We start from the raw sequence: 64,599 nt of genomic DNA, 5'->3' as shown, positions 1-64,599 counted from the left end.
ACCTTCCTTTTGCTTTCTGGTTCTGGGTTTTCGGGTTTGGGTTTTTTTCTGTTGTTGGTTGATGTTTTTTTAATCACTCACTACACAAGATAGCAGTGCAAGTCAGGCTGGTTTTCAAAAGCCACCTTTTCATTTTTGGTCTTTAATTTCTCACAGACAATTAGGATTGGAACTAAAAATATTTCTCCAATCAGCTCAATATTTCTATCAGGAAGGTAATAAAAATTCCCTCTGAGAACAAAATGAAAGTCTCTGGTAAAGCATTGATAGACCTGCACTCAGTTTTCAATGATGGAGGTCCAGAGGATGCAGCCTCTGTTTGTGCTCATTGCTGGCCATATTTGAACTCCACATCAGCTTGACAAATATCAGGCATAAAGGACAGAAGTGGTGTCTACAACATTCATTTGTTCCTTGTTATTTTAAATGACAGTGTGGAGGGAACAGTTTTTGCTCAGACTTCTTACAACAGTTGCCCTTTGCAGTGAGAAAGGAGGGCATCAGCTATGAGCCAAACAGCGGAGCTTCTTCAGGTTTTGTCTTCTCTTGCAAATGTGAAAAAGAGTAAAAGAGTTGAATTGAAGCCCCTTTTAATGCAGATTTTGTTTCCACTGCAAGGACAATGTCAGAGGGCTGACCAGCCTCAGAGCCATAGCTTCCAGAGAAAAGTGTTACTGAGTGTGCCTGCCCAGTGTTCCTCTCCTGCATGCAGGCAGCTCTGGGAACATCACCTGGGGGAAGATAAAAGTAAAATTTTTACCTTTTAGCAAACCAAACAGGAGATTTCTATCCCTTCTGCTTCTGCCTGTAACATGACATCTGTTGCCTGACAATTTTGAGACATTTTTATCTGAGAAGAGTGTTCCTGCAGATCAAGAAATGAGTCAGTAGCTCTGCACACCCAGCTTGTTTCTCATGGATTGATTTGGAAACATGAACCCAACTAACTGCTTCCCCAAAGCATCCATCAGGAGCCCTCTCCTTGAAGTGATACAGGCCAGGACACCAACTCCAGCCACCAGCATCAGTCCTGTTTGCTGGGGCCTGCAGGAAACATTGAGGGCACAATGCCTCCCTACACCATCTACAGTCATTTGAAACTGTGCAGACATTAAAAGCTTTAATTGACAAACAAGAGCCAGGCCTCCAGAGGCTATTTCCACAACACAAAATGGGCTATGTGAGCCTTGGGTGAGTGGTTTAGGGGGCATAGGCAGCACTCAGACTCTGTGAAACCTCTGCCTCTGCTTGCAATTTCAGATTAAAAGGCAAACACATAAATGAGGATGCAGGGATAAGTGGGAAGAGACTTCTAGAGGGAAAATTGCCCTTTATCTCCATTGTAAAGAGTTTGTATTTTTCCACAGATGAAAACTCACCAAAAGTGGAGAGGACTATCTCACAGAGAGGCTACATGAGGTGCTCAAAGGAATTTCATAAGTTCGAAGGCACTTTGCCTTCTTTTCTTTCCCCCCACATTTGCCACAAAATAGTTGTGATGTTTTGCATATTTCTTTTTCTCCTCCCTTTTCTTCATGCCCCTCTGAGCTGGGTAAAATCAATGTCTGAGCAGGGTTTCCCATCTCCAGCACTGTTGCCAGTTTCACTTTTGTATTTATTTACTTTCAACCTTCAATCCCCTCAACTTTGGAGAAGTTGCATTTTGCAAAAGGAAAAGCTACCACCCCTATAGCTCTGCTCTCGTAACTGCTGAAGCTCTCACATTTCCAGCAACAGAAGGGTGAAAGGGGTGTTAAATGGGGGCAAAGAGAAGCATGGACCCTGAACTAAATGTTGAACAGAAAGAGGGAGGAAGTTGTAGGCAGGAGAGAGAGGATCTGAGGAGTGAGAGGAGGAGAAAAAAAGTTACAGGAGAAAAAATTAAAATGCATTTTGATTTAACAAAAAGGAGGGTGCTAAACTCAGATCTCTGATATGAACCACGCTGACAGGGACACTGGCTTGGTAGTTTCACAATGCTCATCTGCAGGAGTAGGTCCCTGGGACAGGCTGGCAGATAGTCCTCAACTCCAAAGGAAACAGCAAGTCTCAAGTTTTTCTTGGCTTAACCAAAAGTTGTAAAGCATATTCTTCCTGTCCTCCACTCGTATTCAGAGCTCCCCTGCGTACTTTGTTGATGAAATCTCTCACCCCAATTCAGGAGATAGCATTTGCTAAACATGCTCTGCCTTGCTACCAGAAGAGCTTCTGACCTTGTCCTGTCTTCTCCTTAGCGTTTGGCAAATACTTATCTGTACTCACTGTGACCTCCAGCCAGCTGGGTAAAAAGCTTTGGAGCCAAACATGTGCACAAATAATTCCAGGGGCAGCTGTTACTACTGGATTATCTCTTCCTGTGGTTTCTACAGATAGAAATAGTTAATACATGTTGCAGTTTACAGTCCCTTCCCCTTTAGCAGACCAAGGACCATCCTCCTTCAACTCAGGGCCATTAAACCCATCTCAACAATGAGGGCCTTCAATCTGGTACTCCCCTGTGTTGCCAGATGTATCCTATCACATGAAACATAGCCCACAACAGTCAAAATCACAAATCACAGCCCTGCCATCTTTAGCCAAGAGGGTCGCCATTTAATCACTCTTCTCAAGTTATGTGTAACAGAGGCCATCCTGTGTGTATCCAAACACAGCACCCCCCTCTCTCCAACCCCTCCAGCCTCCCACAGCCCAGACATGAGGTGTTTTTTCACCCTGACGCATTGAGGTCCACGCCTGCTCAGAGTTCATTCAACCCGAAGAGCAGCAATGACTCGCTTCCAAAAAATGAGACTATTATGGCTAGAGACCATTATGAAAGCCTGCATGAAGCTGAGACCAGATGTGTCTGTGGATGACTCCAAATACTGCTTAGAGCAAAGCTCTAGATTGTTTTGGTTTTGTTTTTTAAACAAAACAGGGTTGACAGAATCTCCTCTGTAACAAGAAAGATTTTCTGATGTTTTTCTGCACTGCTGCTACAGATGTTTGGCAGGGCTGGGAGCTCACACCCAACTGACAGTGACCACAGCAGCTCTTAGAAGTGCATGAAGACATGGAAGGAGCCCTTATGTGATAGGATGGAAGTGATGGGGATGCCAGCCCATCTAAGTTCAGCTCCAAGAATCAGCTTCCTCATTGGGACCACGTTATCCTTTCAGCAGGATGTTCTGTGCGAGCCCCTGGAAGTGAGAGCGATAACATGGCTCTGATCGCTTTTTGCTTTTAAAGCAAACCTTTCATCAGAGGAACCTCAAAGTAACTTGCCAGCAAGAATGGGCACAACCTCACACTGTGCCTGTGAGATAAGCGAAGGATGGAATAGATTAACTGCTTAAAAGCACACAGCAGCTCTGTGGGATGAAGGAAAAATAAGAAAAAATCCTTATATATATACATACACGTTTGAAACCATACAAGGTTTTATGGAGAGGCAGCCTGGAAGGCTGCCAGGATACTGAAATTGCCACCCCTGCACAACCACGAATACCATGGAAACCAGTGGGGCACTGGCAGGCAGGAAAGGAAATAAGCTGAAAAACGGCTTTCCATGAAACACAGCCAGGCTGGGACACTGCTCCCCTCCTGAGTGAGGGAGGCCTACGTGCCTAACCACCAGTGTTGCTGCCGGTGGGAGCTGGGCTCCAGGAGAAAGTCATTCCCAGTAATTTCCCAGCCTGGGGTAACACTTTCCTGGCGGCGGCCAATGGCTGACAGCAAAAGGAGGGATGGCTGAAAACTGCTACATCATGTCAGCTGTGGTATGGAAGTAATGGAAACCCGGAGTGCCAAGTAAAGCTTCAACACATGCTGGGAAGTATAGGAAGATCAAAGTCAGTTGACATCTGAATGAGGACAGGGAAGGAACATGTTTGTGCAAGCTCCTGCCTGCCCTGTCTGGTGAGGCACGATTAAAAGGCATGAAACACTCATCAGTTTTCCCTCAAAACACTAAGAAAGCTCAAAAAAGGATTCCTTTAACCTGAACAAAAGTAAGTAAAGGAGAGAGGCCTGGAAAACAAAGCCAAAAATAACAAATGAAACTGAATATAACAGGAATAACAGAAATAAACAAACCCAGACAAGCAGTGGAGGAGGAATGAACACACTGTTAATCTTTCAAGTACATGGTGCCCACATCAAACTACACAGTAAGCCCAGAGAAATACCCAGCCTCTCAGCTGAGCATGGGCACCTGCTTGTTACCAAACAGCACTCATCCCTTAAAAAGTTGTACTCCTGGTAAACCAAGGGAGGAGGAATTCAAACGTAGAACAGCTGTACTCATTCAAAATACTGCTAAGAGGAACAGCGGCATCTTATGAGTAAGCTGGATATGGCGCAACCAGCACCAGGCTTGAGCAAAAATAGCCCAGTGGAGATGAGAGGCGAGAAGAGACACCAGTACACAGCTCTTCTTCAGGCTCTCAGCAACTGAAGGATGCAGATGTGATTTCCTACGGAGCCCAGACTGAATAAAGGCAGGGGGACATTTCTACAGGAAGGCAAAGAGGACTGAAAAACCAGAGAAGCAGCAGAGCAGCATTTCTGCTACTCTGAAATGCACAGAGCTACGGGCCTTCCAGTAGCCACAGAGGAGGGTTGGAAGGGGATGGGAGCATTGCCACGGCTGGCCCTGATAAGGCTCTATCTAGGAACAGGCGAGGGCTGTGCTCATGGCCTGACTGAGAAACGGGTCTGGAGGAGTGCGAGAACAACAGGATAACATCAGGCACTTCTCACACGGCTGAAGGACCGCCACTGGTCATCAGGAGACAAGTGCAGATGGGAGACTTTAAAGTGGTGCCAGAAAAAACAAGCTACAGCCAGGGTCGAGGAACATGGGATCCAACTCCTAGTTGTCAGCAGTTGTGGTGTATACATTGCTGGAAACAGATGCAGTGCCAGGAAAATCCAACTCCCAGCATGAAAAGAATAACTTAGGAATGATAATGAGAGAAGCCAAAGCAACTGTGACTGTGAATTAGTGATTACATAAAAGTTTTTATCTTAAAGTTATGTTAGGCCAAATTCTGAAGTAATTTTTTCAGCCAAGAACGCTCCCTTGAGACCCTGTGATTTGGCCACAAATTGCTACATCTTTAAAAAAATAGAAGAAAAAAAAAGCGCACAACAAAACAAAGGTTTCCTCTTTATGCTGGCTGGAAATACATAGCAGGCAATAGCTTTGGCTGGCATCAAACACTTCTCCAGTAGGTAGCTGAAGTCCTCTGCTTTATGCCACCATCCAGCATCACTGTGAGGGACAGGCCAGTCTTCAGGTTTTGCTCCCTTATGTGGCTGCCACCCAGGGAAGTGGGAACTGTGGCTGTTTGGTATGAAGACAAGTACATGCTATTCAAGCTCTCTGAAACAAGTGAGGTACAATCCACATCACAATTCCTCCCACTTGGACCTATCAAGCTACTCCTCAAAAACTGAATATACAGTAGCCTAGGTACTGCCATAAGGAAACACAGCAATCATTGCTGCCCACCATGTGCTGATCAGCAATAAAAGTTTCTTTTCAAAGTAGCTGATCTGGGTAAAAAACTACCAATATCTCAGTGGCAGGCTCACAATAACAGCAAAAGTATTCTCTCTATCCCATTCCATGGGCAGTACTGGGCTCAGCAGCAGCTCTGGGCTTCACACCTGGAAGTCTCTGTGTAGTTGCAAGTGGGGCATCTGCAAATCCCAGAGCCCAGTAAGTCCCAAAGAGATGCAGCCACAATGAGACACCTCTCTCCTCCCAGAACCTCTCCCCATTCCAGTTGGAGACTCATCACATGCACAAAACTTCCCTGCTCATTCTTTCAACTTGGCTTACCAGGAATAATATGCTGCCAACCTGCAATTGCTAAGGAGGTATCAAAAATAACATGAGAAAGTGAATATTTGGAGCAGGAGACACACCCTTCCCATGACAGATGACCTGCTGTAAAAGCCCTTATAAAAACAAGGGAAATGTGCTCAAATACCTGTTGTAAAATCTGAAGTTTGAATGCTGTGCAGCCAAAAATCCTGGAAATAGTTCTTTCAAATCATGCAAACACTTTGGAGATTCTGAGAGAAGAAATAGCTGGAAATAGTTTTAGATAAAAGAACCTTTCATGCCAGCTGGCAAAAGGCAAACAGATGGATCAGATAGTTGGATAGATGGGGCTTAAAGCCACTTTTGTCTCAGCAGTGGGCTGGGCTTGTGTATGCAATGTCTGAAGGCAGCATATCTCATTATCTGACCCTTAAATGTTGGCTTTATGAAATCATATCAGATGAAGCTGCAGCCTTCAAAAGCGTCTCTCAGCCTGGCAGGACTCTCGCCTTCCTCCCAGCAGCACCTTCAGCAGGCCTGGGGCTGGCTTGGTGCTCATGCCAACCTCTCAGGCTCTCCCCTGCTCAGAGCACCAGTCCAGGCTCTGTCAAAGCTCAGGAAGGTTCGTTATGGTGGAGGGAGTTTCACAAATACTTGGTCAAAACTCTTATGTTCCCACAGTGCAACAGCAGCAGGATAACTCCAAAGGGCGAGAAATGAAGGATGCTGTGAAGGCTGAAGGGAAATCACCCAAACTGTGTTTGATATGTTTAACAAAAACTCACTGAAAGCAGGACGTGATCCACACAAAACAAACCAGGGCAAGTATTCTGTATTTTCTGTAGCCTGTGCAGCTTGAGTAAGGGTGATGTTTAGTTTTAGCTGTGCTTTTGATGCATGAATCTAAAGAGACCAAACGGAGCCACCTCAGAAGGGGAATTACACCTTGTTTGATGGGGATGGCCCTGAGCCACGGGTTTGCACGAGCCGTTTCCTTAGAGCCAGCCACCTGCTCCTCACCCCTTATGTGCTTTTCTCATAGGGTGACTCTGATGGGGGGTAGGGCTGTCCCCAGTAATGGCAGCTCATTGCCTGTGATGTTTGTCACAAATTGCAAGGACCACAGCCCACACAGGCTCCCTGCAGCATCTCATCCCCTGGGACTTCAGATGGTCACCGCCAATGTGACATCCCAGTTCTGCTGGATCACCAGCCAAAGCAAGCCAGGGTCTCTCTGAAGCATCTCAACTGGTGTGAAGAGATTACAGAAATCTGGAAAGACTGAAATAAGTACATGGACCAGGAACAGTTTGACTTTCTTTTAGAAATGTGGTTTTTGCTGTATTTGAACTATGCATCTCTGAAGATTTCATGTCAAAATGGAATTGTGAAATGAATATTAAATGTTTATCAAGAAATTCACAGTTGAAAGTGGTCTGCAATGACAGACCAAAAAAGAAATCCCCTCTGTGCCATTTCTATTCTCATTTTTTCATGACACATTAGTTCATCCAGAAGGACTTTAATACTCATCTTTATAGATATTTTTGCTTTTCACATCAGATATTAAACTTTGCCATCTTGTTCAAGAAGACTCTGAGTTACCAAAGACAGGGCAGGGTTGCACCATCAAAGTTGCAACATTGAAGCCCTGGCATGACTAATCCCCATGTAAATGGAAAAAGACCAAAGATGGGCAGTGTTTGCAGTGGGTAGGTGCAGATCCAGACAGTCTCCTCCAGCCCACAGGTGCATGGGAAGCATGTCCCATCCACACAGGAACAGCCTTGAGTCTCTGCCACCCTCTTCCTTGGCTGCCTTTCGAGGAACAGTGGCACATGTGGCCCTGTGGGTGGCCCTGTGGGCACAGTGGGGCTTGCCTCATGGCTGTCCCCCTCACATCAGGACAGTGGCTTTGGATAAAGGGGTTGCCCCCAGTAAGAATGTTGGATTCTTCGTTTGCTTTCATGAGCAAGTTCATGGGAAAAATCCACTATTGCATAAAGCATAAAACCACTTTTTAACTGTGTCCTTTGAAAGACATGCAAAACTAACTTCCATGGATAAATGCCACCTGAGAGAGCAGACAGACTTTGTGGTCCATCTTAGAGAAGTAGCTTCCAGAAGAAGACATCACCAAGCTGGCTTCTCTTTCCTGTAGTCATCATCTTGTGATGATTCACAGAGCCCAGCTGAAGGGCAGTGATGATGTATCTGTGTGATGCAATGGCAGAGCTGTGTCAGATCCAACACCAGAGCACTACTTCTCAGAGTAAGGACACTCATTTTTTGCTTGGCAGAACCAGTTTAGCCAAAACCTAGTACAAAGTTGGCCCAAACCCTTCCCCAGCAGAGAGCAGGGCTGGCTGATACAGGCTGCCATGAGGGTCACTGTGGGCCCCTGTCTCTCTCAGTCTGAATTCATTAATTAAGGGGAAGATGAGGACAGGACTTGATGTTTCAAGGGACTTGCCCTCACAGGGCAGCATTTCTTGTGGTTTCTGACATTGAGCTGACAGCACAGGGACCAGAAAAAAGAAATATGAATTAAAAATGGGAAAGAAGAAAGATCTGCATCTTTTGCAGGCATGAAACTTGACTATGGGTAGGCAAAACAGTTCATTGCAGCAATTTCTGAAGGTCAGGGCATCATGAGGGGACGACAATCAACAGCTGACAGCCAAAGGAAACCCAGATGTTTAAGTTGCATGTGGAGCAAATTTGATTAGGAAATCAGAGAAAGAGCACAGATTCTGTTATTCTACATCCAGATTTATTTTTTTTAGGTGAAAATGCACTTGAAGCTCTTTTTTGCAGCTTTGACCTCAGCAAACAGCAGTTGTTCAACTGTCAGTGTCAGAGTTGTGAGCTCCAGTGTTTTATTCAAGTCTTATGCTAGCTGATATTTCTGACAGCTTGGAGACTCACATGAATAAATCAGCATTTCAGGTATTATATAAACTTAACCAGCCTAAGTTTCTATGCATTCTGCTAAAACAAAGGAAAATAAACTGGTCCTACAAACATGTAGCCAAATCCCAGAGACTGCTACCTGAAAAAACAGTCTTTTTTTGTTTTGGTTTGGGTTTTCTGTTGTTGTTGTTTTGTTTTTGGGTTGTTTTTTTTGTTTGATGATATGGTGTGGGACATAACAAATCTTGTTTCTTAATGCCTGGAGTTACTTTTAGATTATACCCTAGATTGTACCTTCAGATTGCACAGGTACATTTGGACTGTGCTGTTACACTGTCACAGGCTCTGGTGCCCACAGTACCTGCACTTGTGACTCACTGCAGCACCACGGGGCGTTGGAGGATCATCCACCACCACTGGCATCCAATCAAACCTTGTGCAAAACCTTCCCCAGGACCCACAGGAAATGTGCCTGCTCTCATTGCCTGTTGATGGAAATTGTCAGGAGTCTCCAGGAAATGCCAGTCAGAAAGGGCTGGAGGCAGCAACAAAGTAAAAATAAATCCCAGCCTAGCATATCAGAAGATATTTAGTATAAAGGAATATTTACATGTCCTGCTTTGTGCTTTAGGCACAGCATTTGATAGAAGTAGTCTTCTCAGCCTTTTTCATTGGCAAAATGATGCACATCAGTTGGACCTTGGAAACAAAAGGTGAACAGATGCCTGGCTCCTGAACAAGGCTCTGACCCTCACTCCAGAACAAATGTGGTGAGCATTCGCCTGCACTACTGGGGCCGTTTACCAGCACCTTTCAAGGCAAACAGAAAGATCACCATTGGCCACAATTAGAGCTGGATCCAGATGAAATGCTGCACCCAGCAACTCAATTTTCTACTGATTTTTCAAGAGATAATAAGCTTTTACAGACCTTTGGAGAACGAAGACTTTCACTAAGACTTTCATTTGCAGCTCCACTGACTTCACCATCCTACCCCAGCAATATAAACAAAGCAAATTACCTGAGACTTGCAGACTACCCAAGCCAGGACAGCACAGTCTTCCTATTTCTACATAAGAGGAAATATTTCCTGGTTTGGAAGGTGTGGTCAGGCAAAAGGAACAGCTCCTTTTCTTTAATTAATTTTGTCGCTATTTGTATTTGCACTTTCTTTCATAGTTTCAGGTGCACTAGTTACCAGGAATATTTGCTTCAAGGCATAAGCAGTTACAGTTCTCAATCTGCCTTCTCTCCCAAAATAAGTGTAAGGCTCTTTCCCATAGATGCTCCAGAGCAGATCTATTTTAATCACCAAAATATTAAACCTGCAAACTCAGGGGAGGGAAAAAAAAATAAATCAAAAATAAAAGGCTTTTCAAATCAAGCAAATAAGCCAAGGAGGAAAAAATAGGCTCAGTCATTTCTCCTACCCATTTAATTAATGGCATTCCAGTTCAGAAACGGCACACGCAGAGCAAACCTCTCCGAGTGCCTGTTTGCAGCCGAGCTCCTGCAGCTGCCCCTCTCTGCCCTCCCTGCTGGGCCGTGGCTCTGCCGTGCCTGCCAGGGGCCAGGGCTGGCCGTGCCCGAGGCAGGGCTGCGTGTGGGGCCCTGCTCCCCACCCGGGCCTTGCTCCAGCCAAGTGTTTGAGCAGGCACATACCCTAGTGAAAGGAGCAGGACTGGTTGTGCTTCGAGATAAGATTGTCTGCCAGGGCTTTGTTGAAGGCAGCCTTGCAGATGCAGGAAGGAAAACAAGCTGTAAAGATGGCAAAAGGAGAAGGAAAAAAATGCCCCAAGGGAAGCAGCACTGGCAGGAGACAAAGAGCTCCTCCTCAGTGAAGGGCACAGTGGGAGACTGAGACAAACTTGCACAGCACAAGTTATGTCCGGCATTAAGAACCCCCCTTGCACACTCACTTGTGTGTTCTGCACCTCCCAGGGCAGCCAGCGCTGGGGCAGGGTGCCAGAGACCTTGGCATGAGGAGGGACAGTCCACCCACACCCCACATTGACTGCAAACTGTCCTGAACAAGCAGCTGGGACAGGGGCTGTGAGGCCACCTGCAGCAGGGGCTGCTTTGCTCACAGTGACACCTACCTAGGAAATAATTTGGGGGGCTACTGACCTAGCAGATATTTCAGTGGCAGCAGGAGAAGCATCTGTTGGCACAATTTGGAGGAGGATGATCAAATGCTGCTCCCACAAGAGAGATGACAGGTGAAGGACAGCAAGAACAGCAGAGCCAGCCCAGCAGCCCCTGCTGCTCACAAACTGAGCACAGCACTCAGGCACTCATGTCATGTTTGCTTGTTTGGTTGGCTTGGTTGTTTTTCCAGATTCAGTCTCCTATTGCATCCATGGGTAAGGCCCTGCATCCAGTCTGTCCTGTGGATGTAAAAAGAGAAAAAGGACCTTCACAGTGTCCGTGGAGACCTACCTCTTCCTTATAGATGAAGGTTTTACTGCTTGAACATCTTGCTTCAAGCAAGGCAAGGATTCAAGGGGAAATCCTAGTTCCAGTTTAGCTCAAGCTAGTCTTGTGCAGTCCAGCCTTTTGCATCCACCTGTCCCACATTTATTTGGCATAGTTTCCTGGTTTGCACATCTCCACTTATGGCCCTTCCTCCATTGCTCCAATCCACAACAACAGGAGGATGGAGTCTCCAGCTGGACTGTGAGGATGGTGTGAGGGCAGGGAGGCCAGGGGCAGTTGAGTTTTGAATGTTGAGGTGGGAAACAGCACTGCACAGCATGTGGTTTCTGCTCTCCTCAGTCTGGAGGCTAAAACTAGCACCTGCAGCCCCACAGGAGTCCTGCTGAGAGCACAGGGAGGAGCTGTGGGGTTGGGACTGGCTCAGTCCTGTTGGAATTCAACTGACTGGTGATAAACTCCCTGAGCCAGACAAGACCCAAGACAAGATAATGCACACAGCTTCCTGCTGCACTTTTTGGCCTGATGCATCTCCAAGTTAAACCAGCACCTTGTCCTCACAAGTGGCTGAGCCATGGTTCCTGGCATGCACTGGACCTCGAGCACAGGAGCAACAGGACTGGGCCAGAGGGACAACAGCTGTGCCAGGGCACCGTGGGCAGTTGCACAGCCCCAGGGACCAGGGAATAGCAGGGTACTTACAGTTAGAGCCACAGCTGCTGCTTTGTGCCCTGAGGCCCAAAGACTTTTCTTTTTCCAGAACAAGGAAAAGAGACTTGTGCTAAGTACCTTAGTTTGTTTAATCCACCATACAGAAACAAAAGCCTGAGAGGTTCAAAGCTCCAGTGTTTATTCTATCAGGCTTATTTTCTGGGCTAAATAAACCATCAAAATCTAAGTCTCAGCTGAAAACATCTAAACATGCTAGCTGAAGCTAGTGAATAGTTAGTATTTGGCAAAGACAAAGCATGAATCCATAATTGTTGTGAGTCACCTAGAGAAACCAAGCAGTAGCCAACAATAAAACCCCTTTGAATAACTCAGTGGAAATGAAGATGCCTAAAAACGTGCACACCATCAACACCACATCCTCAGCCCTGGTGAGGCCAGAGGGGGGCAGTTCTGTAGAGGATGTTTCAGATCCCCATTGGTCACTGACCAAGGACCCCATGCCAGTCTCACCAGAAGCCCATCCCTGCATACAAGGGCAGTCTGACATCCACATTCCCTCTGTGACTCATAGAATTGGACAAGTCAGGCTTTTGCAGACAACAAAAAAGATAAAAATCATATTGCTTGGGGGAGTGCCAAGCTATTATTTCACCCAATTAGAGTCTTGAACTGCTGAAAGTTAAAAGGATTTCCTCTGGAAAGAGAACATTCCCCAGCCAGAAAGTCTCCAGAAAGGTACAGGCGCAATAACTCCTGGCATTTGGTGTTAGGAAACAAGTGTCTAGACAAAGCTGCCTTCTGCTGATTTGTTTTTGATGGCATTTTTAAAAGATGCTACAGTACAGATCCTAGGACTTTAATTTCTATTTTTTACACTCCGGATACCTGTGTACAGCTTCACATGTCCAGAACATGCTGGAAATTATTTCCACATCTTCGGTTGTTTTATTTAACTGCTACAGTCTAGAAGTACAATGCCCCCTGGGGTTCTAATGGATGGATATCACTATTTGCATGGATGCACTGTCAGGCAGGAACAAAAGCTGCCTGCACCGACCCTGCAGCTGAAACTGCCTCCTGGGGATACCATGAGTGGGTTTAGCCTCATGTCAGTCCTGCTTGAGAATCCTCAGTTGATCTGAGGAACACAGGGGGCTCGTGCACAGGGCTCTCACAGGAAAGTGCCCAACACACTGGTGCAAAGGCTCAAACACCCCCTCGTGCACTGCATGTGGCACAGCTGGGTCTGGGCACAGCTGGGTCTGGGCACAGCCCTTTGTTAGCATTCCTCACCCAGCTCAGCACCTCCTTTCCCATACCTCCTTGCTGTGAACCAAGCAAAGCTGTGGAGAATTGTACTAAGGGGAAGGTTTTTACCTCGTCCTGCTGTTCTCAGGCGGGCACAGGCAGGCTGGCCATGGGGAGGATGCAGCTTCCCCTGCCACAGCACTGGCCATGATTGCTTCAGCATGTTACAATACATTGATTGAGCAACTGGCAATTACATTGCATTTATCTCTATCTGCAGTGTTATGGTCTTACATTCACAGTTGTCTAAACAAGAGCCTGCCTCCCATCCACAGTAACTTCCATTTTGTGTGCTGATTATACAGCAGACAGAAGCACTAAAGACTGAGCTCACGTTTTGGTGCTGCCCCCCACCCAACCTGTTTTTCAAAAGTAATTTTTAAATGTGCTTCTACATTGCTACAAAAGCAACCCTATTGCCACCCTGCAAAAGGAAATATTTTGTGTTTTGGCACAGCGAGCTTTAGTTCCTTTTCAAGAAGAGGGAATTTAGTGTGGCTGCCCTGAGACTGGCTATAGCTTTATCAAGAGAGATTTCATCATGGATTTAGACAACCTCGCTCGCAGCCATTGTGCTGTCAAACTGGTTTCCTTCCTCTTCTTCCCAACACTTCTACATCACATCCTATTTAGAGCTCTTATAGTGCTTCATAAATAATGCGATAATGAGAGCCCTGTACACTTGTGGGATTTGGGAGGCATTATCTCAGTTTTTAAGAGGTGGAATATGAAGATCAGAGATTAAAGGTGGCAAGTCCAATAGGCTGTGATCCAAACAAGAGTTCTTCTAATTCATTCCCCTTAATTTGGGGCCCTTTCCTGGCTCACAGTCAGCCCAGCTTTCCCACTTCATCCTAGCACTTCAGTCCTGTCCCATCCTTCCTGTTCAGGGTACCTCCCAAATTTTGCACAAAAACATCACTGTCTGCCACTCACTGTACTTTGTTTGAGTTCTGTAGAGACAAAATTGCTGCTTCTATTGGACAGTAACTGGGATGAGAAATTAAATATCAGAAAATCTGTTGTAGATTAATACTGCTGAAAATATGGGAGTCACTGAACATAGGGATGCTCACTGCTGTAAGAGGAATAACCTTTTGCTTAAAAAATACAACAGAGTGCAAAGGACATGAAAAGAAAACACTCAGAGCTACGGCTCACCCTTGGAGGACAAGCACTCACTGCAGAAACTCCTGGATTTCCAGCAGGGGCTAATTAAGCATGAGGAAGTGCAAGCATGGATGGAGCAGTTGGCAGCACTTCATATTAGCTGGAAGAAGCAGCATCCATCTCAGGGCATCACCAGCTCTGTCGGGGCAAGGCTGACTGGTGCTGAGGGCTGCACACCACACCCTGTGGCTGGAGAGGCACAGAGGCTAAACCTGACAGCTCAGACAAGATTTCTATTCAAAATTTTAAACTGCTCCAAAAGACAACATGTTGCTGTGCTTCTCTCTGAGAAACAGGAAGCTACTGCTGCGCTGTCTATAGTTTATAATAAAATTATTATTTTTTCCAGCAAAAGTAAAGCCTTGCTGAAGGACCACACAGGCACCAGGATGCAGCACAGACGACAGGAAGTCGACTTGTGGGATTTTCCCTGTAAAGAAATAGCTTGAGAGGGATGGGTGAGCTGAAGGTTTTACCTGAAAAACACCAGTGGTTCTGTCCCTCCACAGCAGGCAGGCTTCGTGACTCCTGAGCAGTTATCTCTGTGTCTCCACACCAGTCTCAGCAGGCACCTCTCACTGCAGGGACACAAAATCCCAGGATAGCACTGGAGAACTTCTCCACTTCAGAGCAGAAAGGCTGGTGCCTGGGATGGTACACAATGCCTGCCCACCTCATTCTGTGACAGGAAAAAACAGGATGCTTCTTCTTGGCTTCTGATGCCCAGCAAGAGCTGCTGCAAATAGGCACGGACACAGGGCAGGCATGCAGAGGATGTGTGTCTGTGGGTGGCAGGAACAATTTCAGGATGGCTGGAGCAAGCTGCATGCCTGCTGGCAGGAGATGCCTGAAAGGAAGCGCACATCCATGGCCTGTAGGCACTGGGATGAGGGGCTGCTGCAGGGCAGGGCTGCAGCAGTGCCCTGAAATGTTCCCATGAAAACAATTCCTCATGCACAGGGAATGCTACCAGGCAAATTCCCAAGTAACAAACAAACAAAACCCCCAAACGTCTGTTTTCCAAAAGACTACAGTCTTAGCCTGAAGAAAACACTCGTTTTCCTGACAAGGGCTTTCATGGAGCTAAGCAGCAACTCAAGTAACAAAAGGTAGGATTATGTCTCTGATGAGAGGGTAATGCAGCAGAAGCAGACATTGAGCAGCCCCTGCACTCACTGATGCCCATTCTGCAGAGCAGGAATGTTCAATTCCAAAGAAGAAAAAAACAAGCGGAAAATTCCACTCAGAAAAACCCAACTTAGACAAAAAAAAAAACCTAACTAAACCAAAAAAGCTTCCACTGAAATCCAAACCACTAATTCTGCCAGGTGTTTTGCAGCTGATAGCCAGCATGACTTTCCTTTTGGGTCAGTGTGAGTAACAATGAGAAACAGGTAGGAGACCTCCAGGATCTCAGTCCAGAAGTTACCAGGCCCACCATGTACTTCACTGGTCCCCTCAGAGGGAACATGAGATGTCACGAGCACACACAGAAAGGCTGCAGCGGCACTAGATGAGCACCTGGCAGCTCCCAGAAGGCTGGGCTGGTGGTTGTGTCCCTGGCAGTGAAGTGGAAGCTGCATGGAACCCCTTCCCCTCGTAGGGGCTGTAACTGCTCAGTCCAGGGGACTGTCAGATATGAATTAAAACTTACCGTGGGCTGTGAAGGAAGGCTGCCTGCCCTTCCAGCTCTCAGTTAACATGAGAATAATTTTCAAGTCATGTTACATCCCTTTCAAACTGCCAACATCCCTTTGAAACACCTTCATTCATCCTGTTCTAGGCTTAGTGCTAGTTCATCAACCATTTTTCACTGCTAGCTTTGGCCTAGAGTTAACTCCTATTGGTAAAATGCTCTAAGGATCATATTATCATTTTAGATCCTTCTGTTCCACAGGTCCCACTCTTTTGCTTTAAATGCCATCAGTCTGGCTAACTCTTCTTTCTGCATTCAAAATACTAAAAGCCTCTATCATTACTCTAACTTCTGTTCTGGGATTTTGGTTTTGCTTTATCAGTAGACAAAGTGAAAGATCCAGTTTTAGATGAATCACCTCCCTTACAAAAATTAGTGACCCATAGTTCAGGCTCTACATAAATGTCTTTGATGCACAATTACTTCTCACAGGAGAGTCTGCACAAGCCTCAAATCTACTGTAAAAAGATAAAAGGTTTGGGTCTTAATTAAAGGCCTGTCACACTTCTTGGGTAAGAATCACCACTTCTCTGTGTAAAGAGGTTGTAGTATTTCCCAGCTATAACTATAGGCTTTATTATTATTTTAAGGTGCAAAACTGTACACAAATGCCCAAACCATCACTTGTGGAAAGCCATGTGTGAGAAAACCAATCTTATCTGCTTGAACTGATAAGCAACTTGAAATGCAGTGACCTGGCTTACAGTGACTGCAGTCTATCACCACTGTTTATTTTCACTGATCATATTTAGCACTTGAGCTGAATACACTTACCAGTGTTTCAGCAGGAGCCCTTGTGGATATGTGGCTCATTGTTTCAAAGATGAGGAGTTTAACAGTTCCAACTGGAACCCAGAGTACTTATTTCTTTACCTGCTTAAAAGAGGTGATGGCAGATGAGGGTACGGTCTATCCAGCACTGAAAAGCTTCAAATTTACTTCCTCTTCTCCACCCAGTATTTCTGGGTCACAGACATTTTCAAAGAGAATAAAGTAGAAGCTCTAGTTAATTGAGTATTAAAATCAACATTCCCAGCACGGGAGCAGGAGAGGGAAAGACATGCTGCTTCATGATTGAGCTCCAATGGGCTGTCTTGTGAGATGGAAGCTAGCCTGCACTGGACATTGGCTTGCAATGATAAACCATGAGAACATGCTACATAAGGAAAGAGGTGAATCTCACTCCCTTGTTATCAAAAGAAAAAACAAATGGAAGGAAAAAGTGGCCATGCAAAAATATCTTCTCTCCATTTCAATCCCACTGATTAGACCTACTACAACTGATGTTCACATAAATTTTTCTAATTAGGGTAAATTATACAGGACAGTTTCTGAACAGCACAAACATAATTTACCTGATACATTTGAAGAAAAAACTACATTAATAGTTCAGAGGAAACTGAACTTTATGTCTGCTAAGGACTCCTGTTTGAAAATGCATTTACAATAAAAAAAACCTAAAGGCACTAACAGTCAGATCTTCTATTTCATTATGAATACTTTTAATACCTTTGGTGCCCATTTTAAAACATTTCAGCTTAGATTCCTCTTACTTGTCTAGCAAAAAGCAATGAGATGGAATGGTCTCAGTATACACAGGCAATCTCAATTAGAGCAGTTAAACTCACTGCAACCTTCCTAAGGGGGAAAAAAAAAGTCAGTTCATGCTCTTAATACTGGTGGAGCAGTGCATTAGTAACTTGTTGCCAATCTCATCGGGGATCCACTTGCACCAACAGGCCATGAGCAGTTCAGTACCAAGGAGCTGCTCCTTAAGCTGTGTTCCAGAGAGAAACACCAGCTACACTGGCTGCACTTACCAAATGTTACTCAGCTAAAGAAACTCATTTTTGTTTAGGTAATACTCTACCACTACACAAGGAAAAAAAAAAAAACAAACCTTCATGATAATTAATAAACTGAGTGCTAAGCATAGTTAAAAAAAAAATGTTTCCTTTTCCACCATAAGAGCTTTAGAGTCTTGATCACATGATGCATCTTCAGTGCATCTGTATTCCCAAAAGAACAGCAGAATTAGCAAATGGCTGATTTCTGCTACTAATAAAACATTTGTCTTTTCTGCTTCATTATCAGATAGCTGAAGAAGTAATTTTGCCTTGGGTTTGGTCTGGTTGGGGTTTCTTTTCTTAGATATTTTATTTTTGATATCATGCACAAATATTTGTACCTATTTTGTAGAAAATTTAAGATATTACAACCTTTGGAATCTTTAGAGAATAAATTGCAACAGAACTTTGACACATTTAGAACTTTAGAACTGATCAGTCATTTAAAACAAAACATCTTAGAAACAGTACTAATAATGGCTAGAAAAACCAGCAAACAAGTTAAAAACAGAGGCATAAAATCTCCATAAAAATGTTTTTATTCCTTATCAGTGGAGACTGGCTGTGAAAAGAGGATCTGTGGTGAGCTTTTAAACAAAAGAAACCAGTAATCCTCCTAGTTATCAGAGCCGCTAAGCTATCCTGTTCCAGGGAGAAGACAGCTATCAAACCCATCTCCCTGCCCTCTTGCAACACAGGGAAGTTAGTTTTCAGCAAGAGGCTACACAAATTATGTTGAGAAATGCTACTCCAAAGCAGCTGTCCAAGGCCAGTGTTTTCCTCTATTCCACATCAGTCTTCACTCTCATCTTTCATTTTCTTTTTTTTCTTCTTCTTTTTCTCTGCGTTCTGCAAACAAACAAATGTTGCCATGAACAAAGCATAATGGAAGAGCAAAGCAACACGTGTAGCTAGGCAACAGGGCTCACAGCCACAGCATCCCCCCAGCTGCCACGCTCAGCAGAGCACAACCCAAGCCATGTCCTTCCCCGGTTGCTGAATGCACTGGCTGCTTACAGGGGCAGGGAGGCTGTGCCACGCTGTCACAGCTCAGCACTGCCCTCAGGCCCTGCAGCTGACATACACCAAGGACAGGAAATTAAACCCTGTCTTAAGAACAGGACTTCAGAACTGAGCAAAAAAGTTGGGTTTAGTCCCATCTGCTCTACTGTTGCTAGAAGATATCAAATCAGCAGGTACAGCCTCTGCTCCCTACAAGTCCCAAAGTGGAGACAGATGCCTGTAGATTGGCACCAAGGGACACTCTTCTCACTAGAAAAGATGCAAAGAGGGGAAAAACTAGAGCTGGGGGTAGGCAGAGGACAGGAGGGGAATGGAGGCATTGCAGTTACAAACTCTCCAAATCTTATTTGGTAATGCAAATATTCTTGGACATTATAGTGATGATTATCACAAAATGAAGTTACTAGAGCAAAACTATTTGCATGACATGGGTTATACATACAAGAATATCTCCCCACCTCTCACTCTACTCTGTTTTGGAGAGAAGTCAAAAAGGATCAGGTAACTGTGCAGTTCTGTCTCACCTCAGTTACGGGGCTGGTGGGGAGTTCCTCACTCAGTACCGCCTCTTCTTCAGCTTGCTTTTCCTTAGCCTTTTTCTTTTTCTTCTTTTTGACACCTTCACCATCTTCTACAGCTGTCCCTTCTGTACCACAGAAAGGACAAAAATGAAAGGCAGGTTATTAAAAGTGCAAAAGGAAAAGCTATGAGACGTCAGAGGATGCAATGACTCCTATTTACCCTCTACCTTGCCCTTACCTGCAGAACTACTCCTTGCTATAACTAAAATATACAACTACTTAGGATGCATGTGCAGCACTATTCACATCCCCTGGTGAATTCACATCATATTATTCCTGTATGCTGCTCCCAGAATTTAAAACAAGTTTGCTCGTTTTCATTTGTTTGCCAAATTACCTTCAAGTACTCCATGAGAAAAGAGACCATTCACAGTTTGGGAAATATTCTTACCAGCCACACAGGAGCGGCAAAAGTACTCTAAATCCCCCCTCTGAAATACATTCAGCCAGCAGTACCTCATTCACAACTGATTTCTCTATTTTGATGTTGGAAATTTATTAAGAAGCAAACCAGTTTTCTTTACTGTTTAGACTGGCAAACATAAAGATCTCACTGCAACTTTGAGCATTTAATGCAGAACCACTCTCCTATCCTGGACGACAGGAATTATTTATAATATTATTTATATAAGCTGAGAGGCATGTCAACCCAGGGAAAGATTTACTAGTGACCTTACAGTTACTCTTCAGAACTATTCATCAACAGCTGCCCTATCTACTCACAGTGGTAATGGAACTGTGATTTACCACTCACTTCCTAGAATACATCCTACAGTCTTAGGAATCTCGAGGTAAGGAAACCAAGCAGAATTCATGACCAAGCTGACAGCCTATGCAGCAGCCAGGCTGTTACTGGAGCATACCCAAGTTAAATTTATTTGCACAGCTGAGTCAGTGCTGGATCCCAAGTTTCACACAGTACTCATGACTAAGTTCATGATGTAGCAACCACTGTCCTTCAGTAACTACAAAATTGATGCTGAAACCAGTGGTGTTTGTGGTATGTATAGTTGCTACTGAAGGTATGACTGAAGACGTCATTTTCTCACCATATGCCCCCCAGGAAAGAATCAATTTCATTTTCAAGAACACTCACCACTTATGTAATGAACAAGTTCAATTGCCAAAAAAAAAAAAAGATCCAAACCACATAACCTCCTAACATTTTGGTTGTACTTCATCACAAGTTTAGTTCCTCAAGCCAGAAGAAGGATTATATGAGTCAAAAATACACTTCAAACTCTGCTTCTAACATTAGCTTCAGATAAAAAAAGTTGGCTTCAGGTTAAAAAATTTCTAGACATGTCTACAGAAAAATACAGCCAACCAATACATGCAGTTTTCTGATATTAAAAAACATTCCAGAAGCAAAACAGCAAAAGATTCTAGATAAAAAAACCTGGTAAATATAACTTTGAGTGGATTCTGCCATGCACAAAATTCACAGAGAACAGCGTGTGAGCATAAGGCATACCAAACAGGTATAAAAATAAGTGTCCTCACCTCCCTATGTATGGCATGGGGAAATAAAAAGTAGCTGAAAAATAAGCATAAACTATATTAAAGCCACACTATATAACAGGAGAATACACATCGTATTTTGCTATGCTACATGTTTTTACTCAGTTGGATTGGTAAAATATGCATTTCCAAGAAAAATGTTGGGTGGTAACCTTGAAAAAATATTTTCCTGTTATTAACCTACATGTCATCGAGTGTGACACACCAGGCAGTGGAATCTGTCACAATTTACAGTGCAGATGATGCACTGGGTAGTCACAGGCACTGTCACTTCTCACAGCAAGCAGCAGAGCCCTCCCTGAAGGTTTCAGCTGCTGCCTTCGAGCAAAGCTCATCACAAGACTTGACATATTTGTACCTAGCCAGAATGAGGGAAAAGGCTCCAGGGGTGCTGGCCTTTTCCCTCTAGGTGCAGTACTTCTAAGTCAGTCAAGGCCAGTGGGGGTTTCTTTGTGAAACACAGCAGCTGACAAGGAAACCAGCAGCTCTGACTCAGGCACAGAGGCACAGAAAGCAGCACCCTGAAGAGCAGTTTGACTGATGGCCCTCTGAGCGCTGGACATCACCAGCAGAAGTTCCATTCACCCATTTTTCACCATTTTTGGCTAAGCTTTTACCCACAAGCCTGATGTACTCTCTCCCTCCTCCAGACAGTGCTCCACATGTACAGAATGAAGTCACGCTGCCTATCACTAAGGACACCCTGTCAAGCTGTTGCTATTGTATCTTGCAGGGTTCACTCCCTTAATTTAAGATATTTCTCTTTTCAAGAGATACCTTCCCAAGTCACTGACTGCTACTATATCCTGATGCTAAATGCAAGCTGAGAGCTTCCCTGGGGACACTGGCTAGCCCTGTTGGTGGTATACATTCTGTTTGGCCACATCCAACTTCAGAGACCACAGTCACAAAAACACCTGCCCTATTTCCCTTCACCAACATAAAAACAGGTTTTAACAGACAGCTCCTGAAGGGGATTATAGTTTGTTTCAGGCACTAATCCTTTCACCTGGTTTCTTGTCAGGTATAAAAGGTGAATGTGGTTTGAAGTCACACCTCAACCCCCAATCCCCTGCCAGTTCCCACTCAAAGTACTACGACTCATGCACCCCAAATAGGGAGAGAGAAAACACCACACATCTCACCTTGCAGTAACATTTACACTTTGGGCTGATATAATGCAAAGTACTTTCCCCCGTACAATAATGTTATAATAATAACAACAAATATTAAAAGCAATGGTTTGACCAAAACCTTTCAGTGGCAGCTTCCCATCTTGTTTCTGTCCTTTACCTTCATCTTGTAATTTAAACCAAAGGAAAACCTCTGGCTGAAGAATGTCTTTTTTTCTGGGACTACTTTTCCACCACCCCCATTTTTTATGCAGCTGCACAAACAGCATGGGGAAGGAGGGGGCAGAGACTTCTTTCACAACACACTGTCTGGATGTGTTATCTCTGACCAGGCAAAAGCTGAATAGAGCACTGAGCTAACAACAGAGCCAAGAACAGCAGACATTAAAGGCTCACATGCATATTTAAGTGGACATGCAACATAAATCTTAATCTGGGACCTCCTCTGCACTCTTCTGTGTATTATGCAACTTGCTGAACTCTTCAACCTTCTAGGACCACCAAGCCCCTACTAGCACACTATACAATGATAGAAATCATGCTGGAAAACAGCAAGGCTATGGTCTGTCTAGCAAGTGTCAGGGAAATCCATGCACCCATGCTGGGTGCTCGAATATAATTTGCAAACATGAGGCAATGCTATTTTCAAGGGTACAAGAGGACAGGCTGAAGGGATTAATTCTGCATAGAGGTGACACAAGATAAATAAATTCTCTGGAAACATTTTTCTATAGTCTGAAGCAACTGGTGCAGTTGGCACTAATGCCCAACGCATTACACACAGTGTCTCCTCCACACCCAGGTAGCCAAAAAAAAATGACCCAGTACATACAAAGAGCTGGGAAAAAGCAGGAGGTATTACCCATACATTTGAAGAATGACCCATCTTTTAGTGAAGAAATGCTACATATCTGAAGCCTGTACGTCAGGTTTGGGGAAATTTGAAAAACAACCAGCCAAACAGCACAGATTTCAGTAGTCCACAAGTACTCTGGATACTACCTCTAGCTCAAGGATACTAAGCTCCACCCAATCCCTAAATCTGGAAATAAAGTAAATGAAGCAAACACAAGCAGGTTTGTGTATAAAAGCACCAACCACTGAATAATATAGTATCAGAACAGAGATATCCTCAAACTACAAAAGAGCAGGCTGGAAGTCAATGTAATATTTCACCTGCAACGAGCTCTTGCCTGTGAGATGTCAACACTTGCTTGATAATGCAAGGGAAGCCCAAGGGAACAATTCTGGCTATAGCAAGGGAAGTCAGTTCAAAAGCAGTAGCTGTGAGAACACCCACATTCTCCAAAAGCAAGTGGGCAAAATTCAAGCCTCCAAAGTACTCATGTCCTTTTCTCATGTTAAGAGAACAAGCTGGGGCACAGATCTCAGCTTTACAGCACAAAGGATTCTCCTTCCCTCCAGTGTAACTTTACTTTTCAGCTATGTTTAGGTTCCTGCAAGTTGCTCCCTCCACATACACAAGACACCATGAACTAAGTGGTGTCTGGAATAATCACACATCCCACCACCTGAGCATGAAGAGGTGTTGAACCAGCATACCTGCACTCTGATCCCCTAGAACAGAGCAGCAGAGAAGGCAGAAAGGGAAGATTCTGACAGCCCTCACCTGCTGCAGGCATGGGTAGTTGGCAAAACATGTGAGTAGCTCATACCCAGATCTTGCTCTGGATCCCACAGAAGTGACTTTAAGTCATCCTCTTTTTCCCCCTCCCAAGTTCCACACTGTTGAGAACAGAATGTTTCTTAAAATGAACCATAACGTTAAACTAGATTATTTTGCAGTCAGTCACAGTTCAGAATCTTCCTTCACACAGTAACTTATCAGAGAAGGAAAGAACTGTGGCCACAGTTCAGTCCCCAGAGAATAACAATTGTTCGTGTATTACGTAAATTCAGACGAAAATTTCCAAGTGTCATTTCATGTCAAAGTCTGACCTTTTTATATGTTGAAATATGCCAGAACACACTTCTAAACAGAATAAAATAGTATTCTTGAAAGAAAATAGGGCAAGTTCTATTTTTAGAGAGATTTTTAGGTTTTACAGAGAACAGCTTTTCTGTCTTCAAGATACTAAATCCAAACTTGCTGAGCAAGAAATTCTGCAAGAGTATGAGTAGAGTTTTGTTTTGAAATGTTCCTGTATATTTACAATTGCTTGTAAATTGATTGCAGTCTGGTGTCAGTCTATAAAGGATCATTACCTTTTTCAAATACACTGTCATTCCCAAGGAGGAATACAGGCACCACCCAGGTGCTGTGGCTGGCTGTAATGCTAAGCCCAACTGCACGACGCAAACAGTGACATGGCAGCAGCACAGGTACAGCAACCAACCTTTCATCTCTGCTTTGAACTTCTTTGCTTTCACTGCAACCTCTGTGTCTTGTTCATCCACCTCCTGAATTTTGCGCTTCTTGGAAACAACAGGAAGTGTAGAGTCACCAGAGGGGTCAAAAACTTTTACTTCACTGTAACGAAGAAAAAAGTCAGTTTATATATTAAAGAAGAGCAAACCTTCAGGTAAGACTCCGCAGTTGAACGTAAATTTCCAACACAACCTACCAAGAATATTTGAAAATCCATCTTGCTTAGCTAACAAAGCATCTACAGGTAGTGAGCCTCTCCCTCCAATACAAAGTTCCTTTGTCAGTAATCATGACTAGGGAAGTGATACCCTACAAAGTACAACTGCCTGATCTGAAAAGAAAACACCAGTCAACTAAGAGTTTGATCCTGATTTATACCTGTTCAAGGCTCTACAGAGCACTTGAATAACCCATTACATTGATTTCTCTGATGCTGAAAGCCTATCCAGCATAGCCATATGGTCACAAGCACACAGCTCCCCACCATTTGGTGTATTATTGTATTGAATTTGGTATATTATTGGATATTGTATATAAAATTGTACCCTAGGGGTAATAATACATACACACGCAAAGCATCAGAAGTAACTTTACTCCTGCTTTTTCTGCACTGCCTCTTCACCATTACACTGAGAGGACAAACTCACAATGCAGGGTAATGTTATGGCTCATTGCTCTACCAACTGTATCACTGAATTTATGGGACATTCAAATATCTAATTTTTGTCTGAAACTGCCTCTTCGCAATTATTGCATGCTCATTTGTTCAGTCCCAAACTTCTCTACAGGCTGTAGAGAACCAGCCACCTGAAATCCAGCGCTCTTTAATTGGAACTTTTAAGGGGCAACTGAATAATCAAATAGCAACGAAGCAGTTCTTCTCTTATTCAGAACAGAATTCCCACTGAAGAGAAAAGGAATTTTAAAACACTAAGTCTAAAACATTTCCCTCCCCAGCCACATAATGAACATCTCAACTTTTCTAAATTAGGAATCTGAAGTAGCTACCGTGCACATGTTATAAAAGTAACTGAAGCTGAATGACTGGGCTGGGAAGCATGTGGCAATGCCAGCAGACAGTACCATCAATTCATCCTCTAAACATGGGAAATTATTCTTATAGGTATTAACAGTGCATATTGGTTTAAAGAAATTGAATATGCAGCCTTTTGCAAAAGGTGGACTCTGCTTCAGCTAAACCCAAGTGAGATCTCACTGGCTTCCTTGACACTGTCATAATACTGCTAATTAAAAACAAAATAAAACAAAAAACCAAAACCAGAACCACAAAACCATAAATAAGACACATGCAGCATCTCTTGCATCTTGTTTGGAAAGCATACAGAAATGTTTCACTTGAACCTCATCTCTAAAAACTACTTCAGCATTTAACTTCTGACACATTACTTGGATTTAGCTAATTCATACAAAATCCATAGTTCCATACATAACTTAGATTCTCACCCATCTCCTTAAAACACTGTTTCAGCCGTTCTAACATGCCCATGCAGCAGTACTGCCATTTTTGTACAAAGACAATTTGACAAGTACTGAGTTAGTTTCCCTTTTAGGCAGCCAGACTATGCCAAACAGCCAGGAACTATCTTCAGATTCTCCCCAAGCCTAGACATGTTTGCAAAGCATGTCTAACAGCAGAAACATGTCCTGGCAGGAGTTCATGATTCCTCATTTCAAGAGGTCAAACCCCAGCATATATGTTGTCTCTTTAACAACCTCCTCCCTCAGCTCCTGCCTCTTGACAGGCCCTGATGCTTCATTCACTGACTGACACCGTCTGCAAAAGCTGCTCCAGAAATCACAGCCGTCACTACACTTGGAAATGCCTGGCATATGGAAATTAAAGTTACAGCTAGATTCCAGAAAGATGTTTGGGGGCTACAGATGGGTGCAACAGTGCTAATTTTTCCTCACAGAATAAGCACTGAGCCCTGGTTTTGCTGAGCTCTTGTCCTCTCTACACTGAAGACTCAGCAAAATAAGCAGGCCAAGCTGAGCAAGAAGCCTGCAACCAAATTAAGCAATAAACCCAGATGTCACAGCACAGACTAATAATACCTTCTTCAAATCCTCAGATGTTCAACTGCCCCAGTTGCAATTTGCAGTGTCACTCTGGGTACCAGAAACTGTTCTAGCAGTGTCCAGAGTACATAAAGACCTTATCTATTGCTTAAGACGTGTTACTTACTACATATAAGACTTAAACAAGGAGATGAAGCTTTGCTCAGAACAAGTGGTGCTTGTTTCTTTCCTTTTTTTTAAAAATAAGATGGCTAAGTAGGTCTCTAGGACAGCTTCCATGTCAAAGAAATTAATTCAAACTCTGATTTTCTCCAATTTATTTCATTCAGAATTGTGATAAATAAAGCTGCTATATATTAACAGCCTGCTTTTTGGGGTGCTGCTGGTAGCACCCAAAGTACTTGCTATCTGATGATGTCAATAATTTACTATTAGAAAATCTGAGAAAAAGGAAATTCTTATTAGCAAAAGAAATTATTATCAACATTTAAAAAGCATAGAAAACGTTTTCTGGATCTTAAGTCAACTCAACCCACAGCCAAAAAGCTTTTATAAATAAAAACACAGAGAGTTATTTTTACTCAGCCAAACTGAAAGGAAAAACTATTCACCTCTTGTTTTGGTATTTGTCGGTCTTGGCCAAGGCTTTTCCAGTGCCACTTATTCTTCTTAGCTACAAGAAAAATTTAGATATGAAAAACAAATTACTCATAATAAAAAGAATTCACAACTATTCAGCTCTTGAATTAAAAATGGAATGCCAGACATATATTATGGGCCAAGCTCTTGTGTACCTGCACCAGTTTTACACCTGAGTGTAGAGTAGTGACAGGGAGTGTAACTGAGGTGAGAATGGCCTTCCTAATGATGCTCTTCAAGAGCCCAGTTCAAGTAAGGGGCATCGACTACTGCATCAAATACACAAGTCACATGACATAACATGGTACTTCTCAATTCCCAAAAGCAGCTCAAATTTGTGCAACTTTTTTTCTTTGTCAAGAATAACTGCATGTCAGGGCAGGTATCACCCTATAGATGGCATAAAGCCAACCTTAAAGCCACAACACAGGCCCCAAACTAAATTAAATGTGTACTTGTCAGGTGACTGGTTTGTCTTTTGGTGTAAACTTGTCTCCTTGCCTTTGATCCGATGGGAAGTTTCACCTCCCATGAAGAGAGTGGGCAGGTTTTTCTGGATTTTTCTTTTCTGTTTCCAGTACTAGAGTATTTGCATCAGATCCAGCTTGGAAGGCTGAACCTAGTTGTCATTCACTAGTTGTCATTCATTTAGCAGGCATGCCACCTAAAAGAGGCAAGGTCCCAATGTTCCCCCAGCACACTGTGCTGATGGCAACATGGAACAGCAGGTGTGGAGAGCCAGGATAAGAGAGGCAAGGAGGTAAGGGGGCAGTGCAGCAATTTGCAGAGTAACATCTTGCTTTAGCTACAGAGAAAGCTCCCCCAGGACTAAACACCACCAGATTCTGCCCAGATTCTGGGGAACCAGGGTAGAAAATTTGAGGCAGGGAGAAAACACAAATAGTCCTATGGTAAAGAGAAAGAAACTATGAAGTAATAAGCCTATCCTTGCAATTCATAGAGATGTAGGGAATGTAAAGTTATGATCTTATTCATCTTGCTCACTACCAAGATTTTTCAGTATAATGCAAATAAAGACAGCCCTGTAAACAAAAACAGCTGACACACAAATGCCTGCAGTCAGCTTACACACCTGGCCACTCCAACCAAAGCTGGGAGAAACTACAGGGTAAGAATGACATGCTACTGAGTGAGAAGAGTCAAAAGCAGTGTCAGAAAATCATACCCTGAATAAAAAGGACAGCTTCATGTAGCTCTCTGCAAGACTTACCCCTCTCTCTTCCAAAAGCCTCAGTCTCCTCTCTACTTTTAGTCTGTTCTCAGCTCCCATTTCAGCACTGGTGCTCTCTCCAAGGGCATCATAACGAATAGTCAAGGCAGTCTTTGCTGCCAGCATTCGAGAAATCTGGAAAAGCCAAAAATAATATTAAATGCTAAGACTTAACATAAGGCAGTGATTCACTCTGATCTGGAAACCATACCCACATACAAAAGAACAAAGTAACCATTTACAGTGTTTAGCCCAAGAAATAATTAGTGTCTCATTTTTACAACACTGAAACACTGCTAATGTAACACCTTATTTCCTTGATAAATAGAGGGAAACATGTGAGACACAAGTCAGTTATACATAGTCTACTCTCACCAAACTTTAGATCAGGTCAGTCTGAGGTGTAATTTCCAGATTTCTCCACAATTCAAACACATATTCATCCATCCATTATGAAAGACTAAGCTTTAAGACCAAGCTATAAGTTATTCTAGCTTAAAAAGAGTCAAATTTTCAAGCAAGACTAAAGCCTTTAACACCTTAGTTTATTATCACATAGAAGCAGAAACCTACTCCTTGAGAAAGCCAGCATTACATCCTAACTCAGCAGGAATACACACCTGTTATTGCTCAGATATGTCAAATGGACAACCACATTCACTTTTTTGGAACAGAAATGAACGATATTCAAAGATCTCTGGGACAGTGGTATTTTCCATGTAATCACAAAGCAATACAGTAAAGCAAGCCATGGAGAGAGACTCACTCTGAAGTTCAAGCCACCATGAAGCTCAAGATAATGCCCTGGAAAAAGCCAAGCTAATAAAGAACTATGCAACTTACCTTTCCTTTATTTTTGGCATTGCTTTGACCCACCAGGGAGGCATGATAGATAAGGCCAAACTTAGGTGTGTCCCTTTTAGTCTTCAGTGCTCTGAAGAGTGCCTTCTCAGCACCCAGTAACTGAACCGTTGAAGCTGGATGTTTTGCTAGATTCAGGAGGGAACCTAGAAAGAAGTGACACAGAGCAAAAGTAACTTGTCAGAGAAGCTGCTAGGCTAGATTCCTGCAGTGTAAGAATCTCAGATACATCTATTTTCATGAGTTTTTCATTTGTTTCCTGAAAGACAGATAAACCATTTCAGCCTTTCATACCTCAACATTCTTGGTTTGATTTGAGCATCAGGAAAGAAGGCCGACTCAATAAAACATATTCCACTGGAATAATGCCCACTCCTGACAGCAAGAACATTTCCTCACAAAACTGCAGCACAGATAACTGAAATAAAGCTGCTACCTAGAGCCAGTCTGACTGTAAACACCCAATGTTGGTTTTTACCTCAGAAGTGACTGAACTGTCAGCAGGAGGCTCAGTTAGTGTCTCAGAAGAGGTAGTGACTTAAGTTGCCCTCATATTCCAAAAAGAATTCAGGCCAACTGAGAACTTCATCATCACAGACTACTGCCAAGCTCATGCTGGTATTCTCAAGATTGCTGAAGTGCTGCCTTCGCCCCATTTACCACGGTATGTTCACCAGGCCTTACATAATGGTTTTAGATGACCAGCTCCTCGGAGAAAACCTCTGATGAGGTCACCCAAGATTTATGTATGTTGATCACTGCAACCCACCTGCATGAGCAATGAGCCTTGCTCCCACCAGTTCTCCCACCATGATAGTGAGATTGGGAGCAATGGCCATCATTCTGTTCTTCAGGTAATCATAGAGCTGTGTCCGATACTCTGAGATTTCAATCACCTGGCACAGACAGAGTTTGGTTATAGGAGTCAGTATCAGCCAACCAAAAAATAGTAAGAGATAAATATATTGATACAAGGAAGTGCTAAGAATTCCAATGTAGGAGACTAACAAATTGCAAAATGAAAACAGCAAAGAGCCAGAGTTACAGGAAGATTTATATAGAGCATATTCTCAGAACAGAGCTACATCCATGAAGTATATTAGATCTGTTCTGCTTATTCCCTTATGCAACTTATTTTCTCAGCAAAACTCCTGATAAAGGAGCTGACAAAATGCCAAAGACAGTGAAACAGAACAAAAATACTTAGTAAGGGCATTTTCTTTAGGACAAAACTCTGGAATATCCAGTTTTTACATAAATCCTTGCCACCATTCTCTTGAAATGGAATACATGCTCTAAACTTGTCCCATACAAACATACACAATTAGAATGCACATAAAAAAGCTGCCTGGTCTAGACCAAGAACAGGAACTCCTAATCCTGCCACTCCCTGGTAGTCACAAATGGATCCAACTGGCATAACTGAAGTCAGAGGGTGTTTGTTCACACACAGCCCAGATGTGAGCAGGGTAGAATTCCTAATTCTTTTGGGGCTTCAGGCCCATTTTTAAGCCCAGGTTTATCACCTAGCTTCCACAGTGACAGATTAAAAAGAGGCTATACAATGCTATTATCTCAAATACTTAAAAATACAATGATAGCAAAATACCTCCCAAAAGTAAGACTGCCAATTTCAGAAGGCCTTGTGCAGACATCAGCAGCCTGAGATGGCTCAGATGAGGTAGTGACTGTGCACCCTCATGTCTGAACATCAGGAAAGCAACCGTACAGGTATCATCACTGCCATCACAAGAGTGTTAGCACTGCCCTGGGAAAAGCTCTCCTTGGCAGAAGTGGCTCTGAAACAGCTAAAGTAGAGTCCTACTCCTATCCATCCATGTGTACATACCTGATCACAGAGATGGATTATGTTGTTTATGTCTTCTTCTGATACTTCTGTCCCCATGGAAATCTCAGCGGCAGCCTTCACATCCTCCTCAATCTCCTCTGGTAGGATGTCAGAAACATCAGAGGAAGCAAAATTGCTTCTGTCTCCTGTGGGGGACAGATGAAAGCATGTTTGTGCTGGGGGCGAGATGAACTAGTAAAAAAAGCACAGAAACAGATGAAGATAAAAGGCCAAAATAAAAACATTGACTCAAGTCTGCCATCACACTATTCCGAATTCCTAAAATATATGTCAGCGTTCTGACTTTATGTTTATACCAGCTAGGAATGGTTGGAAAAATTCAATTTTAAACTAGAAAAAAATCCCCAGAGAGCCCATACTGCATACTTCACCTTTTCAGTAGCTGGTTTCTGCAAAATTTTCAATGACAATATTACAAGAAAAGAACTCCAGGAAGCAGTCACTCACCACTAACCAAATTTATTTAATTGTTTCTACAACTGGGGGAAAAAAAGCTCCCTTAAAAGAACAAAAAGAAAAAAAAATCAATACAAAGCACATGAGCCCAAGAGGTGAGGCAAGTGTGCAAAATATATGGAAGGCTTGGCTGGTGATGTGGCATTAGCTTTCACTTAAGCTTCCAAATGACAAATTGCACCAACATCCAGATGCAAATATACCCTCCTTTTCTGCTGGCCCCATTTACCCTGCTGCTGAAGACAGCACTGCTCAGGGAGAAGAGCAGCTGGATGAGCAGTGAGTGGGTCTCACACCAGTGCCACTCAGGCCATGCTCACTGCCGTGCCCCAGGCTCACCTGTCCTCACTACTCACCGACTTTCCGCACGCATTTACAGTACATGAGGTTATCCGTGATGATTTTGCCCAGCTCAGGGAAGTGCCAACCGTACCATTCCCGACAGCGCATGATGTAGTTATTCAGTTCTTTGTCCAAGTCATCAAGAAGCGCTATAAGAAAGAAGGATGGAGTTCTTTTTCTAAAAGGGCAACCTAAAAATGTGGTACTCTCAAACCAACCAATTTAAATAGTGTAAAGGGAGATTACCCGAAGCATTTCACTCCATAAATACTGGAATAAACCAAACTGCAGTACACTAGAAGACTCTTCAGAAAACTGCATAAAACCAGGCACAATATTATAGAAGTGTTAGAATTCCCACGAGTGTGGCCTCAAAGTTTTAGCACTGGGGCCATCTAGGACAAACTCCCTAAGAGCTGCAAAGCACATTCCCCTAGAAGGAGTGCAGCAGCCAATTATCCACCCTCTTAGTCAGCCAAAGTGCTATGCACAACGTTAATGTAAAATCTAGCTATCCAATTAACTTTGAGGAAAAGATGTTTTAATGGTAACAAACTATCTTGTATTCCATTACTTGATTTCAAAGAGCAAGCCTTTTAATTGCTGTTATAATATAAAAATACCAAATACAAAGCCAACGGGCTCACCATTTACTAGATATGACAAATAACCAGATTTATAGTTTATTAGAGCAGAGCACCTACAGCATATATTGCTAGAGAGCCCTGAGGCTAAAATATTTCCTGCTAATGCAATACCAACATTCCCATCTGTTGTCTCAGTGGTAGTGACGAAGGAACTGAATTGCATCATTAATTTCAGTTTAACTATGTTTCATCATTGGCAACAGTCTGGGAATTAAAATTCCAAACAGGATTCCTCACCACTGCTTCATAGCAAGCATGCAGATTATGATGTGTGTGTCTTCAAGGAAAAATGAGAAACGGGCTTTCCTAGCTGCTTCAACAATTTCAGTCTGTTTTTCATTTAGAAAGCAAGGAAGACAAAATGCAGCATTACACACTGCAGTGTGTTTTACATGCCTAACATGGGGGTCTATTTCTACATTGCCCTGCATGCAAGACACCAAGTAAATGATGGGTCAGAAAATTCTATCCTGTGGGGCCCATTCTCCCAGCACCACTCAGAAGAGGGGCATGTTGGAAAGGAAAGCCCTTAGAGGACTGAACTAACACTGCCTGTAGTTCAGCTGATTTCCATGCTAAAAAAAGGTGGACACCAGTTTATCGTAGCACCCCTAAAATGTTCCTGCTTGTGGAAAGCCCTACTGAGAAAACAGACTTTATGCCTAGCTGAACATCAGTGCCTCATTTTCTAAGACATCCTAGGAGGAAATTGACAGCAATATTTTTCTTTAGCCAATGTAAAGAAGTCAGCTATTGTAAGCCAAATCCATTAATAATTTAAGCTCTAAATATACTTACAAATTGCCTGGATAATCATGGTATCTACTTTGTCTGGGCTGAATTTCAGCTTGTATCGGGAAAGGCTGAGGAGACACAAATACAGTTTCATCAGCATCCTGACATTCTGTTGCAGAATATGCCCCACCTGTTCTTTTTTAACACGACTACAGGTCCACAGGCTCACTGAAACCAAGCTCAGGTCTGTGCCACTGACTGCTCTCAGCTGTGGCCAGAAGCCACGCTGACACAAGCTTCACAACAGCTCTGACATGTGTCCCTCCCATACCCTGTGACCAGGGTGAAAGGGAAAGTTAAGGTTATTTGTACCACCTGCACAGACTGAACACGAGTGTGGTGGCAGGAAATTAAGTGGCTCTTGGTTTTTCTGCATGGTTCCCCACAAAATGTATTTGTCAACAGCACTTCCAGTTGGGCAGCAGCTGGAGGCAATCCACAAAACTGCATCTCCCTAGCTGCAAATACCAGCAATGCTAATGTGAATCAACAAAAGAAACTTCCTGGAACAGATTCTCACTGTCTGAGAAAGCCCATTAACATCTGGATTTAATGTTATGTTAACATTTTCTATGTATGCTACAGTGAAAGACACTTGGTATCAATGAGAATTTGCATCTTAAAAGTCCTTTTTCAATATTAACGCCCATTTTCTAAGCAAACACACTTTTAAGGAATTGGCTACAGCAAAGCATTTGTCTTACATGCCAATGGCTTGTGACAGGACAAGCTCATGTCAGAATATGGATTAAAAAGTTACTCAATAATGGATGCTTGATCCCATGGTGATCCAACAACTTTGTACTGAACTACTCCACTAAATCTAAAAAGCAGCAACAACAAGGTGGGAAGAACAACCCTGCCTTTAATATTTGCATTATCTATTATTTGGGTATTTATTCTGGCACAGATCATCAAATTATGATCTCCACCTTGTCCCTTAGTGGCAGTGGAGTTTTAAATGACTCCCTTGGCTGGTCCAAACACATTCCAGACAAATTCTTGAAGTATGTAACTTGAAAAGGAAAGCTACCAGCTTCCATTTTGGGTGAAGATGAAGCCTTTCCCTAAAGGGAAAGCCCTCCCTTTGTAAAACAAGATTTCAGATACAAAAGTATCTTGACTTAGGGAGTATGAGACCACGGCACATACTCAAGAGACACTTCAAGCAACACAGCACAGCCAAGGACACAGGAGTGGGGCAGACACAGGATGAAACAGAGCTGTTATAGGAACCCACCTGTGTGCCAGACCCAGGCACATAGCTGCCATCTCTCGAGAAGGGAGGCCTGTTATGAGCCCTTCAATCTGTGAGCGAATTCCTCTCATCAGCTCTGTAACCATTGGGCTGTGTATACAACTCAAATTCAGCTTCTCCTGCAGTGTGGAAATCAATGGTCCAAAGTCAAGCACAACACAATATTCCTCTGAAGTCCTTCTTCCAGCAGCCTTACATCACTTTCACTGGTTTCCCACTGCAATCCTGTGATCACACAAGTTTCATCCATTTTTGGTGTTCAAGGTAGTGACACTCCCAGGTCCCCACACAGTTAATATTCCTTTTTGAAGAGCAGTTTTATAATTAATGCTCTATCTGCTATGTAGAACATTCAACTTAAGATTCAAGATATTGAAGTTTACTAGAAACCATTTGGCCACAGAAAGAAAATTCAGAGGTAGAGGACATCTTTGTGTCTTTTTCAGAGAACAAGGCAATAATGAGTTCAAAGTCCTTAACATTAAGCCCTCATTTTGCTGCCTACACAGTCTCTTAAGACAACATGAGGAGGTCCTCAGAACAAAGTTCACTGGAATAGGGAGCAAACAGATGTGGCATGGGAAATTGACACCAAGAAGATGCTGGAAAAGGCAGGCCACCTCCAGTGAGCCTCCTTTTTCCTCTGGCAGACAAAGACCAAGGGGTGTGCACAGCTGCCTGCACACTGAGGATGGCACAACAATGCCCCCTCCAACAAGACAATAACTACTGTTGCTGCACCTGTTAGTGAGGAATATGTGTCTGCCTGGCTCAGGTTTTTCAGTTGGTTCCTCCCCCCACTCTTGTTCTGGATTGGATCATCAGGAAAATTAATTTTTTAACTTGCTGAGTTTCTAACCAATATTCAAGAAAGAAATCAAGCAAATGTGAACACCTAAGTACATTCTTACTGTTATCACTCACCTGTGTACTCAAGACAATATCTTCCCTGTACAAATTAGGATTAACCATCCTCTCTGCTGCTAACACAGCACTGGCAGCACAATCCATTGCTGGTAACTGCAAAATCTCTGGAATCTGACTATAGCATTTCAGTAGCATGAAACAAAAGGAAGAGCAGCAAAATCGGTTATCACCTTTATGACACCTCCAAGTTTGGCATCTGCCACAGCCAACTGCTCATGAGCATCTTTTGCCACTATCTTCTTGAGAATCTTCTTCAAGTTCTTGCTGAGCTTGCCTTCTACGAGAGCTGTGGATGCTGTATAAAACAAAAAGACCAAAGATGCCGTTTCTTTCCCCTCCTAAAACCTGTAAAAATATTACTCCTAACTTCATGCATTTATTTTAACTGTCCACAGTAGCTCTAGTCTGAGCTGCAATATTGCTTCACCATGCAATAGCTAAAAATCAAAACAGAAGAAAATTATATACCTCCTCCTCTGAAAGCCTAAATCAAAAACCCTTCTCCCAGTTGCCTCTCCTTTCTCCATATGTTTTCAGTTCTATTTTTGCCAATTTTGTTTAAGGATCTCTACAAACAGTACGCCATATGTTTTAGATACATATTTAACATTTCCAACGGCAAGGTTATATGGGAATATTTTGTGTATCATTTAATTAACCAACCATTTGCCAGGTCCCTTAGGCAGCAACCATGATATCCTAAATTAAGTAATGGCTTATTTGCATTCTCTGGTGATGATAATGTACTGTCTAAAGCCCCAGGAATGATGCCAAACTGGACAGTCAGACAGACCCTTTTAATACAGCATGCAGACAGGAGAATCTTTAAAGGATACTCTTCATTCTCAAACATTAATAGATCTCTAAAAGCTTTACAATCCCACACAATATATTTTAAGCAGGCACTTATACAACTCTCTTTGAGGGTCAGCTCTGTGTTCCACTGTGATTGACACATCTTCATCACAGAGCAGCAGCCAGTGATTTTTGGTTTCCAGAACCCAATGACATGTAAGAGTAAAATCAAAGCACTGTGCTGAGTCTCCTCTCAACCCTTCTACAATGCAGGTAATTTTCCACCCTGCAAGCTGACCATAAGCATCTAACCCCCTTGGAACAGTCACATACATAGTCTTCCCTTCAAAATAAATGAGTCATAAGAAGTCTGAACCTCTCCATTTTACAGATACATCAACTTGTAAAGCAGTAAAAGGTTTTGGATGTTTTTATTTGTTTGTTTGTTTTTTTATCAGCCTAACTATACATGAACTGAATCCAAACCTATGCAAAAGCAATATAATCCAAAGAATATGCCATGGAGAGGAGTGTACAGTTCCAATCTCAGCTCTTTTACTTGCATCTCATATTTGATGGTTGTGTCTCCATTCTTGCTTCTTTGCTTCATTTATAAGCTATCCCTATCGCATCAGAATATGAAGAACTACTCCTGAATTGTAAATGTGGAACATTCACCTACTGAAGTCGTACAGCATATTCAGCAGTAATTGTCACACCATTTCTGAATTATTGCCTAGAATTCCTACTATTTATATTCGAACCAAGCCACACATCAAGCACTTAAGTATAGAATTAGTAAAAATTATTGAATATAAGGTTTCTCATTTTGCTTAAACTCCTGAATTTAAGGAGAACACAGACCTTTTTCAGGCTGAAAACCACAGGCACAACATGTGTCCATAAAACCCAGGTGGTTGTAATAATGAATGTTCTCTAATACCTATCTGTTGTCTCAGTGGTAGTGACGAATTGTTGACTCAAATCAGTGATATTCAGCTTCAACAAGAATCCATCATTGACAACAGACAGGCTACATGCATCAGCCACAACTTACATGCTGCTCATTTGTAAGCTGCTTAAAAACATGCACTGAAGGAAAAAAATAGACTTTATTACATCTTGATTGCACTATAGACTGGATAGGTGATCTCAAAACTAGCAAAACCAGCTCACTTTAAAAAACTTATAATTTAAAAGCTAAGGAAAGAAAGAGAGCATGGACACAGGTAAGTAATGAGTGAACTGGTGCCTGATAGAGATTTGATTTTTTTTGTAATAATAGTGTTAACTCACTTACCAGCAAGTGCTTCTGTTGTGTCCTGAAATTTTTCGAAATGTTTTAGCTTTACTCTACAGAAATAAAAGAGAAGTGTGTAAACAAGTGTACATAAACCACATGCTAGAACCATTTTATCTTTTTTCTGCCTCTGCTACTACAGCTCCTTTCTTTTCCCTAAGGCTTCAAGAGAGCAGACATCATTAGGTGAACCCTCAAAAAGGACTGAGAGCACTAAACTGGTCAACTGAATCTGTTGTGACTTTTCGGCTGGGTCCCACAATAGTTACATAAAGGGAAAAAAAAATAAGTGAATTTTGATTTGGTGTTTCTTGGACCAACAACACCAGAAAACCTAACCCCCCCTCCTTGCTTTGTAGTTCATATTTAAAGACAGACATCATCCATTTAAATTTCAACACTGCACCCTGACTGATGATAGCATCTTCCCACTCATCTTCAAAAGGAAATGTTCTGCCTCTGTGGAATGTAGAGCCTGCACAGCTCAGATTTAACATGCTTTTCAACCAAATGCATCTTCAAAGACTCAAAACTCGAACTGATTCATTGCCCATGAATCCTCAAGTCTTCCCCTGTAATTAGATGTTAGAATACAAGTTCTGAGCTGAGCTTAAAACAAACATCAAAAATTTCTTTCATGCCTTAAGTGCTGACCAGAGCCAAAAATCATATGAACAGTGTTCAACCACACTGTGTCAGATCCTTAGGCACAGCTTCCCTCTACCCCTCACACAGTCTGTGGTGGTGATATATAGTTACAGTTAAGAAGCTATCTCAATCCAGTAAATTCCTTGTCAGGGACAAGCATTTAACTAATCCAGCCCTGATTAACCAGTGCTCTTTGTCAGTCAAGTATCTCCAAAGGAAGCAAGGTCACAGATAAAGCTGAATACTTGAGTTAAGCATTTCCAGATCCCAACAAAAGCTTCAGGCTTACACTTTTGCCTTTTCAGAAAGGCAAAAGAGGAATTATTTTTATCAGAGTAGAGATCCCATTAAGAGCCACATCCTGTATAACAAGTGGCCAAGATGATGTTTCCAGGACAAGATTAACCACACTACAAGCAGGCAGATGTGGGATATTCTGGCCTCTGCTCTACGTACTGTTACAGAGCAGGATATATATGAAAGGCATAGCTTGTTTAGACACATCCTTTATAATCAAAGCTGGTTAGAAATTTTCCAGTAAAAACACCAGACAGACTTGGAAGGAACCCACCATTGTCCCCAGCTTTCAGACAATTTGCTAGAAAGGGCAGCTTGATCAGTGGATGCTGCACTCCCTGCGCAACTCTGCAGTGGTGCTGACTTTCACTGATGGCACAGGCAACAACACTAGCTCTCAATTTACAGTGATTTACATAGTTCCATCTGGATTAAACTTTATTTTTCCCAGAAGAATTTCCTGCGAGCACAAAACCCTGTCATTTCACTGACACTTCCAGCATCACAATTTTGGATGTTCTTGTCAAAGCACCCACATCACCTTAAAATATTGTTCAATTTTTTGCTTTGGTGACACATGGTAATGACTTGTGCTGCTTAATTACACTGTAAAGCATTTCTTTCACTTTGATATTCCATTGTAAGCATCTCAGAGTATCTAACTTCACATTATCATTGCTCACATCTTTTACAATACTGAAACACAAAAATCAATATTTCATTCTGAACCCCAGCTGCGTGTAACTGCAGGCAGCCATGTCCTTCCACAAGCCACACTGCTATCCCCACATAAAGCTGCTTACATTTTGTTTGCTTTTTCGGGAGTTTCAAATTCTTTCCACAGACTGTCAACTTCTTGAAGCTTTTTCTCATTCAGAACCTGCAGGAAAAAAACGTAACACAACTATATTTAATTCATTTTCGAAAAATCTTCAACCCAGGAGACCTGAAACATTTACAGTGTATCAAACCACTGTGCAGTAGTTAATACTGATTATGTCAAACTCAACTTCAGTATCTCTGGTTTCACCATTCTCTCTCAGCAGCTTTACCCTACTAGTAGACAAGAGTACAGCATTTTTACTTTCACCTGAATTACAGAAGTTCTTCAATAATGGCTGTGTCCTCTGGGACCTGGCACATCAGAGCAAAACCCTCTTCTTCTTTATCAAAACTGGGCTTGTTCCACCTCCTCTACAGGACCCACTCATAACCACAGTGACCCAAACCCAAATTTGCCACTGCTTTGGAAATATAAAACATCTGGGAAACCTAACAGAAAGCAGTGATCCCCCAAGTTATTTTCATTACCCAGAGGTGACCCAAACAAGAAAGAAAACATCTGTAAAGAAAAGTCATCACCACAGCTTGGTCATCAACCAAGCCATGAATTACCTAAGAGGCAGCAATGGCTTAATCCCATCTCTGTACAGGGAACCCCCTCAGCTTTTAAACAGCACAAGATGAACACTTACACTCTTGGAGCCTATAGACATTTCACAAAATGTGGAGTACATGGCAAATTCCCAGAAAACTACTCAGGGGAATAGTCTAGATGTTTACAACACTGTGTTTTCTAGTAATCACTCAAAAATCTCGTTGTTTTGTCCCCACAACACAAATACAACTTAACTCAGTGCAGAAATCATTCCCAGTATTATGAATTTTGCTCCCTGGCAGATTTTTAAATCCTGGTTGAAGAAGGCTCTTTTTTTTTTTTTTTTTAACTCAATTATTAGCTGAACAAATAAATATAATTATTAACTTCCCTCATGACTGTGAGGCACAGAAAAACCTTGAGGCAACTCTTCCTTTCCTCAGCTGAACGATTCGCTCCTACACCAAGACCTACAGCAAGAACTACACAGCATCCAGAAGACAGTTCTTGCTCACCAAGGCCTAAAGCCAGAACACAGTTATGCTGGCAACAAACATTTGTGGTCACTGCTAGAAAGGGAAGGGGGTGACCATATCTGTCCCCAACATTCAGAAATACAAAATCTGTTCAAACCTCAAATAACTAAAAAACAAAGAACATCCCAAACGCCCAGCAGTGTCAAACTTCAGAAATGCTTTAGCAAGGAAATAAAAAGTACCTAAACTCTGCAGAGAACTCTGCATTCAATACAGAATGAACACAAATGTAAGAGTGGCACAAGGCTGCAGGTGAACAGCAGCTCTGTCCAGGGAAGGAATGCTGGATGATTGAGAGCTTTTCCCTGTAGACGAGTACTGTGACTGAGGCTTTGGCATTTCCAGCCCTGGCAGCTGCCATCAAAGTCAGCATGGAAAACCACAACCTGTCTCAAAATACATATTTTAATAAAATACTATTTCTGTTCATTTCCAGCACCAAGCTTTCACCTCTCTGCCAGCCACACTGCACAGCCCTGCCAGCCAGCCCCAGCTGCTGACACCTGCAGCAAGCACTGCAGCACCTCTGCAGAGATCTCCTGCAGTTCTCTTTGTAGGTCCCTCCTCCTATCTTTGCTTTATGCCTTCTCTGCTGTCAGAAATTGGAATATTCGTTATTTTCAGCCCCTCCTGGCTGCTGTGAAAGGTTAAAAGGGCTTGGAACACTGCACCAGAGGTTTCAACCTACTCAAAAGACTTTAATTTTATTTTTAATATGTGATGGTGCAGGATACTGTTCTGTGTTAACATCCAGTGAGCAAAACCTTCAGGGAGACTGCTGTCTGTGCATCAGTTCCCCAGGTACAAGTGTTGAGAGGGGGGGCACAGAACAAAAGCTATCTGCTTTTAGAAGTATTTTTGACTTCTTCCCAAGATATACATCTTGAAATCTGCCTTGCCTGAACTGCACGGCTTCACCCCAATGAGGAGGAAAAGTGTCAGGGCAGAGGAAGGAAATATAGGGCTCCAGAGAGCGCCAAGGGTGCAGTTCTGCTGCAGGCAAAGGAAACCAGAGCCTTGCTCTCTTTGCACTTGCACTACCGTTAGTACAAACTAAACCCTAAGACTAAATCGGAGGGGAAAAAAGAAAAGATGCTATGATTAAACTATGACAAGGCTGGTAAAACTATAGGAATCAACACCCGAGCCAGAGAAAAGCCAGAGATGAGCTGACACTGTAGCAGCTCTAGTTTAGTCTTGCCCAAAGCCCCGAGAAGCTGCAGCCCTGAGCCATCCGCTCAGGAGGCCGACAAAGCCCTGGGAAGGCACCTGCTTCTCCCTCTGGGATCGGGGTCGGGACACGGGAATGCTGCCGGGCTCTCACCTCCTCGCCAATGGCGCTTTCGGGCACGCCCCGGGCCGCGGCCCCGCACGCCCGGAAGGCGCTGCCCGTCTCCCCCGCGCCCCCTCACGCATCCGCAGGGTTCTGCGGCAACTGCGGCCACGAGGGCACGGCCGGGAGGAGAAAGCAGTCAGCACTCCCGCACCCGGCTGTCCCCACACACACCGAAAAGGGCACGGCCGGCAAGAGCGCCACTTCCTACGAAATCCAGGCGGGCAGAGGGGAGGAAGCGAGGGCCACAGGTGATGCTTGGCAGGCGCCGAGGAGCTCCCCTTCTGCCCGCCGAGCACCTTCAGTCTCCTCCGGCAGCCCCTTCCCCGAGGCCTCGCTCACAACGCGGCCCCTCTACTCCCACCCCCGGCTCCGCTCGCCCCCCGAGGCGCCGCACGGGATGCGGGGGCCCTCACTCCTTCCCTCCCTCCCTCTCTCTCTCATCCCCCGCCCGCGTTTCCCCGTAATTCCCACAGAAGGCCCAAAGCGCTCCCCTCCGCCCTCCCTGCTCCGCCGCAGGTCGGCGGCCGCCACCCGCCGGGCGGGAGGCACGGCGCCCCCAAGCCGCAGCCCCGCGGCTCACCTTGAAGATGGCGTAGCCGGCGGCGGTCTCGAACAGCACCAGCATCGCTGCGGCGGGCGGGGGGCGCCACGTGCGCCGCCGCTCCGCGCCCCGCTCAAGCACGCGCGCGCCTCACGGCGGAACCGGAAAGGGAAAGCGGCGGCGGCAGCGGAAGCGAACGCGCGCGGGGAGCGGAAGTAGTGGGGCCGCCTTCCTGCCGCGAGCCACGTGGCGGGGCCGCGCCCGCGCCTCCGCCGCGGGTTCGAGCCTCCTGACGCACAAACACGCGGGATGTCGGGAGCCGCCGGTGTCCCCCTGTGGTACTTCACCCGAGCTGCCCGCGCTTCCCCAGGCGCCGCGGTTGGCGGCAGGGTCAGCACCGTAGACAGGAAGCGGGTGCGCTCCCCGGGACGCGGGGGGGCCCTGCTGTTTCCCGAGCGGATCCCGAGACAGGTGTGAGCGGGTGGCCCTTCGGCGACCCCGAGCCGGACCGGCTGCGGAGTCGGGGTTCAGCCGGCGTTCCCGGCCCTCCGCACACGGCGGAGCGCGTTCTCTGCCCGCTCCGCTCCCCTCCTGCCGCCTGACCTGCAGTTCATGGCACAGAAAGCAGTTCCTTTACGTAAAGAATTGTTGACGGAGCGCGATTGTGCGTATTTAAAAGCTTGGCTTCAACGCCAGACAAGCACCGAATTCTGCCCACATCAAACACGCGTTTTGAACGCTGCGTGTTTCCCCGCGCTGCTGAGCTCTCCCTGGGGCACGGGCAGCTCTGTCCGGGGGAAGGCAGGGCCGGAGGCGCTTTGTGTCCCCCTCCTGCTTTGTCCTTGGACAGCCCGGCCGTGCACAGCGCGGGGCCTGGCTGACCTACTTGTGTGCCGCGGCCCTGCTGAGGAAGCGAGCAGCTGCCTGCCGGTGGGGGGCAGGCGGAAAGCGCCGGTCCTCGCCCTCAGAAATCCCCGCTTATTTCACAGGCAGGGTTATCTCTATTGAAAACAGAAATTTTCAAACCCTCGGTAAGAGAGGCTCTAAGAAACCCTTGAGTTTTGATTTATATCAGACATTCATTGCTGTATTTTATGCAACCATCTGTAGGAGTCAGCATGCCTTTGTTTCCTCCATGTAAGGAGTATGCTGGAAAGCTAATAGAGAAATACGTGGACTTGCATAATTCTGAAGGGTTTTTAGGTTGTTTGTTTTTTTTTCCCCAAAGGAAAGACTTTGGTACTTTACATAACATAACCGATTTTTAAAAATCCCACAACCGGTAATATTGCCAAAGAAATTAGGTTCAAGGAGGTAGAGAATTTCCGAGTTCTACCTAGTTTTTAAGTACTGGTTCTGGCCCTGCTGGCAGGCTCAGGACTGTTATTATGTAACAACTCCGGTTACTTAGCTGGCTGCCCTAAAACACAGCATTCATCCTGTTTGCTAGCACTAACCCCTCTCAAGCGAGCAAATTGGCATTATGAGATTACAGATTGCTCTTAAATTAAAGTCTGCGCTTTTTTAAGAGATCTGTTTCTGATGGACTGAAGAAGCTTTGCACAGACTATATGTGTGGGCCAATAGCTTTGAGAAAAACAGTTACAGCTATTGGCTCCTAAACGATACGGCAGCTTTGGAGAAATTAGTCAACAGAGGTGAACTTTATTGGCTTCGGGTGACTGAGATTAAGTGCAGATAGGGAAATAAGAAACATTATAAAGCACCTGAGAATTTGTGAGGTTATTTGGGCAATTGTCATTGGTGGTGCATGTAAATGCAAAGCTGAGTTTTGTGGAAAGAAGCTTGTGTAAGCCTATTCGGTATTTTTAAAACAGTTTTTGTTGTTTTCTCTTTCAGTGCATTCTACGTTGAATTTGAGCTGTCATAAAAGAAAAGCAGGAGCTTTTCTGCCGTATGTTCACAATTTTCACAGGCTCAGAAGAGATTAGCTTTGAAGATCCTGTACAAATCTAGCTTGTGTCTTGAAGCATCCACAACTGATGGAGCAAGAAGGGAGTCAAGAAAGGTGGTGTTACTGTTAGTGTGTATGCTGATGAGCACACTCTAACCCTGTACTTTTTTGGCTATGTATGGGGATAGGTAGCTGCATTCTGGCTCACATGAGTGTTAGCTTTTATTATGGGAATACATGAAGAAATTTGGTTTGTGCCAGAGTCTGAGAATTTGGTCTTCACACTGTAAGACTCTGTTTTTAAAAACCCCATTAACATTTATAAAAAGCAGTAATGTTCAGGCTAGAATATTTGTCATTTTCCATTCTGTTAGTATTGTGTGTTGCTGTGGAGCCCTTGCATGGCTTATTTTGTTGCTTTGTGTGTGTTATTAAGCTCATAATGAGCTCTTACTGTGAGCTTGGCATAGCATGAACATATTTGGCTTTTCTGCCTGCTTGGCCTTGCCTAAGAAAGATCATCTTCATTCTGTAGTTTGTATAGCATTTGTTTTGTTTCTCTTTATTTATTTTTCCCTCCCTTGTTAATTCTGAATTGTTTTAACAATTGTGATTAAAACTAATTCCCATGAGTCTAAATACTAATTGTTCCACTGGCTGGTAAAAGTGCACCTCTCGGTGTAGCTGTGTTTGTAACTTGGCATTCAGCAACATGCAGAAATGCAGGCACAGAATGCAGCTGCTTTGGTGTTTGGTGTTATTACAAGGGAACATGGCACACAGAGCATTGAGCTGTTTGTGTTAATGAATGCCCTCTGCCCAGAGCTAATGAATGTACTCTGCCTTTTCCCAAAGGTAGCTGGTAAAGTTAAAACTCTGTTTAGTAGCATGAAGATAATCATCTATTTCAATTGAGCTAATTTGTGTTGATTCATTGATTTTTACGTTCATGTTATTTTATGGTTCTCATGTGTGGGTTTTTTTTCTACTTGCTGGCCACTTAGAGCTAAGCATATGCCTATGCCAGCAGCAATGCCATGCAGGACTTGCCTGAGTAGTTGCAGAGGGGATGTTAGGACTCCATGCTACAGTCCAAACAGCTTCCAGCCTAAATGTAACCTTTTAGGTAGGTGTTGCTTCTTGTGCAGGCCTCTGAATAGCCATGCTGTGCCAATGTAAAACAGGGCACCTGTTCCGTTTAAATGATACATCTTTGCAAATTTGTTCAAATGCAACTGCCTGGGCTCAAATTTGCTTAATTCACACTGATCCCATTGCTTGCATGGTTGCAATGACTTTAAAAAAAATGGGAAGTGTGCCTAAAAAGAAAAGTGAGTTTTGTTGTGACATATTATCTTAGTAAAGAAACCTTGGCGAGGTATTTGAGGTAGGCCTAAGGAAAGTGACTTTTGCTCCAAGATCTGCTGTTGTGGGAAGGGTTATATGACTTCACAGAATTGTCAGGGCTGGAAGGGATCTCTGGAGACCATCGAGTCTGACCCCTGCCACATCAGGGTCAGCTGGAGCAGGTGCCACAGGAACAGGTGGAGTTTGATTGTCTCTAGAGAGGGAGACTCCGTGACTTTCTGGGCAGCCTGTTCCAGTGCTTGGACACCCTGAACGTAAAGCAGTTCTTTCTCAAGCTGAGCTGGAACTTACTATGTTTTAGTTTATGGCCATCGGTCCTCCTGTCACCGAGCACCACTGAGAAGTGTCTGGCACCATCCTCTTGGCATCGCCTTTGAGGTATTTACATGCACTCATGAGATCCCCTCGCAATCTCCTGCAGACTGAACAGGCCCAGCTCCCGCAGTCTCTCCTCATGACGAGAGATGCTCCGGGCCCTTAATCACCTCTGTGGCCTCCGCCGGGCTCTCCCCAGCTGCTCCGGTCGCCACGGTGCCCTCAACGTTCGCCGCTTCTTTTAACGGCGATTCCTCCGCGGCCCTGTTGGCAGCCGGTGCCGCGGCAGCTCCGAGTGCGAGGTTCGGGAGCGGCCGCGGGCGGAGCCCGGGTGGGAAGTGAGCTCAGGCGCACAGGAAATCCCGCCCGTGCCGCGGCCCTGTGTTTGCGCTGCGGGCAGAGAAAGGAGCGGAGCGCCTGCAGCGGCCCAGCCGAGCCTGCCGCACGACACGGGGCCGAGCCATGTCTGACCAGGTACGGGCAGCCGTCCCGGCCGCGGGGGGACGGCACGGCGAGAGCGGCGGCCCCGGGGGCGCGGGAGGAGCCGCCTGCGCCCCCCCGCCCGCACTCTCCGCGGCCGCGGGGCAGCCCCGGCCCGGGGCGAGCGGAGTCGCGGCCGCCCGGAGGGCGCCGGGGGGATTGTTCCACTAGGGCGGTGTGAGTGGATGTGTGTGGATGCCGATCCCCGACCTCGGCCAGATACGGGCCCTCTCCCCCCGCATTTTAATCCTTTTCCCCCCTTCCTTCGGGGTGTTTGGCGAGGAGGGCGGGCGAGCTCCAGGCAGGGATACTCGGGGGCCGGGGCGGTGTCCGGACGGAGCGGGATCGCCGCCGGGGCAGTCCCGGCCCTGGAAACCCGGGAGTGCAGCGAGGGGTGAGCCATGTTGCACAACAGTTGTTTCCTTTCCTTTTCGATTTCCCGGGTGTGTGGTGGGATGCTTTTCCCCCGGAGCGGGCTTTGTGCGGGTTAGGCTAGGCTTGCCAGGTCCTCTGTTCGCCCTAGGAATGCGAAAGCCTGGTTTTCTCCCCTTCTTTTCTCAGCTGAACGTTGTTTGCCTGTATTAAACACGCCGTCCTTTATCAAGGCTCCGTCCTGCCTTCGCGCCGAGTAATATTCTCGTTATATCCCTGTCATTTCTGTCTTCTGAGAGGGGGACTTAAATAGGTGCTTGTACCGCAAGTTCCTGGGTTGCTCGGCCTGGCATGCGAACAGTGCTTTGCTTACAACTATTGCTTTAGGCTATGTGACCTGCTGGTGGAAAGTTAACACAGCGTTCCGGTTTTAATTTGTGTGCTGTTTTGCTTTATTTTCTATATTGTCGTCATAGGGCACTGTTTTCTAACTTTGTTTTTTCCCGAAGTCCAACCATCATGATAGTGTCAGTACCTAGAAATGTTTCTTGTAGTGCTGTGAAGAATAGTACTGGTGCCAGCCAGGAAATTAAAAGTCCCCAGGGACAAGGCTCAGCTTAGTGCATACCGTGCCTGCTTCGGGGAGTAGCCTTGGTGCAGAATGAGCGGTGAAAAGAAGCCAGCGCTGTGTGCTGGTGGTCTTCCTCCCCGCCCCCGACTTTCCAGCACAATGCAGCTGACGATGGTGCTGCTGCCTCTCAGTGCCTGGGAGAGGGGCAGCTGGGAGCAGAGTGATTGCTGCCTCCTGGGAGGACACACTGCCCCTGTAGTAAAATATGTGAAAGTGATTGCATTAAAAAAAAAAAAAAGAAAAGAAAAAAAAAAACCCACCAACAATTTCTGAACTAGATTTTATAGACAGATGTTCACGTGACCTGCTCTGTAGCTGTCTGCATACGTGAAGCATGGCGTGTTTTAACAAATAGCAGCTTTCAGTAGTGAGGTAAATCCTTCTCCAGGCAAGTTCTGCTAAAACACATGTGTATTTTGTCTTTGGGACTGCTTCGAAGTATGTAAAATTCCATGTATGTGATAACCTGTGTATCTTAAAAGTCTGTGAGTAAGGATCCTGCTGTTTATTTTTAATAGATAAGCAAAATACTGTTAGGCTTTGTGTCATTCATTTCTGGGGGGCTGTGCAACAAGAACTAAACAAATGTTTAAGTGGAAGGATAATGTAAGGTTATGCAGCACTGTAAATTTTGTTCCTCTGTTTATCAATTCTACAAGAATAACTGGATTATCTAAAGTTGTGAGTTGCTTAGAGTATTGTTCTTTTTGTCCCTGGAATTAAGTTAAGAGGGGGGTCATTTATCACCAGTAAAATAAGGGGTTACTTTATTTTTAGTGGGAAATTGACTTTTATGATAAATAAAAATGCTTGAAAGAAAGGCAGACTTAAAAAAACCCCACATGGTTGCTTAGTGGGATCTAAGCAAAAACTAAACAAAACACAAGTTGATTTCCCCTCCTTTAAGTGTCTTAGGCTGTTCTTGCTTTATTTCACTCTAATGTTATCTGTTCATGTACTGCTAATAAAGAATGCTGTAGTTTGTATTTTTGTTTTCCACTCCTGTAAAAAATGAATGAGTTTATATGCTTTGTTAGGAACTATGTTATACTTCTATTCCTCTAGTAATTTTGGTTTTGTTGATTTTTCTTTAAAATGCTGAGTATGGGGTTTAGTTTTCTAAGTTAGACATTGAAGTTTGAGCCCTTCTGAAAATTGGAGGAGGAAACTTGCAGTATGTTGCCTCACAGTGTTTGTTTTGTGTGTTTTATTTTTGTTAGTTGCAATAGCAATACCAGTGTGTTTCATCCAAGAAACTTTGTGTGCTTTTTAGGGTCATTATATAAGTGTGAGACAGTGCTAAGACCCTTATTTTGTGCTCTTCAGGAAAACTGAAATGAAGCCTTTAAATCCTCTAATGAAAAGTTAGAAATGGGAGTGTTGTGATATTTCTGTTCTCTTTGCATGGTGTTCATGTCCTATTTCATAGGGCATCCTAAAGCACCTTTCACACTTCTCACAGTGCAAGAAGTCTGGAGGCTTGCTTGCTGATTGCTGATACAGGATTTTGTTAATGAATGCTAGTAGTTTTAACAACTTTGCAATCTCCTTCCTTTTTTTATTCTGAAGTCGTCTTGTGTTACCTTAACCATTTGGCATTGAATGGCAGTATAGCTCACTGACAAACTGCAGAGAGCATTTTCAGACTTGCTGGGTCTTGTATCCTGATGTAAAATATTTTGCTCCATTTCTGAGCTTTGATTATTGGCACTTCTGTTATTTGATTTAATATTATTTCTCTTTTCCTAAAGCTACAGTTTTCTTTCCTCTTATTTTGTGGGTGAGAGGTTGTGGAACTTTAAACGAGCATTTTTATGGTTTGAAGACTCCAATCTCCTCTGCTTATGCTACTGTTTGCTGCTTTCCCTATTTGTTTTTAATACTAGTCCCCTTTCCTTGAGGATAGGAATCAAATATGAATCATAATTTTATCAGTCATATTGGCCAGAGGCACTGTCATAGTAGCAATGATCGTTAGTAATACCTTGTACAGGATGATTTGGTTTGGAAGCCTGAATAGGTTAGATCTGTTAGATGTGTTACAATGTACAGAACTATGTAACTACTACAAATACCTCTACTGCTGGGATAATATGCTGCCATGCAATTTGTAAAGTAAATTTAGACAGTGACTGACCTTAAATGTCATGCAAAGGGACAGAGTGTTCTTACAAATTATTTCAGTAATAGTGAAACAGAAGCTAGTTTTGAAGTTACAGACTTCAGATCAGTAGAGATCTGAATCTTGCTCTGATTCCTAGAGGTTAGTAATCCTGCATAAAGACATTAAAACTGCTGTTTGTGTAAGTTATCAGAACAAGTTGCAGGTTCTTATTTTTCTTTCTTTCTGGTCAGGAGTGAATACCACTGTGTTTATATTCTTGCAAGTAGTCCCAGAAGCTTAGAGTCCAAATAAGTTACAGAAAACTTAGGTGGGGAACACAGGGGATCTGTGTTACCCATGAAGAACTCCTTCCATGCTTATAAAGTGACTTGCTTGAAGTCCTGTGTGTGTCAGGCTTCTTGAAAGCTTGGGCTGAGTTTTTTGGATTTGAGCTTGAAGGGTGATGAATCAGACCCTGCAGTTTAGGTTGTGCCTGGATGAGTATTCAAAAAATAAAAGGTATTCAAACCAGGTGGAGTCTCTAGTTCATACTTCTTTCCATTGTAGAAACTGAATTGATCTGGGTTGAGGCAGTGACTCAAACTGATAGAAAGAACACTTCCTCTCTTTCTTTATTCCAGATTGAGATTTGTACAGATGGGAAGGATGTTTGCTGACTTGGCCTATGCCCTTTCTTATGATCTTTTAATGTTCAAAGTTGTGTGTGTTTAACTTCTTTAAGGAGAAGGGGGCAAAAAGCTTAAAAAGGTTTTAATCTGAAGATAGGGACCTATGTGGAGGGACTTTATAGAGAAGGTTAGTATTTGCTGTGTTTTTGGCACTTGAGTCTAAATTTCAAGTCCAACAATACAAAGGATATTTCTGTACATTTAGCAAAAAGTCCCTTTTGGGATGGCAGCCTGTGGTAGGCACCTTTACATATTTTGTTTATTTTGTCTACAATGTTAAGCAGTAAAATATAAAAGGAAGATTTCAAACATGATCAGCAGGGTACCTGTGGTTATGACTACTGAATGAAACAATTCTTCACTGAGCACTATCTAGACCTGATGTCTGTAAAACCCCTTTGTCCTGCAGTGGAACATAGCTAAAAGCCTGATGCAGGATATGTAGTGACAGGCAAGGAATGGGGTTAATAGTACCTGATTTCTCACTTGTTTCATCTATCAACCAGTAACATGAAAACTCTGATGTCCTTAATTAATGTCTTAGAGTGTGTAACACTTAAACCCTTTTGATGAGCTTTAGTGCTCAAGTTGTTGAATCAAACTTGTCTGTACAGTTTATTCTTATCCTGGAAAGATATCAAAACACTATAGTGCTTGGAACTGCACCTTTCAGAACTTTGAAGTATTGTGGTCTTCAAACAAATGTGGTAGAAGGAAGCTCTTTTGTTGTCATAGAAAAGAAGGTAGCTGACCAGCCTTTTGAAAATAAGGACTACCTTTGATGCAATGGGTTGAAAAATGTTTGCATGGTTCACTCTCTTTAAGTTGATAGGGTGTCACAAGTGCTTTCTGTTTACTCTCCTCACAATGTTCCTTTTTTTCTGTCAAATATCTGAGCCTCTTAGTACGCTTCTTGTGGGGTTATTGCAGTTTGTTTTTTGTCTAGGAATTAGAGGTATAAAATCACACTTCTTATTTTTGTATGTCATCTCTCTCAAAATGATTCTTCTCTCATCTCTTATGTTCTTTATGCTGTTTCTTTCCTCTCATTAATTAAACTTCTCACAGGTAGACAGATAACCTTTCATACTATGTTGCTGTTATTTTTGTGAACACACACAGAAAGGAGAGAAGACATCTTGAGCAGTCTAATTTCATCCAATAAAGAGGATGACAGCTGCCATACTGCCCAGTGAAAGTAATGAAGTGTTGAATTGATCAGGCTTTTTTTGTTTTCCTTGCAGGAAGCAAAACCTTCAGCTGAGGACTTAGGAGATAAGAAAGAAGGGGAGTACATTAAACTCAAAGTCATTGGGCAGGTGAGTTTTTTACATAGTTGCTTGTTGACATTTGATGGAGGTGTGACTTCTTGTATGGTAGAAATGACTAAATGCAAGTTGATACTTTCAGTTCTTCAATGTGATCTTCCCCTACCATAAAGTACTTTCAGTTGCCAGAAATGTGTATTTGTATACTCTGGTGTGCTTTTTTTGATTCATTGAGGGATTAATTTATCCAAGGGTATGAATAAGTGGCAAACTTGATAAATTCAGGTCCTCAAAGTTTGTGTAGTACCCTAGGCATGAGATCAGTTTTCTTTTTCAGGAATAGGAAAAGGATTGTTGGCTGCCCTGTTGGTAGATGTAGCAACGAGATGAATGGTGGATTAGAAGTCTGTATTCTGTCTGTGTTGGAATGTGAATGTCGAGAATGTTGGAATCTTCTGTGCAAAGAGCCCCTAGCTCAGATGACTTAACTAAGATTGTTTGAGTTGTATTGTTTCCTGCAGTTGGGTGGAGACAGATGACTTTCAAGTAGGACTGACAGAAACTACCTTACCTTTTGATAGCCTAATCAGCAATTGCAAGAACACATTGAAAAGCTGAAAGTGGCCCACATGTCTTTTGCACAGAACCTCTTGCAATCTGTTTTATCTGTAGCCATTTTGACAGTTGCAGCTACTTGTATTTTATGGCTGGTGGGAAGGACTACAGAATAATAAGACCTGAGATTTCTCCTTAGGTTAGTCTTGTGTTGCCAAGTCTGCCTGCACCTAACTTCTAGATAATTACACTAATTGAACGAGGTTTCATATGTATTTTGAGGTGCAAGCTTTAACTTGTCTCTTTAGGAATCTTAGAGCAGAAATCCCCTGCATATGTATGTTTGTATTTCATAAGTATATCATCTGGATAAAGATGGTAGCACAGACTGAACTATGTATGGCTTTTAGTAATTTTAAATCCAAAACCTCCATGCTGAGCCTAAGGCTATACTATGCCATCTGTTTTTTTTAAGAAGAACTTCCTGTGGAAGTACATAGTGAATTTAGTGACTGATAAATCATCCTGGAGGTTCATGATACAATGCACCAAGGTATGCATGGTGATATGCCATATTTCATGATATGACATGCCATATTTCTTGTGAGTTTTATATAAGTTTTTTCTTAACGGAATGTTTAAAAATAAAAAAGTTAGCAGTTACTACAAGGAGAGTAAAATTTTTTCTTTTCTGTCCTTAGGACAGCAGTGAAATTCACTTCAAGGTGAAAATGACAACACACCTCAAGAAACTCAAAGAATCATACTGTCAAAGACAGGTTTGTGAAACAATGACATTTTTCAAAAAGAAAATAAAACCCCAAACCACTTTTCTCACTGTACTTGCAAATAGACTTTTGAGATATCTGATGGTACAAATATAATGGATCTCCTAATTTCTTTTGACAAGTAAAAGCATTCCTGTGTAAGACAACTGTGAAGTTATACCCTAAGAAGTCTGCAATATTATTTGTGGATGTAGGTAAATAATAATTGTTACAGAACAAAAAGTTATCTTCACTTCCAGATTCTGTGGCAGATATTGTGGATTCACAGCTGCTATTTCCGGAAGCCCTGGCCTAGTTTGCCCTCAGCTTTGGGGATAGGTGCCTTATGTGGCCTTTTCTTGGATAAATGTGTTGGAGTTCACTTCAGGAGATACAATCATAAGTAATAATACTTCGGGGGCTTTTTCCTAATACTATGAGACAAGTTGAACTTGTCATTGAAGTGTTCTTTTGCAAAATGTGTTCTTTTTTGCTGTCTTTCTGGAGTAGGAGGAAAGAAGAGATCAAACACCAGATACATTTGTAGCCAAATACAAATGGTTAAAAATATGATTAATTTTAAAACCCTGCAATTTAAAAAAAAAAATCTTGGAAATAATTCATGGAGTAGTCTTACTAACTAATGAACATCCATGTGTGGAATTCTTTCTTAAAGAGATAATTGTTTGAATGAACACACCTGTATCTCCCAAGCTGAATTCTGGAGGGTCTATGATTTCCTTTGCAGTAGTCAAAACAGCTTTTGGTGTCAAGTAGCCTTTCTCTGGTAAAGGGACTATGAACAGTTCTTCCACATTGGCCATGGGATTGTTGAAAGAGTGTGAAGATCTGTCCTTACCTGAAAAAATTTTCTGCCTAGTTATTTGCATGCAGTATTTGAGAGCTAAGTGATAAAATTGTGTCATATTTCACATGAGTTTGTTTTGCTCATAACTTGAAAGAGAAGGAAAAGATGAGGTGTTTGCCTTATCTAGTGATGTGAAGTATGACATTCTGCCAGAAGATGGGCGCATTGTGCAACAGACATACTTTAACTTAACTCTGTTTACCTTTGGGATGTTTGTTTCTCCTTGTTTGAGTGCTGTTCATTTTTCTCCCCCTCGGCTCTGCTCTTTCTTGTTCCCAGTGCTGAGCACTTGTAGAATTTGTAGTGGTAAAGCTTGCAATTCATACCTGTAGCCATAGAAGATTGGGGAAGCAAGAGTAGGAGTTCATGAAGTAAACATTATGTTCCTCCTGTTGTCTTAGGATCTCTAAATAAGGCTGATATGCAGTCCAGAAAAGTACATGTGTAATGATATCTTGGGAGAAAGGGTATAGTCAGTATTTAATTCATAAATAAAAACAATTTAAAAAAGCTAAAGAAACTTCCAAGTCGTTGAGCTAGAACTCCAGTGAGACTCTGGAATAAAAATTCATTTTGGCACTATCTTTTTGAGTCACTTCTTTGTAGTCTACATGAGTGCAATAGAATATCTGAGCTCCCTGTGTAACAGGAACTAATGCTCTTTTATGACTTTCATGTGTTGTTTTTATTTAAAATGTTTTTTCTTCTAGACCCGTACAAGATTCAGTAAGTAGCGGTTTTTTTCTTATACATCTGTTTCTTTTTTTAGGGTGTTCCAATGAATTCACTCAGGTTTCTCTTCGAGGGTCAGAGAATTACTGATAATCATACCCCCAAGGAGGTGAGTTTCTTTCTAGAAATATAGTTTGACTATAGTTCCTTAACTAGGATTTTTTAGTAAAGCAGATGGGCAGTTTGGAAAGAGCCTGTTTGGACCTCCATGTGTAATGCCTCAGAAAGGAGAGTGTAGTCACTGCTTACTAGAGAGGGGGGAAAACATCAAGGGAATCTTCCTGTTGTTAACCTTGAACTTCAGTATGTCTTTGGAATAAATAAGTATTTAGTTCACATTTAGTAGATCTAAGTGTAAGTAAACAGAAAACAGTTACTTCTGACCAGTGACTTCCACCAATTGTTATGAAAAAGCAGGAAGAAACTCATAATAATGACCTTCTGAAAATACCAAACAAACTTGTTCACTGTGAAATTGAACAAGTTGCTCTCTGTGAGAGAATAGTTGTAAACAGGCTTTGAGTTGCAAGGTATAGGTGTTAAGCTGTATTGTGAGCTAGTAGTGCACTACAGTATATATAATTCACAAGGCTCTACAGCTAGTGCATTGACTAGTGAATATCACTATATCACAGGATGTTGATGTCCTTGTTCCAGGCTGATGTGTACTGCTCCACAAGCGGGTCTTTGCTGTAAGGCTTTTGCTTTGACTCAAATACCTAAGTCTGAAGAAAAAGGTCTAAAAATTGTGAATGTTGTTTAGTGAGATAATGACTGAAACTTTCTTCACCCCTTTGATGAATTATGATGGGAGAGAGCAACAAAGCATTGTCTAATTTGTCTAGGACCTGCTCTGATTTCTTCTCTCACCAGATTTATAACAATTATTTGCTGTTTTTTTTCTCTGTTCTCACAGCTGGGGATGGAGGAGGAAGATGTGATTGAAGTTTATCAGGAACAGACGGGGGGTCACTCAACAGTTTAGATCCTTCTGATTTTCTTCCCCCTTAATCCTTTTTTATTTTTAAATAATAGTTCTTTTGTAATGTGGTGTTCAACACTGAAACTGGCACCCCATCTCTGGGAGTTTACTTTCAAGCGTCTGGTATTTTGAATTCTCGTGCTCATTATACACTATTGTTTCTGTTTTCATTGTGCTGAACTTCTGTGATCCAACTGCAACCTTGCTCCCCTCTTCCCTTCTGCCCTCCCCTTTAGGAATACATGTACTCACATGCATTTGTATGTTCACTGGGTTCGTGCATTTCAGGCACGAAGGCTGTAAGATCTGCCAGGTGGGCGAGTGTTCTTAACGACTTCCATATCTGCCCTGAAGTTTTGATGTGTGACTGTCTCACTCCTGGACTATAACTTTCAGTGCGAGATGAAGTTTTTCAGAGAACTAAACTGTGGAGAAGTTGTGTGTATCCATAACTCAGAGCTATTTTGCTTAAATTGTGCTGATGGCCCAATGAAGATTGCCAAGATGGAAATGGAAAAGCTAGAACCGTTGTCATCCGTTCCTTGCTCCAGAGATGGCTTCGCTGAAGACGTGAAATTGAAAACCCTAATGATTTTTAAATATTACCGGAAGAGCCCAGAAGCATTTTAACCTCATATAGCAATTAGTACGTACAGGTATCCATGCAAGAATGTTCACAGCAGCCAACTGGTGTTACTTTGACACTCTTGTTTGTACCTTTTGGCCTGGGACGTGGGTTTTGAATGGACATTGTCTGTACCAGCTTCATTTAAAATAAACAAGAAAACCAATTTTATAAACAACTTGCATTTTCTTTTCAAATGTTTGGAAATGAGCAAAACCATTAGAAGTTATAATTAGGGTATGCTTTTCCAGTGACTATAAGTTGAAGACAGAAAAAAAATTGTGCTCTGTAAATATACCTCATAAAATTTTTTTTTTCTACTCGCCGTAGGAAAATACTTGATTTGCTTGTTTTGCAGGTGAGTCTTAGAGACTACTAGCTGTTTCTTTTCTTGAAGTGAATAGTCACAGTTACATAAATCTTCACTTCATGCACAGAATTTAAACCAAAAATGCAACTCGGAAGTAAATAAAGATGGCTTTTAATGTCTGGATTTCATATGATATGGTACCATTAAATAATCTATGATGGATGACACGAAAATGTCATGACGGTTCATTGGGCATCATTATCAGGGTCTACATGTTCCAGCTACCTGCAGGTTATAAATGGTCAGTTTGAGAACTTGTTACTGGATATAAAAGCTGAGGTGGGAGATTATGGGCAGAGTAGTGTGAAGAGAAGATTTCAGTACTCTCCCTGCTTCACCTCTTTTGCAGATGAATAGGACTTGTTTGGTAAATCGAGTTCCATATAAATGCCAGCTTCTGTTAAAGACACATGCTGGCACACTTGGAAAAAATAGCAGATTTTAATTACCTTTTTTATGGCATTTGCTGTAAAGCTAGACGTGCATTTTCTTTCATGCTTGTGGTTGTCCTCTTCCTGATTTAGTAATACTTTTGTATACATAGTTGCACTACGCAATTTTTTAAAGATTAAAATTTTTGTTCACAAAATGTCAGAATATGGGGTTTTCTTGAAGTATTTTATGTAATTCAGCTCTTAAAGAAAGAGGGATTGCTATGATGATGTAGAATAACACAGCTTGTCTGCACTTACCTCCAATTGTTTTTTAAAATACTAAATATATTTGCTTCAGAATACCAGAAATGAAACAGCCTTGTGACTCTTACCAGATCATCTTTTAAATTAAAATTTGTATGATGCTCTTTTTTTGTAGGCAAGTTCCTATTATCTCTTCTGCAAACTAGGAACAGGTGCAGCTTACTGGGGTCACTCTGGAAGCTGAAAGCGGAGCTGAGAACTGAATCCACATCCCTGGGGTTTCATGCTAGTACTCTAGTGGCTGCCCTGACTATCTTTGCTTCTAGCTGTTCACTTTCCTCTTCCAAATCTGTTTTATATGCTCATTTATATCAGCTTTCTAGCTGAAGTACTGCATTTGGTTCTCTTGAGACTGTGGAGGAGGGTTTTCTGCAAAATGCAGCTTCAGTAGGATGAAGCTCAAGGCAAAGATTGCTTTCTGTTCTGTAACCTTGTCCTAAAATACATCTCTTTATAGAGTGGATGTGGAACCAGTGACAGACTGATTTGACCTCTTTCTCAGACTTCTTGTGAAGCCTTAAAGAGCCTCAACAGAGCTGCTGGTCCAAAGTCATGTCTTTGCTGATAGAACAGTAATGATGGGAAAACTGCCTCAAAGATGAGTATTGAGAGCTCTGTGCAGAATGAGAAGACACATGTGCTACAGATACACTAGTACCCTTCCTAAAGAAGTTAATTCTTGGGAATTTTAAAGTAAAACCTGAGTTTTGAAGTCGAGCTAGACTGGATTCCCTTTCTGTCCTTTCCTTCTGAGCTAGTCCTTTCCAAAGAATTTCTTAAAAAAAGGTCTAGAGTGGAAGTTTTAAAGCACTTATAGTTTCAAAGGCTATAACTGGAAATAAGGTTGGATTTCATATGTTGGAGAAAAGCATAATATCTTTCCTCTTGCAATTTTTCTCTTTGCTTATTTGTATATTAGAAAAAGATTTGTTTTTAAGTGCTTAAAAGTATGTGTTGGGAGAATAAAACCACCTTCACTGAGTCAGTTATGGAATAGAATGTGGAAGTTAATACTTTATTTTGAATTGTGACAATACATTTAGTATTCACTATGGTGATGTATAAAAGCTTTATTGAAAGGCACTTTATAAAACTATCAGTCTTAACAGCTTTTCTTAAAGCTGCTCTGCCTAAATGATTTGTGTATTTTCTTTAAGTATAAACATGTCTGCATGATCACCAGTTTGATAAAATTAGGATTTTTTGAAGTGAAATGCATAAATGTTGGCAGGATTTGAACTTCACTTAATATGTTAGATAATGCTAAAATGTGAATTCTGCCATGAGTTTTGACTAGCCACGTATTGTTTTAGAAACTACGGTTGTTTACTAGTTTTTAGCTTTTCCTAATTTAAATGGAAATTATTTAAGAATACTCTTTTAAAATATTTGTGTTGACCTGTGCTGTGCATCTTCAGTGTGCACACTTGAATTACTGCTGTTCAGGTAAATTGTCATAAATGAGAAAATCAACCTCTGAAGCACTCTACAGAGCCCAGTAGAAATTTTGCTGGATGTTTAAACTGGTTTTGGTTTGCTTTTAGAACCAGTACTTAATGCATACCTAATGCAGTTCAGCTCCAATTTAGAGACTGCAAAAATTGATTATTCTCCACAGGAAACTCTACAGGAACTGCAGTATGAATTGAATCTGCAAGTGTTACACTTTGCCAGAAAATATCAGAGAAGAAAAAAAATCCAGAATAATCGGATTAATAAGGAAGATAAGAATTTAACCTTGCTATTGTTTTTCTGTAATATTTTTATTGCTGAATCTGAAATCTAGCTTCTCCTTACAGTAGCATGTTTATTGCAGTTTATTGTTTTGGAGGATTCCTCCAGAAGTCAGCACTGAGGTATTTCATACCTTTTTGAACCTAGTGATTTCATTGTTTTAACACAAAATGGACCAAAGTATCTGTTCTGGAACCTCTGGAGGTCAGTCTGGATTCATTTCTACTGGCTGATCAAACATGACTGATTTTACTTCTTATTGTTGGGATGTCAACACAGATTAGTGCTGCAGTCTAGGAAAATAAATATGTGAATGAGTAGCAGCACCTGTGCCAAAAGGTTTCTCTTGAGCCAGATTGGATCCTTGAATTTGAGTGCAGCTGAAAGTTTGCTTCAATGACCCATTCCTAGCAGCAGGCATTTACTTGCTTTTTCATACTGGTTTCAGGTCTAGTTTTTCAAACAGGTGAGTGTGAGAGAACGCTTGTGGATGAAGGATATGTTGAGTGTGTTCCAGTCTGGTAGCTTCCATTAGTCATGCTCCATGGACTGCTGAGGTGGTTCCAGATTTGTCCTTTGCCTCCAGTGTTAATAAAAGGGATGCAGACAGAATTCCTTCTGGGGCCAGAAAGCCAGTGCATTGACTTGACATGTAGACACTTGGTGAGTTGCTACTGGTGCACTGGCACTTTGATTTTTTTTATTTTTTTATTTTTTTTTTTTTAATTGATTTTGCTGCAGTGCTTGTGGCACCTTCTGTAGCACTGAGGATGGACGGGAGCCTGGGCTTCCCCAGGAGCTGTCTTTGAGCAAGCTTTGGAATAGGCTGTGGAAGAACATGTTGGCTTGTGCTGATACCTTCTTGTAGGCCAGCTTGTCTTCTTGTCACAACAGGAAGAGTAGAGCAAGTGTTAGCTGCTAGTTGCTGTTCAGCTGTAGTTACTGCTTGGCCTCTTATCCCTGGCAGTGCTTTGTGGCTCATAAATTGGCCTAGAAGGCCTGTTATGCAGTTTGGAGTGTTTTAATCTGTACTGTGCAGCCTCCCAGTTTGTGTTCTGAGGTCCTGCAGGAATTTGTGGAAGTTCTGGATACTGCTCTGATGGATTGTGTAAAGGTAACCATAACTTCAGGTGTTCAGGAAAATCCAATTTGTTTTTTTTCTGTAATATATTATAAACACCAAAATAATTAGAGAATACAGGTGTATGTCAATTGCTGGTACAATTTGGGGAAATATTGAAAAACTTGTTAAATAGTAAAAGAAAAGCATTCTGTCTTGGGGCTGGAGTTGATGGCAGTTTCCTGAGGTACCAGTGGTGCTCTCCAGTGTTAACTACTCTGATGGAACTCCTACTACAGAGGTATTTTTGTAGAGGCTGGCACTAGGTGTAAAGATGTGTTGATATAACTGAAGAAAAAAATTAACATCACTCTTTGATTAATAGCTACATACCTGATTAACATTAAAAGCTGTGCTTGTCATTTGGCTTCCTCTAGAGGTAGTCTAGCATCTTCCTCTTTCTTTGTTTGCTCCTCAGCCTTATTTTGTTACCTTTTCTCAGTTTTTTTCCCTTTGAATTCCAGGTGTTCTACTGCCATGTCAACCAGCTGCTGGCACTCTTCCTCTAACCACATTACCCCTTCTTTTTGTCTGCTTTTTTGTGCCTCTTTGAAACATCGCCAACGACTATTGGTTGGTTATATACTTTCTATTTAGGAAATAACCTTATCAGTTACAGATAAGAAAATACTGTTACAATACTGGCATTACAAGCATTTAATATTGTCTCATATGAGTTTTTCTTAGATTGTAACTGGAGTTTTGTTCAAGCCTTTCTCTGCAACTATTTGTTAGAACCTCTTTTTTTAAGGGCACATGCTGGGAGTTGGGCTTTCAGAGAAAACATAATGAAAACAAACGATTCATGCTATGATGTAGCATGGATGTTATTGCCAGGAATCTTGCACATTGTATTGTAGCTAGGCTATGGAATTCCTCTTTTTATGCACTGCAGGGGCTGTGGCAGAGAGGACTATTATTACCATATCTGTTTAACAGAGCAGCAGCTTAGGTACTAAAAGTTTGGGATGTAGTGTCACAGGAATTTCAAGGCAGACACACAGGCTGTGTCTTTACCAGAAATCATCTATTCTGATGAACTATCTGCTGCTAAAGTAAGCATTAGTCTTTCAGTAGACCATCTGCTGCTCCATGTTCCTCTAGCTGTTGCTTCTTCTAGAACTGCAGAAGCTTCCTGTGGTAATCTGGCTGCTGCTGCCAAATATGTTCTTGTGCTGTTTTCTCTAATTGTGACTTCTTTGCTGCCACCTCCTCCTCATGGCACCTCCACTCCTCTAGTTTCTGTTTCTGTAAACTAAAACGTAAATGATTATTAATTGCTATAGCAACCTTGGGTTTGCTGAGCATTCTTGCCAGAAGAGCAGATCCTAGCCCAAGGAGCTCAGCAGATTGCCAAAGCGAAGGGGAGAGAGCAGAGAATAAAGGGAGAATGGGTGCTGATTAGTGTTATGTAGCATATTGTCTGGTTGGTTCAGATATATTAAAAAAAAATTATCTACTTTCCTTCACACTGTTTGTAAGGGGGCGAAAACCTGCATTGCATTTGTCACACGTGCTGTTGAGAAGGATATGAGGAATATGGGATACAGGTATGTCACTTACATGGAACAAAGATTTGGAGAAAAGGCCTGAAGGAGTACGGAGGAACAGTTAGGAAAGTTTGGTAAGTAAGAGCTGGAAGAAAAAATTGGAATGCATCTTCATGTAACAAGGACACAAACCCAAAACAAGAACCCAGGCTATGCAACAAATGAGGCAATGGAAAGCCTTGGCTGACATTTAAATATAAACAGAATGACAGTAAAATGGGCTATTTTTGTAGGAGGATTCACACTGAGAGTAGGGAGGATCAAAGAAAGTCAAGGAGGTTCATGAAGCAAAGGAATATTCTCCTTATTCTGGGAATGGGAAGTGGAGGAAAATAAAACTAAAGGTCTTCCACCTCACTGAGTGTGATTCAAGATATTTTCCAGTCATCTTGATGTTCTCAGTCCAGCAGTTTGACTTGAGCGCCTATTTACTTTCCTTGAAATAAAGTTAAGCAGGGCATGGCACAAATTAAAAAAAAAAAAAAAAAAAAAAAAAAAAAAAGTTTTAAAAGTATTTCTTTTCAGACACGTGATTAAAACCTGCTGCTTTAACTAATGGGATTCTCGGGGATGCCTGTTTTCGCGGGAATGCGCTGCAGTGTGTCCAGGCGTTTCCAGGTAGGCTGCAGCTCCTCGGGAGCACCCGAGGAGGCCGCTGTTGTCCCCGGGAAATGCCGTTCCAATGACAAATTACCAGACTGACGCGATGTGCTGAGATGGTGTCAAATGCGCTATTCTGTGTGAGCAAAACGTTCCAAAAGGTGAATAGAAATGTTACAATTAGATTGCACAAGAGCTTGTTTCTCATACTGATCGGTTTCCCAGAGCTTTGCCTCAAGTATTTATTTGGTTTGGTATTGGTCTTTTCCCTAAAGCTGTGTCAGCAAAGGTAAAGAGCAAAAGTGCTCTTAATGCCTTTTTTTCCTTTTTAGTGCGTTTTTTAGTTTTCTGGGGGTTTTGTTGTTTGGGGTTTTTTTTGTATAATATGCTTATATCATTAAGGAATAACCTACATTGCTACAAGATCTTTATAGCCATGTGCTGAGGTTTTTGTCAGAGAATATAGTGGATTTGGTGTTGTATGGAAAGCGTGAAATATCATCTTCATGAACTCTCTATAAACTAGGCACAAGTAGGTTGAAGACCTACATTCGTTTAATTACTTCAATTCACTGTTGATACTGATTTTTTTCATTATCCACAAAGACTTTGAAAAGTCAGAATTCAGAGTAATGACAAATGGATGAAAGTATTAGAAAAAATGGAGTTAATTTAGTAGATATACATGCAATACTAAGCTTAGGGAAAATCTAATATACTACTAAAAGATGGAACTTTATCTATGCACATGTTTGAGATTAAAAGGTTTGTGTTGTTATACTCTAGTTTGGAATTTGCCCGGGAGTGCTGAAGCAGATTGCTGGCTTCTTAACACTCTGTTGTTGGTCTTCTGTAATGTTAGAAGATGTTTTGTTGTTATCTATGTTTTTTCATGCTGAAACATCCTTAGGTGTGGATGCATGTGCCTGGCTTGCAAAAGAAAAGCAAAGACAACAATAGATCTTGTCTCAAATGAGAACATTATCCTTACTAACCACATGTCCTCCATGCTCCTCTGTTGTTCCTTTTCCAGATCTACCTTCACTTTTTCCATTTGTTCCTACTATTCGTTTTCCATTTCATTTCTTGTTCCTTCCTCTTCTTCACTTCTGACATTGCCTTTCTGCCTTCCTTGTTCTCTTTCCTGTGCAGATTTCTCTTCTTGGCATTTTTCAGGACGAATCAGAACAAGAACATCAACTTTAAGTGCATTATTAATTATATTGTGGAAATGATTAAATGATTATTTATCTATTATTAACTGAGATATAAAATTTCTGAAAGACGCATCTCCATGTACTTATTAAAGTTGTTTTGACTTCTGTGGGAGTTTTCTGGTCACTGTGACCAATGGCACCTGTTTTCTCTATATGGTAAATGCTTTTTATATACATTTTTTTTAAATTTTTTTTTTCTTCCAGTAGATACTTGCCTTTGTGATACCTGATGACTCTTATGCTAATTTGCTGGTATTTAGTGTCTCAAAATGTTGCTACTTAAGCTGTATTCTTGAACCTCTGCCAACTTTATATTTCTCCCTGTATTTTTTCTAAATATTTTTGAAGTTGTAGCAAGGGAGGAGTCAGGTACAGGGGATTCCTCCAGCCCCAGAAAACAGGATACTGAGGAAACAGGTAAATTTTGTTAGCTCTGAATGGTCAGCTAGAGGATCACTGGTGAAACAGGAAAGCTATTGACAGTCTGTATTTCTGGAGTTTTAAACTAGGGCTGAGGAATACTTTTCCAGGAGATTTAGAGATTTAAGATGCATACCTGAACAGCTGTTTTACTTTGCCGTGTGGCGTCTCTTTTAAAGAAGGCATTGGGGAATGCTTCTGGGCTCCAGGTTTTCTGTGAGACTGGTCTTGGATATTTACAGTCCTGGAATTGCAGGTTTTGGAGGTCTCGACTCAGTGGGCAGCGGGATGGGTGGGCTGAAGTCTCTATATGTTCCCAGGCTCCCTCCCACACTTCTTCCCAGCACTGCTGCCTTGGCCAGTTGGCAGGGGAGCATGAAATTGGGGCAGGTGAGCAAGCAACCATGGATACGTGGTGTGAGGGAAATGCCGTATCTGCCTATGTGTGTGATGCTGAAGTACATTAAAAAACCCCACAAATCCTAACGCTAATGAGGGTAGAGGAGAGGGGAACTTAGCTGTGCTTAGGGTGCAAACTGAGCTGGGGCAGCTGGGGAGCTCTTTCTGGCGTGAGGCAGCCCCAGGGGCAGGTCTTGTGTGGAGCAGTGCTGCCGGTGGGATCAGCTGAGTGGGGAGCTGGGGATAGGGGCCCTCAGTGCCTGCCCCGGGAAAGAGCCCCCTGCTGCCCCTCTGAGGGAGCCTCGCGATGGGTGGGGATTGCTGGGGGAGCTGGGACAGCACTCGTGGGGAGAGGGAGCCTGGCTGTCCCTCAGTGGGGCTGGGACAGGAGGGAGCCTGGCTGTCCCTCAGTGGGGCTGGGACAG

The 64,599-nt window shown here is 42.7% G+C and overlaps 2 protein-coding genes and 4 non-coding genes across 6 annotated transcripts; 1 reads left to right on the top strand and 5 right to left on the bottom strand.

Moving 5' to 3' along the window:
- Positions 1-18,367: 18,367 nt before the first annotated feature.
- NOP58 (NOP58 ribonucleoprotein) lies at positions 18,368-42,564 on the bottom strand. Its single transcript, XM_015634384.3, has 15 exons — positions 42,435-42,564; positions 39,408-39,484; positions 37,660-37,712; positions 35,735-35,859; positions 34,620-34,756; positions 33,383-33,447; positions 31,952-32,086; positions 31,119-31,264; positions 30,039-30,165; positions 29,252-29,415; positions 28,409-28,543; positions 27,150-27,211; positions 24,467-24,600; positions 19,399-19,520; positions 18,368-18,700 (listed from the first exon to the last, which is right to left on the bottom strand). The coding sequence occupies exons 1-15, from the start codon at positions 42,477-42,479 to the stop codon at positions 18,644-18,646; spliced, it is 1,584 nt and encodes a 527-aa protein (XP_015489870.1). The 5' UTR covers positions 42,480-42,564; the 3' UTR covers positions 18,368-18,643.
- Positions 29,786-29,871, bottom strand: LOC117244755. Its single transcript, XR_004498413.1, has one exon. It is a non-coding gene; the product is annotated as a small nucleolar RNA SNORD11 (small nucleolar RNA).
- Positions 30,935-31,018, bottom strand: LOC117244756. The gene has a single exon (XR_004498414.1). It is a non-coding gene; the product is annotated as a small nucleolar RNA SNORD11B (small nucleolar RNA).
- LOC117244759 lies at positions 32,704-32,791 on the bottom strand. Its single transcript, XR_004498417.1, has one exon. It is a non-coding gene; the product is annotated as a small nucleolar RNA SNORD70 (small nucleolar RNA).
- LOC117244758 lies at positions 37,303-37,391 on the bottom strand. The gene has a single exon (XR_004498416.1). It is a non-coding gene; the product is annotated as a small nucleolar RNA SNORD70 (small nucleolar RNA).
- Positions 42,565-46,335: 3,771 nt separating the features above from the next.
- Positions 46,336-56,244, top strand: SUMO1 (small ubiquitin like modifier 1). The gene is made up of 5 exons (XM_015634386.3): positions 46,336-46,467; positions 51,514-51,588; positions 52,794-52,871; positions 54,497-54,568; positions 55,376-56,244. Exons 1-5 carry the CDS (start codon positions 46,456-46,458, stop codon positions 55,442-55,444), a joined length of 306 nt encoding a protein of 101 aa, XP_015489872.1. The 5' UTR covers positions 46,336-46,455; the 3' UTR covers positions 55,445-56,244.
- Positions 56,245-64,599: the final 8,355 nt, after the last annotated feature.

This window comes from Parus major, chromosome 7 (assembly GCF_001522545.3).
Source record: "Parus major isolate Abel chromosome 7, Parus_major1.1, whole genome shotgun sequence".
NCBI lineage: Eukaryota > Metazoa > Chordata > Aves > Passeriformes > Paridae > Parus > Parus major.
The sequence above is the reverse complement of the archived record's forward strand: the minus strand, read 5'-3'. Positions and strand labels throughout refer to the sequence as shown.

Excerpts from the sequence above, each read along its gene's own strand:
- NOP58 (XM_015634384.3), bottom strand. The coding sequence starts at position 42,479 with ATGCTGGTGCTGTTCGAGACCGCCGCCGGCTACGCCATCTTCAAG. Across the intron at positions 39,485-42,434 it reads CCGGCTACGCCATCTTCAAG|GTTCTGAATGAGAAAAAGCT; the intron begins GTGAGCCGCGGG and ends TTTTTCCTGCAG. Across the intron at positions 24,601-27,149 it reads GACAAATACCAAAACAAGAG|TGAAGTAAAAGTTTTTGACC; the intron begins GTGAATAGTTTT and ends TCTTCGTTACAG.
- SUMO1 (XM_015634386.3), top strand. Across the intron at positions 51,589-52,793 it reads AACTCAAAGTCATTGGGCAG|GACAGCAGTGAAATTCACTT; the intron begins GTGAGTTTTTTA and ends TTCTGTCCTTAG. Across the intron at positions 52,872-54,496 it reads AATCATACTGTCAAAGACAG|GGTGTTCCAATGAATTCACT; the intron begins GTTTGTGAAACA and ends TTCTTTTTTTAG.